This window comes from Lynx rufus, unplaced genomic scaffold (assembly GCF_022079265.1).
Source record: "Lynx rufus isolate CCGP_SWC_20201006 ecotype Redwood Valley unplaced genomic scaffold, mLynRuf1.p SCAF_1, whole genome shotgun sequence".
Taxonomy (NCBI): domain Eukaryota; kingdom Metazoa; phylum Chordata; class Mammalia; order Carnivora; family Felidae; genus Lynx; species Lynx rufus.
Genome location: NW_025814823.1, coordinates 196,524,022 through 196,592,539, shown reverse-complemented (window position 1 = coordinate 196,592,539; position 68,518 = coordinate 196,524,022). Strand labels below are relative to the sequence as shown.

The 68,518-nt window shown below is 53.6% G+C and overlaps 2 protein-coding genes across 5 annotated transcripts; one reads left to right on the top strand and one right to left on the bottom strand.

Moving 5' to 3' along the window:
* Window positions 1–20,020: 20,020 nt before the first annotated feature.
* TCOF1 (treacle ribosome biogenesis factor 1) lies at window positions 20,021–58,065 on the top strand. 3 transcript variants are annotated; one of them, XM_047092457.1, is made up of 28 exons: window positions 20,021–20,161; window positions 22,527–22,582; window positions 25,648–25,787; window positions 27,815–27,888; window positions 28,638–28,824; window positions 29,430–29,503; window positions 31,016–31,246; window positions 32,481–32,693; window positions 32,911–33,144; window positions 33,327–33,491; window positions 33,661–33,843; window positions 34,004–34,255; window positions 34,346–34,543; window positions 39,993–40,130; window positions 40,327–40,512; window positions 40,590–40,793; window positions 40,954–41,094; window positions 43,536–43,646; window positions 47,926–48,112; window positions 49,371–49,489; window positions 50,976–51,089; window positions 51,428–51,674; window positions 52,197–52,279; window positions 52,790–52,970; window positions 54,866–55,414; window positions 56,045–56,142; window positions 56,819–56,862; window positions 57,666–58,065. In XM_047092457.1, exons 1-27 carry the CDS (start codon window positions 20,054–20,056, stop codon window positions 56,843–56,845), a joined length of 4,500 nt encoding a protein of 1,499 aa, XP_046948413.1. In that variant the 5' UTR covers window positions 20,021–20,053; the 3' UTR covers window positions 56,846–56,862; window positions 57,666–58,065. The 3 variants fall into 3 exon arrangements, with proteins under 3 accessions (XP_046948413.1, XP_046948401.1, XP_046948409.1); XM_047092445.1 differs by having other exon boundaries at window positions 52,194–52,279; XM_047092453.1 differs by lacking the exons at window positions 32,911–33,144; window positions 33,327–33,491 and having other exon boundaries at window positions 52,194–52,279.
* A 1,161-nt stretch (window positions 58,066–59,226) lies between these two features.
* On the bottom strand, window positions 59,227–68,216 carry CD74 (CD74 molecule). Of its 2 annotated transcripts, XM_047092426.1 has the most exons (9): window positions 67,983–68,216; window positions 63,940–64,112; window positions 63,691–63,770; window positions 63,089–63,151; window positions 62,271–62,366; window positions 61,862–61,949; window positions 60,625–60,816; window positions 60,097–60,159; window positions 59,227–59,838 (listed from the first exon to the last, which is right to left on the bottom strand). In XM_047092426.1, exons 1-9 carry the CDS (start codon window positions 68,057–68,059, stop codon window positions 59,828–59,830), a joined length of 843 nt encoding a protein of 280 aa, XP_046948382.1. In that variant the 5' UTR covers window positions 68,060–68,216; the 3' UTR covers window positions 59,227–59,827. The 2 variants fall into 2 exon arrangements, with proteins under 2 accessions (XP_046948382.1, XP_046948390.1); XM_047092434.1 differs by lacking the exon at window positions 60,625–60,816 and having other exon boundaries at window positions 67,983–68,202.
* Between the last annotated feature and the right edge of the window lie 302 nt (window positions 68,217–68,518).

Sequence of the window (68,518 nt, the reverse complement as noted above, 5' to 3'; positions counted from 1 at the left end):
ATCAAGACCAGTGATTTTTTTAGAGGTCACACCCCACTGAGGATCCGAGAAAACTACCAACTCTCCCCAGTAAAGATACCCTCATGTGCTAAATTTCATGGCAATTACTTGGTGATCACAGATCTCTGGCTCATCTCACAAACCTCAGGTCAAGAACCCTTGATTTAGATAAAGCCATAAACAGAAGTCCAGCAAGTCTGGAGCAAATGCCTAGCTTGAATTCTTGAACAAAAGCATCGCATGAATTATTAGGAGAGGCTAGGGATATATAGGTCCATAGCCTAGGGACCTAGGGGCAAGGGTGCTGATCAGGGAGAAAAGAGGGGAGGGGGAAGCTTAGGTAAAATAAACTGTGAGCCATCCTGTCTGTTCCTTCTGCTAGACAAAGCAATTCTTTAAGCTGTTTTAAAAGACCAAACTCATAAGCTTCAAAACGTAAACAAGCAGAGCTTCTTAAATCATTGGGGAATTGTTTATGAATGCAATTACTGGACTACATTGTCTGTTCATAATAAACAGAGACTGGCTGAGAATCCACAACCTCTGTGATTGGGTGGAGAAGGGCAGAGAATCAGGAAGGGTCCCTGTTGGGACGAGACCCCATCTAAAATGGTCCTGTTCACAAGCAAGACCACGAGCTAGAAAACTGCCTCCGTTCCCAGAAACATGTTCCTTGGGGTGCTAGAAACCTGATGGACAAGCAAGCTTTAAAAGGTGAAATATGCTTCTGATCCTTAAGTGGTACTAATTTTGAAAGACACAGCCACAGCCACCAGCACTAACAATTACACCCAGCAGTCTCATGGCAAAGGACAAAGGACCTAATGGCCAAGTACAGTTTGATTGAGGCTGCCTGGCAGCCAAGGGCTTAGACCCCTGAGTGAGGTTGGGGGTGGACCAGCTGGGGAGGAGGGAGGAAGTACAGATCACTGAAAACAGACTGCTCACACTTTGATGTATATCTGCATCGCCTAGGCGTCTTGTTACAATGCAAATTCTGATTCAATAGGTCTGGGGTACACGGGGAGATCTGCATTTCCAGCAAGCTCCCAGATCATGCTGATGACACTGGTTCTCGGGCCATACTTTTATAGTTCCCTTCAAGGTAATGGCATGGCTAAGCCCATAGGCTTCAGAGTCAGACAGAACTGGGTTCAAATCCTGACTTCCCCACCTCACTAGCTGAATAACCTGTTACTTAGCCTCTTTGAGACTCAGCTCCTTACCTGTAAAATACGAACTGGAGGTAGGATTATTTGTTCATTCAACAAATATGTATTTAGCATCAACTCTGCGTCAGGCTTGTGGTAGGCCCCGGGGATGCATTGGTGAGCTAAAACAGGCCCAGTTCCTGACAATCTTAGAGATAATGGATGTGAAGTCGTCAGCACAGTGCCTGGTACATGGTAAGAACTCAACAAATACCATCTATTTTTATTAGGAGGGGGAGGAGTATCATCCATTTTAAGCACCCAGGGGAGAGAACTCTTCTGTTAAATGCTGACTACATGGAAGGATTTGGAATTCGTCCTGCAGACCAGGAGACCCAGATGTGAAGTGGACATGGCCCCTCTCCTTGAGGAGCTCCTAGTCTAGTGGGAAGATGGGTGTGCAGCCTAAGTGGCCCCTGTAAACAGCCCCCCCCCCCGGCTCTCTCCAACAGCACACGTCAACGCGGATTCACTGTGTTCACACACTTGGTCCTGGCTGCCAGCCTCTGCTCACTTCTCCAAGCTGGCACCGGTTCTCTGTTCTCTCTTGATTGTCCCACCCCAATTTTACTTTTCTTATTCTGCCTCCCATTTGTCTACCCTTCCCTCACCCCCTTTGACTTGAAAATCACTATTCTCCCCTCAGGAAAGACCCCGCCCCAGCTCCTGCTTCACGGGCCAGACAGCCTGTAGACCTCCCGCTTGGAGCTGGGCACCACCCCGAGGGCCTCCCTACCGTCCTGACCATCGGGGCCACACCAATCAGTCAATCCAGACACTGAGCGGACAACAGTGTCGTGGGTTCTGCGGGATGAAATCACAACATCTTGGACTGCTCTGCAAATCTGCACACTATCCTCAGGTCAAGACCTAGCTGGGCCGGGATAGGCTTACGTCAAGAGGCTGGAGTTCATGGAAGAAGGAATGACAGCCCGCTTCCAGGTGGGGTTGGCCCAGACACCTGGGTCTGGGCCTCCCTCTGCTTCCTTCCTGATACAGGCTTCGCTGTAGTGGGGTTCTGAGTCGAGGCCAGAGACAAGGAGCAGAGGGAACCTTCAAGAAACAGCCAATGACAGGAGACCTGGAGGCAGCCTCACCTTCAAATAAACTGCAAGTGACAGGGGCTTCTTACAAAACTGTAGTGAGCAGTGCTAGGCCGTGGGGACACAGTGGGGATCGGGGCTGAATCCCTGCCCTCACGGAGCTTACGGTCTAGCCAAGAAAGCCGATGTGTTGGCGGGGCATTTCAGCACAGCACAGTGGGCACTGTCCAGAGCACGCGTGAGCCATCAGCAACGCCTCCCAGGGGGCAGGACTTCAGTGAGACCTACCAGAGAACGAAGGCTAGGCAGAGAAGGTGAAGGGAAAGAGCATTAAAAGATGAAAAACAGCTCGTGTGGAGGCTGGATCAAGAGGACTGGTCTGTATGGTCGAAGCGGCAAGTGTAAGAGATAGGTGTGGCAAGGAACGAGGCCAAGGGCAAGCCACGGAAGGTTGACCACTCCACGAAACTTGGGAGCTCTTTTGAGGGCAACGGAAGGTTCCACAGTACAACTCAGCAGTACAATGATTAGTTCCCTTTTACGGGTAGGGAAACTGAGGCACTGAGGAGCGGTAGGTAACTGGCCTGAGGTCATACTACCAAAAAGCGGCAGGGGCAGGATTCCATCCTGGCAGCATGAAGCCAGAGCTTACACTCTCGAGCACTTTACACACACAGACACAAATACACATACATTAAAACTAAAAACAAAAAAAAACAACCCTGCACCCTGGGCGCAGGGCTCAGCCAGAGGCCATGCAGGCAAACTCTATTTAAACCCGTTTAACAAGGAGCCTCTTAATGATCTCATTAGCCCGGACAGGGCCCTTAGGAAACTTGAGGCAAAGCCCTGCTTTAAATGGGGCTTCTTTGAAGTGGCCACCACCTGAAGCAGCCACCTGAGGGGGCGGGAACAAAGCCAGACTGTGAGGCCCACACCCTCTTGGGCAGGCGCCACACGGGGCTGCTAACGCTGTAAGACTTGGCCTCCGTGTGGCCCAGGGCACCCGTCGGGTTTCCATTAGCTCCATCCCAGCTACCCTCTCCACAGGCTTGTTCAGATGGGTGACCTGCCTGGCCACAAATGAGGTCATGCGCCATGATGGCGACAGCCAGGAGCCTGTGGCCTTCCTTAGGCCTCCCCTCTCGGGTTTGGACTTCAGGCTTCCCCGGTCTGGCTCATGACCGTGCATGGGTTCTCCCTGACCCCAGACTCAAACCTCCACTCTCTGTATCCCCCATTACCTGTCATCAGTCCTCCTGTGTCTAGACTGACCAACTCCCATCTCTCCATGACGCCCTTAAGGGCGAGGGCCTGATCTTCCGTGAGAGCTGCTGTGGAGACCCCAACCGGACCATCCCCCACCCACATGAATGTCTGCCTCTCTGGCCAGCTCTGGGTCCTCTGCACTCCCTCTCCCTCCGGCTGGGTCCAGCATGAAGGGGCAGGGGCAGCATCCCAGCAGGGTCATGCCACTTCTGAGCTGCCCCAGCAAGGCTCGGGGTGACCGACCTTCTGAGAAATAAGCACCTGGCCAATTGTCCCCCCACAGGGTGCAAAATCCAGACAGGCAGAAGGAACTGATTCACCTTTCCAGAACTACAAGCCGAGGCCCTCCCAGCAGGCTGTGGCTGAGGCCCCTGCCTATTAATAGTCAAGCAGATGTTTGCCTCCCTGAATGAGACTCTTTATTTGCAAGCTGCGTTGACAAAACAGATTCTGCTCCTTCCTGCCGGGAATATTTGGGGGTGGAGGGGCCGCAGAGAGATATTTCTTCCAGGGAAGTTCAGAAGGTCAGCGTAGGAAGAGACCTTAGCGGTGACCCCCCTCGACACTGGGCAGGCCAAAGCTAAGCTCATTATCACCGTCCTTTCTGCCCCCTCCCTCACTCCTCCCCCCCTGGTTCCCAGTGTCAGCCAACAGCCCCATTCTTCCCCAGGTACTGCCTCCTCGACATTCTCACCCCTCCTTTGACCCAGCCTCATTCTAGAAGCCAACAAAGTCAAGTCCTTGGGTGACTGCCCCCTGCTGACATCCAGGCCTCCTCCCCTGCACCCCCCAGCCCTTCAACCCACTGTGTCTATGACTGCGTGCTCTCCCTTAGCTCCTGGCCTTGGCACATGCCATTCCATCTGCCTGGGGTTCCTTTTTCCTGCCCTCTTCCCATGTTTAATGGTCCCTTACATCTTGGCCTAAAAGAAACCAGTAAGCCTTGCCTCCCCATACCCACCTCAGAGTGTTTTCACGCTCTGCTGAATTTACTCCCTCATCTGAAGTTCTAGGAGGGGCAAGTGAGGCCTTTTTTTTTTTTTCATTGCATTTCTCTACCAGCCACGAGGATACCACAAGACATTGAACTAAATCAGAGAAAGGGCATATGAATTCTTTCTTCCCCTTCTCCACATCAGTCACCAAGTCCTGTTAATTCAAACTGGCTAAGAACAGGAGATCCAGGGGCGCCTGGGTGGCTCAGTCGGTTAAGCGTCAACTGCAGCTCAGGTCACTATCTCGCGGTCCGTGAGTTCGAGCCCCGCGTCGGGCTCTGGGCTGATGGCTCGGAGCCTGGAGCCTGCTTCCGATTCTGTGTCTCCCTCTTTCTCTGCCCCCCCCCCCCCGTTCATGCTCTGTCTCTCTCTGTCTTAAAAATAAATAAACGTTAAAAAAAATAAAAAATAAAAATAAAAAAAGAAAGTAAATCCTAAGAATTCTCATCTCGAGAATTAAAAAAAAAAAAAAAAAGAACAGGAGATCTGGTGGGGCCCCTGGGTGGCTCAGTCGGTTAAGCATCCTACTTTGGCTCAGGTCATGATCTCACGGTTTGTGAGTTTGAGCCCCACATTGGCCTCTGTGCTGACAGCTCAGAGCCTGGAGCCTGCTTCAGATTCCGTGTCTCCCTCTCTCTGCTCCTCCCCTGCTTGTCCTCTCTCTCAATAATAAATAAATAAACATTTTTAAAAAAAGAATATGAAATAAATCATGATAGTAAAACTTTACAAACTCTTAAAAAAAGAGCAGGAGATCCGGAAATGTCGGTTTGAATCACGGTTCTGCCGCTTACCAGCTGAGAGACCATGGTAAGTCACCTAACCTTACAAAACCTCAGTTTCTTCATCTGTAAAATGGAGCCAAGCATCGTGCCTGCCTTGTAATCTTGTTGTAAGAAGTCAATGAGCTAATGCTTATAAAATGCCTAACCGAGTGCTTGACATATTCAGTAAATGTTAGCTGCAAAAATAACTTAACTTTCAACATTTTGATTCAAAGCAGAATCTCCCACCCATCCCTGCCATCCCATCCACTACCACCCATGATAGTTATCGCTCCACCGCACACGCTTTGAGAAATGCCCGTCTAGACTAACCCCCCTGCTATAAACAGGCAAGGCACGGAAGGCCCGAAGGAACAGAGGAAAAACCCAGGAGCCTACGGGTTAGGCACTGTCACATGGCTGCACCTCTACTTATTGGCCAGGGCAGCTGAGCCTGTGGCCACCCGCTGGCCCTAGAACCTACAATGGCTGGCCTCCCACGGAAACACCAGGCACCAAAGGGTTAGCTGTCTTCACATTAGAGCAGCCCAGGCATGCTCTTTGGGTCCCGAAGCCCCTCGAGGGTGCTAAGGCATGTTTGTGCCAGGAGTTAAGGGATTTTGTTCCTTCTCTGCCTGATGGGGGTTGACAGGGGCCTGGAACGGTTTGGGGAGGAAGGAGATATTCGTTCAGGCCTTGGAGCTGGTGCTTTCTGCTTCCAGGAGGTCTGTCGGTTGTTCCTGGTCCCCTGGACTTCAAAGCCTTCTCAAATTGTCTTCAAAGAGTGAGTACTAATCTCTGCCCGGTGTAGGAGTTTTCAGTCCCCAAAGCACATTGACTTCCGTGAGCTCATTTGATCTCCCAGCTGCCCTCCCTGTGAGCAGAGGAAGATTCTCCCTAACCTGGCCTATGGTAAATTTGAGGCTCAGAAGAGGCAAATGCCTTGCCTAAGGCCACAGAGTGAGGATGTCGCCATGCTGAGGCTGGAACCCGGGTCTCCTGGCTTCCCACCCAGCACTATTGGGTTCCCTGGCTGTTGTTCAAGACGGGTAGCTAGCAGAATGTTCTTTGGCTGTTAGAGGCCCGGGCCCTTTAAGCAAATAGTTCTGAGCCCAAACAACATATGAAAAGAGGCTCAACCTCATTCGGGTTCAGAGAAATACAAATTAAGTCCATTATGAGATGCCATTTTACACCCACGAGATATTCAGAAAACCATCTGCTGTTATTTTTATAAAGTTGATCATTCACTTTCTCTACAATGTAGCAATTCCACTCCTAGACCTATATGTTTCCAGGTATATATGCATGAGTGCTTACCATGTGGACCACACTGGTTATTAAAATTTTGAAATAATTTCAGGTCAGTTGGAAAATAGCTGCTGTCCCAAGTCTCTCCACCCAGCTCCTTCACTGTATGGCCCCCCACCCCCCTACCTGTGCCCCCATGAGCTGGCTGCCCCAGCCCCTCTCCTGGGGACCCTCCCAACATTCTCATGATCCGGGAACTATAAGGTTAACACCTGGCCTCTGGGAATACCCCCGGCTCCATAACATTCATTCTGATCACTCCATGCCCTTACCTTTCCGGCTGTTTGTTATTATTATACATACCCCAGAGAAACTCTGGTTCACATTCACCAAGAAAAATGCACAAGTTTATTCATAGCATTTATATTCTGAGTAGAAACAACACCAACTGCAATAACCACAATAACAAATCAACTATAAATAACCCAGTGTGCGTGGACGGAAGATGCCCGTCTGACCTACCTCCTTCTGTTGGGTCAGAGAAGCTGTCCGGGGGCTCAGAGATGAGCCTGTCTCCCAGCAGGGCCCAAGCCCCGTCAGATGTCATGCTGGATAGCAGCAGGTCCTAAGCCCTCCTTTCTGTGCCAGGAGTGACATTCCTTAGGGTTGTCTCTTATTTCCCAGCCAAGGAGGCAGGTACTAATCTTCGTCCCATTTTGCAGGGAAGGAAGCTGAAACGCCAAGAATTAAGGTGGTTTGCCCAAAGTCACACATTGTAGCGCTGATTGCAAAGCCCAGATTCTTCTTCAGCGCTGTGGGCTCACTGCCACAGACTGGGGGTTTCTGGGGTGCAAGACTTTCTCTGCTCAGGATCCCCAGCATCTAGCACAGAGCCTGGCATGTGAAAGATGCCCAGCCAACAGAGACCGATAACTGCAAGTCAATCAGCCTGTTGTGTCTGCCCTCAGCCTCTGCGCTGGCCTTACCCCTGCCTGGTCTCTGAAATCCAGGCCCAAAGGCCATTTCTGCCCTGAGTTCCCTTGCTTCCCGATCTCCTGATTTTGAACCTGGACTTGTTAGATGCATCTCTGACGGGCCCCTCCAAATCTTTAAACACAAAGAATGTGACTCTGCTCACAAGCACCTACTACGTACGAGGGGCAGACTCAGCTTGGGAGAAACAGCTCTGACCACAAATCGTCCTTGCTTTCTGAAGCTCTCAGCCTACACTGGGTGACCCCAACCCTGTAAGCACATCGTCCAGAAGTGTGGGTGCTGAAGTAAAGCCCACGTGCTTGGCTCGGTGGCCCATCTACCAGTCGAAATGGTAAATCACATTGGCACTGCGGTGCTTGGTTGGGTGTTCTGTCCCCACATGCCTCCTGTCTGACCTTTTGCCTGAGAAAGAATTTGTTTTTGCTCCGGGAAGAGAGGTATGGCTGTGGAAAGTTCAATGTGCTCATTTATTTGTTTGGCTTCCTTAATTTAATCTCTTTAACAAATAAAAATAAAGATAGTGTGTTTGCCCAAATAGTGACAGGCCCCATCTGAGATGTTATAATTACTCTTCTAGAATTAAAACCACACCACTGCTGCTGATGGACCTCGGTGCCCGGGGCAGGGGGAAAGTGCCCGGTGGGGTAGGATCCCGAGCCCCCAGCCCAGCTCCGCCAGTAACTGATGTCGGAAAAATCATTTCGCTTCCCCAGGCCCGTTTCCCTCCTTTATGAAATGAAAGAGTTGAACACGCTTATAAAGACAGAATTTTCAGGGCGCCTGGGTGGCTCAGTTGGTTAAGTGTCCGACTTCGGCTCAGGTCGTGATTTCGCGGTTCATGAGTTGGAGCCCCGCAATGGGCTCTGTGCTGACAGCTTGGAGCCTGGATCCTGCTTCGGATTCTGTGTCTGCCTCTCTCTCTCTGTCCCTCCCCCACTCATGTTCTGTTTCTCTCTCTCACTCTCTCTCACAAATAAACATTTTTAAAAAATCTTTAAAAATTGTTTTAAAAAAGACAGCATTTTCACATTCACTACCTCATTTTGCCATCATGATATCCATCAAGGAAGGCTTTTTGATCCCTAATTTATTGGAAAAATTAAAGCAGAAGACTCTAAAGAATCCAGGTGACTCAGCCAGTAAGAAACAGAGACAGAACTTCAGTCCAGGCTCCCAGCCCCTGCCTGGAATGCCCTTGTCTTCACCAAGGGCTTCTCATACTTGAGTAACGGACACATGCCTTAAAAATGTCCCACTGACCATGGGGCACCTGGGTGGCTCAACTGATTAAGTGTCCGGCTCTTGGTTTTGGCTCTGGTCGTGATCTATGGTTTGTGAGTTCGAGCCCCATACTGGGCTCTGCGCTGACAGTGCGGAGCCTGCTTGGGATTTCTCTCTCTCTCTCAAAATAAATAAATTAAAAAAAATTTTTTTTCTCACTGACCTTAAGAATATTTCCAGGGATCTTAGGGGTCTACAGGCACAAAACATAAGAGCCTGCTCAGTTTGACCTTTGTGAAAATCTTGGTTTATTCAGGAGGCCACAGAGTCATTGATTATCCCAGTGCCAATGTGATCATAAATACAAGCACGAACACAGGTATAGTCACACAGCCGTGCCATCATCAGGCGGACATTCAGAGGATCCAAAAATATTGCCTTTAATTGTTTTAGATTGTCATCGAAATGAACATAAAAAAAATTAAAGTCTTAAAGAACTTGTGGGGATGCCCACCCCCCAGTCTGAGATTCTGTCAGGCGGCCTCCACATTGCCTGAAAGCCCCTCCCAGTTCTAACATTCTTTAAGTTTCCCTGGTAACCATCTGCTGGTGGAAATGACAATGAAGCTGTTCAGCTGCCTGGTTCACTTGGTTCCCCCCTCATGATGGCTCTGTGCCAGGGTCAAGAAGGCCTGAATTTACCCACCTTCAGTGACATGCCAAAGGAAGAGGGAAGTTCCCAAGGTCAGGGGTGAGTCTCATAGAAGAGAGTCTAAAAAGCCTCAACCTGGACAAACATTGTTCATTTATTCACCACCCCATCCACTAACCCATCCACTCTTCAAGTATTCACTCCTGCCCGTTATAGTCCAGGTCCTAAATTTGGGAGAGAGAAGATAGGGTGGAAAAAAAATAAGCAAAGTTTACCAAATGTGTATAATGTGCTACTCTCGATGTTATTTAAACCCATATATGTATACACCCTCCAATAACATTGCTTGCTTCCTCCTGGGGAGCTGGGGAGAAGGGTGGGAAGCTGGGAGACTTTTCTCTGCATCCTTTCTGTACCTTTATAGTTTTACATCACGCGTGTGTGTGTCGCCTACTCCAGAAATAAGTTTCCATTGTAAACGCTCCCGACTGCCATCCCAGTGCTCTGGTCCCTTAAGCAGAGTAAGGTGATGGTGGAGGTGGTGGGGGATTTGGGGTAAGTGGAGTGAAAATCAGGCATCCTTTGACCTTATTGTCCATGGGCTCCGTGGTCTTGTCCAAATGGCTGCTCACCCCAGAGGGCTAAGCCCACCTCCCCCCTAGGCTTGATCCTGCCCCAAGAGGGTGCCATGCCTGGGATGAATTGCATGGAGGTGATGGGGGGTACCCCCCTGCTGTGGCCTCACGACACCCGTTTGTGTGGGCTGACATGTGGTCATATATGAGTGAAAGCAACTGGACACGTATGCCCTTCTCGTCCCCCAGGTATTTTGCTTGGAGCCATCAGATGCTCTCCCAAGCCTGCTGCCGTGGGTAAGTGGCTTGCAGCAGCCATGGTGTGCATCCTCCCACCTCTCCTGCAAGATCAGGAATGCGAATCCATAGCTGTCCCCACCTCCGGAGTCACCTAACACGGGCTCAGGACCCAGGGCCTGAATGGGTTTGGAGGGGTGCTAGGTCTGGCTCCCACATGTCCAGTGTTCCTCCAGGGACGTAGCCGCATTCTGATATGTAGTTAGATTTGAAGAGACTGTATCGATCCCTTTGGACCAGGGAATGTTGGGATATCCATGCTGGATGGGTCTCAGGTGACAGCATCTCTGGAGACTCTTCTCAGCAAGTCCTCCCTCCCCTTCTGCGGTTGCCTTCCTCCCTCCAGCCTCATAGCATCCCTGAAGCTTAAGACTGTCTTTATTCCTGTTTTACAAGAGAGGAAGCTGGAACCCAGAGGTAAAGTAACTTACTCCCAAGTTCACCTCACCTGAAGATCTCCCAGCAAGGGTTCAGCCCCAGCTGGCCCCCTTCAGGAGCCCATTCTCTTCCCACTCCAGCACAAGGCCTCCTATGGAGGGCGCCACGCCGGGGAAATGGCCTCTGCTTTCCACAGACTGCAGAAGCCCAGACCGCACAGGGAGAGATTGACACTGTAATTATATTAAAATGTAAAAATCCTTGTTCATCAAAAGACTCCATAAATAAAGTGCGAAGACAGGCCACCGACTGGCAGAAGATAGTAGCAACAGGCCCAGGATTAGAGCTCCCACAAATCAGTAAGAACGACACAGACGGTACAATGGAAACACAGGCCGGAGATACAAAGGCAATTCACAAGAGAGGAAATGCAAGCGACCAGAGAAATGATGAAAACATTTCAGCCCCACTGATCAGAGACATACAAATTAAAAACACCAATGAGAGGCATTTGGCCCCCATCAGAGCGGCATAAATTCCAAAGTCTGACAATTGCTAGCATGAGTGTGGATGTGAAGCGACAGAAGCTGGCCACCCTTTCAGATGCGGTCAGGCGATGGCGAGTGAACTGGAAGGAGATCACGCGCCCGCGACCCCTCCCCAGGCACACGCGGGAGACATGTGCAAGGACGTTCTTGGCAGTGAGGCTTGTCTGATGGAAAACTGGAAATGGCTCAAATGCCCATCAACAGGAGAATAGACTAATACATCGTAGCACATACGTGCAATGAAATGGATTAGAACAGTGGCAATGTATGTACTGAGCTCTGCACATGACGTGGATAAATTTCAAACAAAATGTTGAAAGAAAACAAGCAAGTTGCAGAAGGCTATATGTACAATATTATATCACTTACAGAAACTTAAAAAATCTGCAAAGCAATACATTACATGTTTTATGGCTGTACACATATATAGCATAAACATAAAAATATGTATAAGAATAATTCACGCCAACCTCAGGGAACGGGGTGGTGACTGTCTCTGGGCAGGAGGGTGGGGAACAGGCTGAGACGCTCCTACTTACTTGGGCTGTCTTATTCCACAATCTAGGTCCTGGGAACATGGGAGCTATGTGTACTTTTCCCTATAGTTTTCATACGTTGAATGTTTAATTTTTTTCAGACAACGGCTCCAAGGTCAGTTGTCTCCCGGGTCACTGATCACTGTTAGCCACTGCTCCTAATTCTGTTCCTTGAGGATCCCGTGTGGTTGTGCAGGCTGGCAACTGCAGAGAGGAGGCTGAATCTCCCAGCCACCCCCTCTGTTACCACCCCCTCCGCCCCTCACCACCCCTCCAGTCTTTAAAGCAGATGGCTTTCACACAGCATGTTCTTTTCTGTGGAAAGTCCTTGAGAAGCCCAGACGCAAAGGAGGCTCAAAGAAATCCCACCACATTTGTCAGTGGCGTTCTCTCTGCTAACCACGGACTAGGCTCAACAAGGGATGCTCAGTGGGAAGTACTGAGCTGGGCGTCAGGACATCTGCTGTTGATTTGCTGGGTGACTCTGGGTGACTCTGGGTAAGGGATAAACCTCTCTCAGCCTCGGTGTCTCTACTCAGGTGCGCTGAGTGAAAGGTGTGCTCTAACATGATGGTTCCAAACCTAGAAGCATTAGAATGACATCCCATTGTAGTGGCCCCGTAATCAGAACTGCCTGCGGTGGGGCCCTGGAACTGTGTTTCTGTTGAATTGCCAGGTGATTCCAATGCCCGGGCAAGTTTGGGAATCAGCCGGTCATTCCAGGTTGGGCACTCACATATGTGAGAAAACGCTGTCCACATCGCCTTATTTTCTCTCCCCATCCCCAGTGCCTTCCTGCATCCTTGTTAATCATCACCCTGAATAGTTGATGCCAAGCAGGGTGCTGGGTGAGAATGAGGGAGCAGATGAGCTTCCAGAATGCGGCCCCTCTCAGCCTCCCACTCCTTAGTAACCGCAGGGAAGCTGAGAAAGAAGGCGGGGAGGAGGGGCAGGCACTCGCACCCCTCCGCAGGTGGAGGAGGGTCCGGTGGGGGGGGGGGACAGGACCCATCTGCTGAATTCCTGCCCCTCCACTCCAAGGCCTGGTGCCCCAGCCCCTGGAGGCAGTGCCTTCCTCCCTGCCCCCACCATTGGCAAGGGCAGGAATCACCCCAAATCACAGAATTCTGGAACGTCAGAGGCAGACCAATCTTTTTCAGATCAAAACCATTCACTGCCGTCTTACCACCTGTACTATTATTTAATTGCTACTTTCTTTTACATTGACTCACTGTTTTTTTTTTACCTGAATGCCTACTTTAGCCCCATTCTAAGCAATAATATCTGTGAAATAACAGGTTTGATGTGCTAGTTATTTTTTGTCTAATACACATTAAAATAAATACATAATGATTTCCATTTTAAAACGTCCATCTATTTATCTCCCGAAGTCACTTTGTGCGTCACCGCACTTTCAGAAACCCGGAGCTGGTCCAGCCCTCTCGATTTACAGAGATGCAAACTGAGGCATGAGGAGAGGGGCAGCTTGCCAATGGTCACGCCAGTGGGGTGAACCTCATATTCCCACAGGCGTCTACACTGGAGATGAAGCGTGGACACCAAAGGGCTTGTGGTGGGCCTCAGTTACCCTAGTGACCTTGACCTTTAGGGAGACCTTTCTTTGGTTGTACACTGCCCTCTCCTGGTGGGTCCTTCTGCAATGTGGCTCCTCCTGGACCACACAGCCAAGCGAGGCCCCCTCCTTGCAAGGCAGAGTTGACTGTGCTGAGGTGACATGCTGAGGCAGTCAGGGAAGGCACCGGTAAAGAGGTGGTGTTTGCACTTGGCTTTGAAGAATGACCAGACAGGGATGAGCTTGAACGCCTATCAGGCAGCTGTGATTTATTCTCCTGGTCAGCGGTTCACCCAGAGGAGGTTTGATAAGCAGGGGAGAGATGCGATGCCGAATGCAGTGTGGAGAATGGACAGGGGAGGGGGGAGCGGGGCAGATACAGCTGGAGGCAAGGGACGTGTGGCAGCGGTCCAGGGAAGTGGGGTAGGGCCTGCCTCGGCCTCTACCCCACTGGGACCTCACCAGGTTAATTCCTGCCTCTGGGCCTGTTTCCTTACCCGTGAGAGGAGAAAGCCAAGCTCCATGTTCTCCAAAGACTCTCTTCCAGCTCTGAGAAATAAAACCACGTAAATCAGAAATTATGCCGATGAGGTTGTGAATGGCTCCACCCTTTTGGCAGTTAATCCGGCTTTAGCTATTAAAATAAACCAGAGCATCCCCTCTGGCCTACTTTCATTCCATTCTACAGAAATTAAAGCTCCAGTCTGTAAGGACGTATTTACCAGGGTGTTAGAGCGGTGCTGTCGTATTAGCCAGAAAATGGGAAGTGAATAACCTAGGCCATGCATGCTATCTCCCCACTCTGTCCGTCAGGAGTCCCCCGACCCTGTAGCCGCTGTCCATCCAAGCCCTGCCCTGCACTCACCAGCTTCACGGCCTGGGCCTTAACTCGCTGAGCCTCACTTTCCTCCTGTGTAAACAGGGCAGGGAACCGGTTACCTGCTCCATAGGGTGCCCTGAGGGCTAAGCCAGGAAGTGCTCCCCACAGCACAGAGCCGGCTCATGATTCAGGAGCTGCCACTCTTACTCAAAAGGCTGTGGCAGACCCCAGCGTCTGGAGAAATGGCTCTGATATATCACTAAGGGAAAAGCGCGAGTTGCAGCGAGAAAGAGAAGAGTGATGAAAACGCGCAAACGGGAAGGGAGGATTAAAACCCTATGCAGGGTGTCTGTCTGCGTTGGTCTGAGGGAAGGGAGGAGGTGAAGGGACTTGACCCCAGGCCCCTGAGGTTACCAGCCCATTAGGGGAGGTTCTGGAGGGGCAGGGCAAGTGGGCTGGGAGTGGATGAGATGGAGGGAAGGACTAACTTGGTCTTTATACATCCCTGAATTGTTTGACTTATGATTTCAGTAATCACTTTTAAACCTTTTGTAAACCGTTAAAATCTCCGATGAGGCTGAAGAAAAAAGAAAGCAAGAAATTGTCATCCAGGGAGAGGGAAGGAGGCTATGGGAAACCTCCTGGCCCAAGTGATTTGGCCCAAAGCTAACCCATTGTTACGGTGAATGAAGGCGCCATCTTTGGGCCCAGGGGGCAAAGGCAGTCTTCCCAGATGGGCTCCTCTCTTGAGAGTTCCAATGCCAGAAGGGCCTTTGTCTAACCTCTTCAACCAAAACAATTGTTGAGGATCAGAGAGGGCAAGAGACTGGCCCAAGTTCACACAGCAGAGCCTGGCCAAAAAGGCAGTTTCCTGACTCCTGGCTCAGTAGCACCACCCTACATGATGCTACCTTCCAACTCTGTTCGGGAGCCATCCTGCTGGGAAAAGAAGAATATCATGTTCCACCTGCTTAACTTCTTTCCGCTCCGCTGACAGTCCTTCCTTCACTCATTTCCTGAGTGCCCTCGCTGTGCCCTGCTTGAGAATTCAAGGTGACTAAGGCATGCTGCTTACCCCCCGAGAGGCACTCATCGTCGAGTGGTCTGGAAGCTTCTGGTTTCTACCACTAACAAAGACATCTTTTTCTAACTGGTAAAAAAAAAATGCTCTGAGGCTAATTTTTTTTTTTTAATGTACTGTTTTGTTTGCTGCTGTCTTAATTGTTGCCATGTTATATTTTATCAGTTTAATGTTTTTAATTTTGTGCTTGGGCGCTGAGGCAATTCAGTGAAGGGTATCATTCAGAAAATCAAGAAAATAAAAAAAAAAATTGTCCACAGAAGAGGAAGCCTCCCAAGAGCTGAGGACAAAGCATAAGTGTCTGAAACGAATTTTATTAGGAACAAAACAAAATCAAACAACCTGTTGCCAGACAGAAGGTATTAGACCATCCTGGTTTTGGTTTTGTTTTTAATTTAATATCAGTTCTTCATTTTTCCCGACGTCAGCCCAAGAGTCATCATCCCGTTCCCTTTACATTGCCTTCTAGAAGCTTCCCCATTTCTGCTTCCAGGCCTGTACTCACAGTGTGTGTCCTGCCTGATCTGCCCTCTTTCGTCTTCAGGAGATAGGCTATATGCTCTAACCACCCTTGCGTTTGCCAATATTGTTGACAGGTGTTGGGATAACACAGCCAGCAAGACAACCCCAAATCTGCCTTCAGGGAATTCATATCCTACAAAGGTGTTCATTCTCAACGGGGGTGATGATACCACAAGGGAGTGAAAATTAGTTCTTGGAGCGGTGAAAAGCATCTTTGGTTTTTCCCAAAGATTTGTATGTTCATCAGCCTGTTGACTAGCTCAGTCGGTGGCCCATTCAGCCACCCCGTCAGGCACCCGGGCATTGCCATCAGTTTGAGTCGTCAACCATCTCCCAGCTCAGGCTGCTGGTTATCAGCCTCAGGGTCGCCCAGTCCACAAAGGCTTCCCCTCTCTCCCTGCAAACTGACTCCGTCTGTCTCCACTTCCCTCCCTGCCCAGAGCCCAGAGGTTGGGCACCTCTCTTGCCAACACTTTAGACCTCTGTGCCCCTTTCCCCCACCCATCTGGCATAAACCCGAGGCCTCCGGATAAACCCCACTAAGTGCTTTCCCCCGGCCTGCACCTGGGTGGGAGAGCTACGAAGGGGGATGTCACTCAGTGGGATGGGACAGGACACACATAAATTAACGATCGCCAGCCTCAACTGGGTTGTCAACACTGGGGATTTTGTGGGCAAGTTTGCTTCTCAACTCAGAATGCTCATTCTCCTCCTTCCTCCAGACTCTTCACCACCTCTTCCTCGCTCTCAGCAGAAGACCTTGCCTCCCACTTTGCAGAAAAAATAGAAGCTCAAGATGAAATCTCCCTTAACATCCCACTACAAACCTACATCTACATCTGCACCCGTCCTCTCTTTGTTCCTTCTTTTGGTTTTAGAGAAGTCATCCCTCCCCCTCTCTGAGACCAACCCCTCCACCCACGTGCCTGATCCCTCGCACATGCCCGTGAACATCACTCACTGATTTTCTCCCCTATTCCCTACACCCCTAATTAAACTCTCTCCCCTTGATCTGCCTTTAAACAAACCCAGCTCTCTTGCGCCTTAGAACACACCTCCCCCAACACGCACACACTGACCCTGTCACACTGTCTCTCTCGTCCGCTTCACTCAGAAACTTTTCAAAAGACCCACAACCTCCCTCATCCCTCCTTCAGTCATCAGACCACTGCCACCTGACTTTCCCCATCACACCACAGAAGTGGAACTCCCGAAAGCCATCAACAATCGCCATACCTGTCATTAACCCAACGCTCCTGGCTCTCTCCTCACCCCATCTGACTTCTTAGAGCATTCCCCATGGGCTCGCCCCACTTTCCTGAAGCTCTGTCCTTGCCTTCCTTCCCTACACCCACGGTCCTGGGTTTTCTCCTGTCTGTTCACTCCTTCTCAGTCTTTGCAGACACAACCTCCTTTGTGCAGCCCTAACCTGTGGGTTCGCCTCTGAGCTCCATCCCCGGTCCCCCTTCTCTCCTCTGCCCCTGTTCTGCTCCCTGGGCAATCGGCCCTCATCCACAGCCACGATGAGCATCTCTCTACTGACAGTTCCCCGTCTTCACGGGAGTCCAAACCCAGGCTTCCAAGTGCCTAGTCAACACCTGGACTCGACGTCTCAAACGCATTGCAAGCTCCACGTGGCTAAAGTGGAACTTGTGCTTTTCATGTCCCCCTCACCACCTTCCCCTCCTCGCTCTGCCCCCACCCCAGTCCTCTCCCAGCGGTCTCTCTTTCGCAGGGAAAGTAGCTGCCTGCCAGGCTGCACAGAAACCTCAGAGTCCATCCTGACACTCTCTCTCCATTCCAACACAGCTCGATGACAATTTTACTTCCTGATGACTCTGGAATCTTCCACCACACTCCACCTTCACTGCCACCGGCATCACCCCATTATATTCTCTCTGGATGCCTGCCTGCGCTCCTACCCCTCACTTGGCTTCCAGCATGTACACATACACACCCTACTGCACCCTCCACTGAGAATTCACACAGGTCACATTAAAATGAAAAATCATCCTGTCCTTCTTGGACCTACACTGTCAAGTGGCTTCCTATCATACTTAAGATGAAAAGAAAGATCCTTAATGTGGAACCTGCCTCTGCCCACCTCCCATATTCCCCAATCCCCCTGTTCCTCTACACCCTGCTACCAAGGGCCGTTCTCGCCTCTTCTCTAAGCTGCACCTTCTGCCTCAGGCCCTTTGCACTGGTTCTTCCCTCTTCCTAGGAGTCTTCCCCTCCCATCCTCACCTATACATAGTTCATATTTCCTCACAAATAGCACTTCCTCAGGGAGTCCTTCCCTAACCCCTCCTTCCTGTTAAATGCTCTCACGACAATGGTTAACATACATAGAAGCACAGCACTATTGTTCGGAGCCCTTCTGAGCATTTCTGTTTAGAAGGCAGTTACTCCTCGTGACAACCCTATGATGTAGAAAGTATAATTATCTCTATTTTACAGATGAAGAAGCTGAGGCACAGAGAAGTTATGTAACTTATCCAAGGTTCCCTAGTGAACAAGAAGCAAAGCCAGAATCTGAACCCTAGCCCTGTGACTCCTGCCCTGTGTTTACTGTTCTGTAAGAAAACTCTATCCTTTTCCTATCTGCATGTCCTCGCTGTTTGTAACAATGTGTCTGTATGACTGTTTGTTTAGCGTGTCTCCAGCGTGTCTCCCGCTTTAGACTCTAAGCTCTGTTGGGGCGAAGATTACTTCATCCCCCATAGTAGGTGCTCAATAAATATTTTTTGGTAAATGGCTGAATGCAGACTCGTCTCCTCCCCCTTTCTCACTCACTGCATTCAGGCACCTAGCCCTGGCCCTGGTTCTTCCCAGAGCAGCAGTAACCCTAGGAGGTTCAGTTATGTGTTTATGTGCATCCTAAAACTGGGAGGAAAATGTTACGTCTGTACACATTCAAAATTTTCTACAGCAGGGTGCCTGGGTGGCTCAGTCCGTTGAGCATCAGACTTGATTTCGGCTCAGGTCATGATCCCTGGGTCGTGGATCGAGCCCTGCATCGGGCTCTGTGCTGAGTATGGAGTCTATTTAGGATTCTCTCTCTCTCCTTCTGCCCCTCTGAAAAAAAAAAAAGGGGGGGGGAATATTTTTAATTCTCTACAGCAAAGTCTAGGTGGTTCACGTTGTCTCCAGTTTCTCAATGGGTTCATGAAGTTAAAAAGAACTGATGCAAATATTCCCCAGCCTACTTCATCCTCTCCCTGCCAACCTCTCCTCAACAAGTACAACAACCTTACATCTAGTTTTTGCTCTCCACGCATCCATCTCTGCATTTTGATGATAGCAATCTTTTAAAAACACAAACCCAGGTCACCCTCCTACATAAAACCGGAGATTCTCTATCACCCTTGGAACAAAGTGCAGGCTCTGCTGGGCAGGAGAGGGTGCTGTAGGGCCTATTTCTTCCCCCATCCTCCTGTGTCCTTACTCTTCCCTCTTTCCCACAGCTACAGCCCACCAGCACAGACTGGGTTCTATGTTTGGGCTTCCCAGCCTATACCGGGTGGTTTCTCCTGTCTGTATACAGGCACTGCCCTCTACCTGGAATGCCAGTCCTGTCTTCCGCAGAATCAGAAATTCCTATTGCATCTTTAAGCCTCAAGCTAGATATCTCTTTGGGGTTAGGTGCCCCTCCTCCCTGCGTCCGTCCATAGGCTGTGCCTATCCCTGACAATGCGCTCAAGGCATTGAACCATAGTTGCTTGGTTACCGACTCTCCTCCTTTTGAGCTTTGAGGGCAGCCACCATTTCTTAGTCATCTTTTTATCCCTCCATTCTAGGTGAACACTAGCCTAAGGTATGGTGCTCAAAAACGGTTTATGCAGTGAATGAATAATTATAAGTAGTCATGGGCCCTAAAAAAAAAAATCTGTGAAATGAATAAGAGTGGGTAACTAGAAGTTCGGGACCAGAGAGAGATGCAGATTTAAGATGTTCAGAGATGGGTAAGACCCTATCGCACCCGTCAGAGCTAACATGGAAGACAAATGCCTGCAGTGAACGAGTCTGGACAAGGTAAGGGGGAATCATTCATCTCAAGGCTGGGAGGAGGGTCTAGGTCTCAACACGCCCTCCTCCCGCCAATGGGAGGCCTCGTAACCCTCCATGCCTCCGCCCCTTTCACCCGCTTGGGGCGGGGCCGGCCACTCCAGGAGATAAGACTACACTTCCCGGCGCGCCTCGCGGCCAGGGCGAACGAGGAGCCGGAAGTGGGCCGCGCGAGGTCTAAGGGCACGAGGGAAGTGGCGGGCGGGGACTCAGGGGGGCGTGCAGGTGAGCCGACTGGCAGGGGTTTGCCGGCATGGCTGAGGCCAGGAAGAGGCGAGAGCTTCTTCCCCTGATCTACCAGCATCTGCTACAGGCGGGCTACGTGCGCGCGGCGCGGGAAGTGAAGGAGCAGAGTGGCCAGGTGAGCGTGCGCGGGCCGTGTGCGAGGGCCGCGTGCTAGATCTGGAGAGGTGCTGCCTGCGCCCCCTCCCGTGGCGGCCTGGCGTGCGCCCAGAGCCGGACTCTGCGGTGGCCCGGGAAGCGACCAGGGGTACCGAAGGAGCCGCAGCCTCTGCACACTTCGGCTCCCTGTCGCTCTGGGCCTCAGTTTCCCGAGCTGTGCAGTGGGCGGGCCGGGATGGGAGATCCGACGCGGAGGGCTTTGTAATTCCCGCGCCCCTTACCTCCACCCCTTCCTGGTAGCGGCGGTTTAAAGTTTCCGAAGTCTCTGGCCACGTGGCTCCGCGGGCCGAGAAGGTTGCTGAGAGCCTGAGGCGTGGATTGCGACCAGCCCCCAGGGGAGGGTGAGGAGGCGAAAGAGGGAACCGAGGCGAAGGGACTCGTGGCCCCTTAGTTGAGCTGAAGCTCGGGACGTTATCCCTCCCGTATGGAGTCGGGCAGCTTTGGGATTCGAGCTTGTGGTGGAGTCATTGCACACTTCATTCATTCTTTTCAGCAACTCCTGAACTAGCGCTCAGGGTGCTGATGATAGAGTGTTGAGCACAGTCCCCCGGCCCTACTAGAGTTTACGGTCTAAATCCAGTAGGGGAGGTAGACATAAAGAATCGCAAAAGTAACTGTACACTTAACACATTAAGTGCCAAGAATGAGAGGCGTAGGGCGATAAGACAGGGATGGCAAGTTAGTTGCCTGGGTCAGGGACACCCAGGACAGCTTTCCTGAGGAAATGGATGTTGATTTGAGACCTGAGAGAAGAGAGGTGGATATTCAGGCAGAGGGGCACATGCCCTGTGGTGGGAGGGAACTCGTTGCATTTGTACTGGCCTCTGGAAATTCCATCGTGGCTGAAGGGTGGAGTACAGGGTGATGGGGAGAGTGGGGGGGGCTGGCTGGAGCCCCACGGTAGTCTGGTCATCTGAAGAGCAGTGGTAAGCCACTTGAGAGTTTTAAATCGGTAAGGTGGATATTGACCTGATTAGTCAGCCCTCTGGCTGTGGTGTAGGCTCTGGTCCTGATGCTTGCTCCCAGGATCTGCATAGTCTAAAGGGTGATGGGCCCTGAGACATGATCCAAGCTTTTCCCAACCCTCTCCGGACCTTGACTGCCTTGGGCAAGAAACATTACCCGTCTTCATTGGGGCATTTGCCGAAGCAAAAGTATCCTGTCCTCATGGAGCTTACATCACAGCAGGGGCAGACAGATGACAAATCTTTAAAAACAAAAACAAAAACAAAAAAAAACTAAAGATACCGTGTGTCAGGTGATCATATGAGCCATAAAAATAAGGCAGGCAAGGAGGATAAGGAATGTCAGGGTTCAGTTATAAATAGGGTGATCAGGAAGCCCCACTGAGAAGGTGACATTTGGGCAGAGACCTGAAGGAAGTGAGGGAGTGAGCTGTGTGGTTAGCAGGAGAGAGCATTCTAGACAGAATAGCAAGCCCGGATGGGGCCGGTGGCCTGACACGTTTGAGGGACAGTGAGGAGGCCAGAGTGCCTGGGGCAGAGCAGGGTAAAACTGACTATTGGAGTCTCCCTGTTATCAGCTCATGTGCTGGGCACTGACTAGAATATCTTGTTCAGGCCCGACAGCACCCTGGGTGCTGCTCTTATCCCTGTGTTAGAAAGGAGGAGCCTGAAGTGTGAAGAGGTGAAGAGATGAGCTCAGCCAGTTAACACAGGAGCTCTGCCTGACTCCAGATGTACCCTCTTGGCCACTCTGCCCACGTCCCTGACACTGCTGTCACCTTACGTTGCTTTACTCAACCTCCCTGGGGCGCTTGACACCCTCGGTTCTTGACATTTGCAGAGTGGGCCATCTGGCCTCGGCTCCAAAGGGCTGGATTCCACCCGCTTCCCTCTGCGTCTGTCAAGGGACTGGCGCCGTTTGGTTTAGTCTCTTCCCAGCGGATGAGTGGACTGCGGTCATGCCACCTGGATGCCTTGGATGTCTGGGCTGTGGTTCGTACTGCCCTGGGACGATTGACCCACCTGACCTTTAAAAGACTTTAGAAAGGTCAAGGGTAGAAAAAGCCCCATCTTGTGGCCTCTGAGCATGGTGGGTGTCAGGGAGCTGGATAATGCTAGCCTGGCACATTCCAACTCCAGGTTCTCAAAGGTACCCCTCACTAATGTGTTGTCTTAAAAGGTTTTGGCTGGAAGGACTTGCCCTGCTTGTCTCTGGAAGGTTTGAGCGGCACTGACGGGGCCAAGCAGACATATTTCCCTGAGCAAAAAGTCTCCCATGAGGCTGTGGAGAGTTGGACCCAAAGAGGACCCTTATTGTGCCGGGGGGTTAATTGCTGCTTTCTCTTTACTTCTCTGCAGAAAAGTTTCCTGGCTCAGCCTGTAACCCTTCTGGACATCTATACTCACTGGCAACAGTAAGTCCGACGGGGACCCAAGAGTGGAGTAGGGACAGCCCAAGCTGTCAGCTTGAAATAAGCTAGGATGCTAATCTGGTCTGCGGTCTGCCTCCATAGCCCAGTGTGGACACCAGTGTTGCCCCCAGGAAGCCAGGTCGCACACGGGGGTGCCCGATAGGGAGAAAGGACGTTGGGAGCCGTAATCAGTCCTCTTAAGGACCAGAGCTTCTCGGCCGCTTGTTACTCATCCAGTCAACAAAGACCTATTGAGTACCTACCTCCTAAATGCTGGGTCCTGCCCTAAGTATGGAGACACTGTCATGAGTGAGACAGACATGGTTCCTTCTTTCCTGGAGCTGATATTGGAGTCAGGGAGGTAGGCATGCCTCAACGAATGAAAGAAATAAATGTAAAATTAAAATGATGGTAAAGCTTATGAAGAGGACTTGGTGCCAAAACCAGGTTAGCCTAGCCTCATTTAGGGGTTTAAGGAAGGTTTCCCTGTGGTGACCTTTGATTTGAGAGCTGCGGGGAGTAAACCAGGGAGTAGTAGGTCTCATGAGGCAGGAGTTCACCTGGCATTGAGAACTGTGGGTGCCGAAGCCTATAGCTGCAGCCACAGGACGGATAAGGCCGGGCAGTTGGTGGGGCCCACCTCACTCCGGATCTGAACGTCTGTGGTGAGGAGCTGTGTCTTTGCCCCAAGAGCAGCGGGAGCCCCGAAAGGGTGGAGTAGAGAGCAGCGAGGTCACTGCAGGACAGCTTGGCTAGTCGGGGTGTGGACACCATCATCCAGGCAAGAACTTGTGGCGCTTAGACAGGAATAATGCGGTAGACAGTCAGCCGATTCCAGGAATATTAAGGGGTGAGACTGGGAGCTGGGGATGGTCTAGAGGGGCAGTCTCGTTGACTCCCAGGTGCCTGGCTTGTGCACCTGCATGGAAGGTGGGCCTGAGTGTGGAGCTGGAAGCGAATGCAATTGGAGGGAAAGATTTCAAGGACCTGTTGAGTGCGAAATGTCGGAAACGTGCAGAAAGAAGGAAGGGGTGATAATCCAAGGGCATATCAACAAAGGAATGGTTTGGGAGGGAGGGAGGGGATAATCATTGTCTCCACAAAGTGGCCTGACCCACAGTCAACCAGGGAAGTGAAGGGCCTACAATCATGTCCCATGGGGAATGATTGGAAAATACTGAATTGTCCAGGGTGGAAAAGAGCAAAGGGGCAGGTGATGTGTCTGCACATCTTTGAGGAAAAAGGGAGTGGGGCGTTCTCTGGGGCTCTGAGAGGCTGAAGTAGGACCCATATGTACTGTTTTAGGGAGACAGGTTTCAATTTCTGAATAGAAGCACTTGGTCATCAGAGCTGTCCAGAAATGAGATAGGCTATGGTTCCCTATCATCAGAGGTGTGTAAGGAAAGGCAAGAATGGTGTGGAAGAGATCGCAGCTTCCAATGGAGAGCTAAGGTCTTTGAAAGTCCTGTCAGCTCTCAGTTCTTGGCTTTCCTCTGCTGCTAAGGTAAGGTCAGAGCGTAGGGCCCACCCTGCACTTCCTCTCCATCACCGCCTCCAACTTGCCCAGGTGTCTGGGTATGACAGCACTTCCTTCCTTAGAGAACTGCCTCAGTGAGCCCTTCCTTGTCACTGGCCCCTTCTGTGGGTGAGGGGTACTAACAAGAACGAGGACCTCACACCCACCAGAGGTGGCCTTGCCTGATGGTTCCCAGCAAAGTTCAAACCCAACAACTAGCTGTGTGAGCTTGGGCAGACTTGGCTTCCTTGAGTCTGTATGTTCATCTTTATCTGTAAAATATAATAATAGTAAATCAGGGGGCATCTGGGTGGCTCAGTCAGTCAGGCATCTGACTTTGGATCTCATCTCAGGTCTTGATTCTGAAGTTCAAAGGTCGTGAGTTCAAGCCTGGTGTTGGGTTTTGCGCTGGACTTGAAGCCTATTTAAAAACATAAGAAAATAAAATAAAATAAAATAAAATAAAATAAAATAAAATAAAATAAAATAAAATAAAATAAAATAAAATGGTAGTAAATCAGGTGCTAAACCTGACCATCAGAGGCATTTGTCCCGTAGGTATTTATTGAGCAGCTACTATGCATCAGAACTGTTCTTGATATATCTGGAAACAACCAGAGAGAAATCCCTGCCCTTGTGAAACATTCTGTTGGGAGGAGGGAGAGCGGCAGAATGAATTGATAAGTGTAATAAATTAAACCTGTTTTTCAGGGGGGATTCCCAACAAGTGGCCTTCCTGGGAACAAGGGACCCACATTCCAAACTGTGGTAGAGCATGTCTATCCCAGCTGGAGAACATGGGACATAGTGATTCCCTTGGGATGGGAGGGTGAGGTCACAGGAGCTGGTACTTGAAAGTTCCAGGGACTGAGCCATCTGGGTGCTTGTCCTGCCGATGCCCAAAACTTACTCTTTGACCCTGAGCAAGTCACTGAGTCGTTCATTTTTTGAGATGTGTGCTATGTGCTGAAGATACTTAACGAGCTAGCAGAGGTTCCTGCCAGCCCCTCCCCCCGCCCCGGGTTTGACCTTGTAGTGAGGGAGTCAGGCAGGAAGTAAGTAGAATAACAGGAGAAAGAAAAGTGCTCTGAAGAAAATGAAACAGGATGACAGAGCGGAGAATGTCAGGGGGAGGGGAATCATGATCAGGGAGGGGCTTTGAAGAAGCTGTATTGGAGCTGAGGCCTAAGGGACAAGAAGGAGCAGGGCTTCCAGAAAGAGGGCACTATAGGTGCTCTAAGTTCTGCAGGAGGGAGAACCCAGATGATTCTATGAACAGCCCGCAGGTGCTGGCACATACCAGTCAGTGATGGTTAGCTGCTGTGACTATGCAATGTCACCAGCCCTTACTGATTATTTTGGAGACTAATAGTTGTAAAACCAGTGTATGAAATGGGTGAAAAGGCAGAATACAAGTGTATCTACGCTGTTTTCAAACTCTGTGCGCATTTCCTGGCAGGGGTTGGGGGCGGGGGGGGGTGTCTTTCTTGTCAAATCTCCTGGCCTTGCCCTTGTCACCTGGTTGGTACAGCCAGTCACCCTTGTCCTGCAGGACGTCAGAGGTTGGCCAGAAGCGGAAGGCAGAGGAAGATGCAGCACTGCAGGCTAAGAAGACCCGCGTGTCCGACCCCATTAGCAGCTCAGAGAGCTCAGAAGAGGAGGAGGAGGCAGAAGCCGAGACCGCCAAAGCCAGTACGAGTCCTGCACCCCGGGGGAGCCTCAGTCATTGGTGTTAGTGGGAGCTCAGCCCAGGGCCCTGCAGCTCTGGGGAACAGGCTTTTGGATATTGGGTTGTTCCAGGGGAGAGTCCACCTCCAGGTTCCCCTCCAGTGGGCCCTGGGAAGACCAGGACCTTCTAGAGAGAAGGCTGGAGGGCCCCACATATCTACTGCGGTATTTATTTGAACCCTTTCTCGTGGCAGACGTTGTGTCCGAGGTACTGGGAATCCAGTGGTGAACAAAAACTTAGCTGGGCCCTTACAGCCTAATTTGGGGTACAACAGCTACATTTTTACAAGCCCCCAGGTGATTCTGACGGGTGGAAAGAAGCCTGCGTTTGTAGAAAAACTGCTGGAAAGATTGCAGAGAGGGCAGTTGGCAGGCACCTTTTCTGCGTCACCTGTGGCTGCTGGGGGAGCGGCTGGCTTTCCTGTTGTTTTGGACGTGTGCAGGTTAGCCCTGGAAGGCTGTCCCGGGCACTGTGGTTTCAGAGCATTGGCAGGGTTGACCCCGTGAGGCCTTCACAGCCCCTTCTCCCCAAGTCCTCCCGACAGTTTGTGTTTTAACCAACAGACTTTTGACTCCACAGAGGAATCATCCTTTTTCTCTGCAAGGTTATTAGCTTTTGCTTACATAGAAGGTGATTTCTTGATTCTTAAATGTATTTTCTGATTGTAAAGGAAATACAGGATTCATTATGGATATGCAAATTACTTGTTAAAAAGGCAGGAAAAAAAAATTACCCACGTTCTTGCCACCTACGATTTGGCAAATTATTCTTCCATTTATTTTTCCTGAGCATGTTTTTAAAAATATTCAAGATCATATTAAATACATACCTTATATCTTCATCTTTTAAAATCATAAATGCAAAACAAGTCCACTTTGAACTATATGTAAGCATATGGAAGAAAAATGAGAGGTTTTCTATTCTACCCTGGATGGGTCCCTTTTACCCCCGAATGCATCCTGGTGGGTAGCTTTAAAACTGTCCCCTGCGCATCTAGTCATACAGATAGCCGTGCATACGTGCATGTCCACACCAACCCACTATGTAAAAGCAAAATTGTTCAATTTCATACTGACTGATATTTGCTCTTAATGGATTTTTATTTCATGAATTTTTTCTATGATAAGGGAAATCGTTGCAAGAAACACGCTGAAATGTTTGTGGGCAACATGATACGATGTCTGGCATTTTTTTTTCAGAATAGTACTTGATGGGGAAGGGTACTGGAGAGGCCGGTTGACATCACACAGGCCACAAGCTGGTAATGGTTGGGACTGTGTGGTTCGCTGTACTTCCTCTCTACTTACAGATGTGTCTAAAAAAGAGAGGGAGATGGATTTAAATGCCAGGAAGAGAGTCAGACCATGCCATTCATCTCAGCAGTGTCCCATGTCACAGCATACCCTAGAAATCTTAACCCTGTCTGACATTTGGGGAGACAAGTTTCCTGCTGGAAGATCACCCAGAATCTGTAGGTCTCAACATCTCACCAGTTCCTGGTCTCATAGTTCAGCTCCTTTTCCCAGTACAAACTGTTGAAATCCCAAGCAGCTTTCTCTGTGGACCAGGGGCTGGCTGCCTGACTGCTGCCGCTGTCCTGCTGAGTGACTCTCGGGGCCGCAGCGTGGTAGCCTGTGGGGATGGCCCACCCTGAAGTCATGTGGTGCCTTCGAGGGGGTCTGCAGCGGCGCTGTGAGCCAGCGCTTCCTTTTCTGGGGTCTTCAGTGTCTCGTGCCATCAGGGAGTTGGGGCTCCATGGGGGATGCACACCCGTGGCTTTCGTGGTGCCCCGCTCTCCCGCTCCTGGTGGATGTGGCTCATGCACCCCAGAGCTCTTTCCCACAAGTCTGGGCTCAGTCTCAGATGCTCAGGCCAGCACCAGGCACAGCCATACCAATTGAATCGTTAGGTGAGCTGAAACCTGTTGGCTGTTCTTAAATGAGAAAAAAAAGCTCATCTGGTTCATGCAGCGGGTGTCTGTGTCTTGCAGCCCCGAGACTGGCGCCCACCAACTCCTCGGTTCCGGGGGCAGTTGTGCCATCAGGCACGAAAGAAAAAGCCAGGGTGAGTAGGACCACCTCCAAGCTGTCGCCCTTTGGGAGTTACGTGCCCTGTAGGGGGACAGTCCCCTGTGTCAGAGAAGGATAGGGTTGTGAGCAGTTACCCAACCTGGATTCAGTTCTGGGCCTTTATCACCAGCTGTGTGATCCTGGTGACTCCTTTACCTCTCTGGGCCTCAGTTTCCTTTTCTGTAAAATGGAGGTGATGCCCCACTGCTTTGGGCCACTGGGCACATCATGCACCTGTAACAATTTCTTTCCTCCTTCATCCGTGCATTCACCTGTTCAGCCAATGGCCTGTTACTGATCCAGTTACTTTCCAGGGACCGTGGGAGGCAGTGGGGGCACCACAGTGAGTAAGACGCCTGTGGGTCTGAAAGCTGGAAAACCATTTTCTAGACTGCAGCTCCTGAGAAGGTAGAATACCGTTGCTGGTAGTCCACAAAGCAGCATCACAGACGTGTAAAGCACAGGTCCCTGAGATACCTGGAGCCCCAACTACAGCACGAGGTAGTGAGGACGGCCGCAGCAGGCTGCCAGTTATCACTTAGCCAGTAACTCCTGGGTCCCAAGAGCTGTAATTTGGTTTTCTCCGTGCCTCTGTGAGGGGAGGTACCATTCTCAGCCCCATCTTAAAGGTGAAGAAACAGACCAAGGGAGGTAATCTGTCCGAACTCCTACGCCTGGGAAGCGGTCTGTGCTGGTCATTCACCAGGCCACACCTAGCGTGTCTGTCACCCCCGTCCTTTGTAGGCAAAGACCAAGAAGGCTGGCAAGGTGGTGAACTCCACACCGCATCCTGCCACTGGGAAGGCGGTGGCCCACCTTCTGTCTGGGAGGTCACCTAAGAAGTCAGCAGGGCCTTCAGCGAATACCATCCTGGCCTCAGAAACTGAGGAGGAGGGCAGTGTCCAGGCCCTCAGAACCACGGCCAAGCCTGGTGAGCGTCCCCAACTTGTAGACGTCAAGCCCCCTGAGTTTGGGCTGGGGAGGCAGGCCCGGCACTGCTTTGTCAAGCTCTGGGACGTTCTGGAATTTAGAGGTCTGTCTCCATGGCAGTAAGGTCCCGCGGCACCCCAATAAGGGAGGGTCTGCTGCAGGGACATGTCAGGCTTTGCTAAGAGAGTTTGAGCGGCCCAGGTGATGGTGGAGCATTTTCTGGTTTATTGCTCTCAGCTGGGTACAGGGCCCACTGCGGAGGCTGAGGCTAAACCGAGGCCTGGGTTCGCTCCAGTTTCTCGTGTGAAATAGACGTTTGCCCTGCCTGCCTCAGTGTGATGATGGAAGGAGATGCCCGGACTAGCAGACGGTGGCTTGTGTGTGGTAGGACCTAGCATGAGCCTTCCCGGGGTCACAGAGGTGTGGGCAACACAAGCATACGAGTGGCACGTGCCTCAGCTGTGGGGCTTCAAGGTAGGTGGGGCTGAAGGTCCGCACTCGGGAAGCGAGCACAGGCACCTGCGTCTCATTTCCTGGCCTGGCAGAGAGCCGGGGAGGGGAGTCCGGAAGGGCAGGCCCTCAGTCCTCTCCTGCTTCGTCCCCCAGGAATGGCATCGGCCAGCCAGGCTGACAGCTCCAGCGAGGAGACCTCCACCTCGAGCGATGAGACATATGTGGAGGTAATTGCCACCCGTCCTCAGGAGCTGCCTCTGCAAACCTCTAACCCTCCCAGGGGCCTGGCCGGGGCTTCGCACACCAGCGGGGCCAAATCAACCGAGCAAGTGTTTCAGGGTGACCGGGAGCTGGAAAGGCTGAGGCCTGGGGAGCAGAGCCAGATGCTGTCGTCACATCGCGGGTGTGAGAAAGGTCTAGGGTTGTGGGGGAGAGAAGCCGTGCAGCCTGTGAGACCAGGGAAGGCTTCCTGGGAGAGGTGGCACTGGAGCAGGGCCTTGACGCACAGGGGATTCTCCAGGAAGGGATGTGGGGGCAGGGTTCAAGCAGAAAGAGCTGCATGAGCCCAGGGGCAGGCGGGTGGCCGTCCTGCGGTGTGGTCCGGGTGAGTTGGACGAGGCTGCTGAGTGGTTCTGGGTGGATGCCAGGCCTGGGCGCTTGGTCAGAGACGGTCAGGTCTTGGTCTGTGGCCTCATCTCTGCTCTGAACTGTGACCTGGAAGTCCTTCCTTATTGTGCAGCCGGGCCTTGGCAGCACGAGGTGCATGATTGCTGCTGCTATGGGGACGTGGGAGGTGGGGGTTCCCTCAGAAGTCTGACCGCAGTGCTCATGGTTACTATAAAGGGAGAATGTAGAGAGCCCTGAGGGGCCCTAACAAGAATGTGAATGAGGTGAAAGTGCCTTAATTAAGAGGAGATCAGAGGTAGGCAGGGGCCACATCCCTGGGGTGCCTGGAGTACTTCTCACCTCCTGCCTCACCCAGTAACCTGTGAAGGTGGAGACCTTCCTCCCATCTACCCAAGGCCTATCCTCTTCCCACGTCCATCCCCACTTTCAGGCGCTGGGTACAGCCATAAGAGCACCCAGGCTCCCGTTCCTACTTGGCCCTGGGAAACCAGCAGCCAAACACACAGCCTTGGGGGGCCAGAGGCCAGCACAGGGCCCTGGCAGCAGCGAGGAGTTTGCGATTGAGGAGATGGCTGCCCCAGAAACCCAGGGTCAGGTGAAATCTACCTGATGACAGATGTGGAGGTAGGGCACTGCCTGCCTTAGGAACGTCAGAATTTTAGAAGTCTAAGAAAGAGCCCATGGAGGAAAGGAATGTGCCCAGGGTACCTCGGCAAGACTGGCATTCAGATCCTGGCCTCCCAGCCCCTGGGAAGGCTGCCATGATCGGATACCCCTGTAGTTGAAGGGGCAGATAGGGTGGGCCTTCTGGTTGAGAGAGGCTGTCCCTGTGTGCCAGGCAGCAGGGGAGCATAGTGGATGGGAGTTCTGCCCCCAAGGCGACACAGACATGGGTTCTAGTCGTGACTTTGCCCTTAGTATTGGTCTTGAGTGACTTAACCTCCCTGAGCTTCTTGTCCCTCTCTGGAAAATGGGTGTAAAGATAGCATCTGACTCAGAGTTCTTTGAGAATTGAATGATGTTAGGAAAGGGGTTTGTAAACCATGAAGCCTCTCATAGCCCTCAGAGGCAAAGATTATTATTTCTTCTCTAATTGCATCCTCTTGTTCCAGGTGAAACCTTCAGTAAAACCACCCCAGGTCAAAACCTCACCAGCCCCTGCCAAGGACTCCCTAGGGAGAGGGGCAGCCCCAACCCCTGGGAAGACAGGGGATGTGACACCCCAAGTCAGAGGAGGTGCCCTGACCCTAGCCAGCAAGGCCAAGAAGCCAGAAGAGGACTCGGAGAGCAGTGAGGAGTCGTCTGAGAGTGAGGAGGGGGCCCCTTTGGAGCCGCCCCACCAGGTGAGTCCTGGGGGCAGACCACTCCTCGGCGTCCTCAGGTCCCCCGGAGGCTGCCGAATGGCTATATAAGGAGCACCTGGTCTCCTCTGCCAGATAAGACTGACCTTGGGGTTTGGGGAGCAGGAGGTGGGGGTATGAAAATGAAGGACAAGGGCAGCTGGGCTTGTCAGTCCCCTATGGAAATTGCCTTCTTGTGTGAACCGCAGCCTGGAAGAGCTACTTCCCACAGGGTGGCCTTGCACCCTCCTCTCTGTCAGCAACTCCCCTTTACCTCAGTTTCCCTGTCTCGAGAATGGGATATGGCCAGCCGGTCCTATTGTGAAGGGACTTAAGTTTTAATTGCCTAGTCCTCTGGCTTCTTCAGCCAGATCATGGCTTCTTAGCTAACAGGAATCTTTACCTTCCATCTGCCGGGACCCACTCCTCTGGGCTGGGTGGCCAAGACTCTGGGTGCATCTGAAGGGAAAGCAGAGGGGCTGGGAAGCTATTGGAGTCGGAGAACCAGGAGGAGGAAGCATCAGACAGTGGTGGTAAAAGGTCCCGAAGCTGGCCCGGTGAGGCCCAGGAGTGGAGGTCCCAGCCCAGGGCCGGATGGTAAAGGAGAGATACAATAAGTAAAATAAAGTTCATCTTACTGGGTGGAAATGAGGAAGGTAAGGGGGCGGGGGGCGGGCTGTAGGAATGGTCATTAAAACAGTGGCTTAGGGAAGGCCTTACAGAGATGTTGCGGGCCTGAAGGAGCAGGGCGAGGGTGTGTGCCACGTGGACATTTGGACAACGGTCGTTCTGCTGGGGAGCACGGCAAGTGCCCGGGCCCTGATGTGGCAGTGGGAGAGAGAATTGTGACCTGGAGTACAGTGGTCGACCACGCCAGCCGTGGAGCCTGTGCTCTCAGGGCTCGCCCGCTGACGGGAGCCCAGCCGAGGGAGCCTCTCTCTGATGCCTGTGTGTGGGTGACTCCGGGAGCGGTGCAGGGGTGTCGGGGAGAACTGCCACGAGGAACTGGTTTGTATCTCGGACCTAGAGGAGGAGGCAGCAGTGGCCAAGTGAGCTGGGCAAGGCTGCGAAGGCCCCGGGAGTGAGAGAGAAGCTGTCGGGCCGGGCCTGAGCCCCGGTCCAGGTGGAGAGAGAAGCACAGGGGGCTCTCGTGAGCCCCAGCTAAGGCCTAGGCTTCGTCCTGATGGCACACTGGAGGGTGAGGAGGGCAACAAAACCTCCCTTTCTCTCTTACTAGGCGAAGGCCTCGGAGAAAATTGTCCAGGCCAGGGCCGCCTCGGGCCCTGTTAAGGGGACCCCTGGGAAAGGGGCCACCCCAGCACCCCCTGGGAGGACAGGGCCTGCAGCTGCCCGGGCCAAGTCAGGGAAGCCAGAGGAGGATTCAGAGAGCAGCAGTGAGGAGGAGTCTGACAGCGAGGAGGAGCCGCCAGCTGCCAAGACACCACTTCAGGTGAGGCCTGGGGAGGGAGAGTCCATGAAGCCGTGCCCCTCCGCAGGAGGCCTTCTGAGGACCGGTTCCACTCTCTGTCTGCCAGGGCCCTAGACACGCTTGGAGCCCTACCCCTTCTCCCCTGCGGTGTGCGTGGCGTCCTTTGCCCTGTCCGGCCTCTTGTGTCTCCTCACGTCCACCCTTGTGCTCCCTCCCGATTCTGCTTGTCTCCCTCCAGGTGAAGCCTTCAGGGAAGACCCCCCAGGTCAAAGCTGCCGCAGCCTCTGCCAAGGAGTCCCCTAGGAAAGGGGCCCCTCCAGTGCCCCCTGGCAAGGCAGGGCCTACAGCTGCCCAGGCTCAGGTGGGGAAGGGGAAGGGGAAGGGGGAAGAAGACCCAGAGAGCAGCACTGAGGAGTCCGACAGCGAGGGGGAGGCGCCAGCAGCCGTGCCCCTAGCCACGAGCCCTGTTCAGGTGAGGCTGCAGGACGCCCCGCAACGGCGCGGTCTGCCCCGTTCTGGAGAGCCTGGCTGTCGGCTTGTCCTCCCCTTCCACACCTTGGGTCCCGTGCCCTGCATTTGCTCTCCTCACCTGGTCTTCCCTCACGGCTAGTCTCCTGTGGGCTCCTGCCCTGATCCTGTCTTTTGCTACTCCAGGCAAAGCCCTTGGGGCAAAACTCCCAGGTCAGAGCAGCCTCCGGTCCCGTGAAGGGGCCCCCTCAGAAGGCAGGGCCTGCAGCCACCCAAGCAGGGAAGCAGGAGGAGGACTCAGGGAGCAGCAGCGAGGAGGAATCAGACAGTGAGGGGGAGGCGCCGGCCCAGGTGAGGCTCCTGCCTGTAAGTTTCTTCCTTCCCCCTCAGTGTCAGGAGCCACCCCCCCCCCCACCCCACACCCACACGCTGACTCTGTTTGCCCTCTTGGTTTCTGGTGTCTCTGCACACAGCCATACTTTGTGCTCCCTCCCCTGATCCTGTGTGTCTCTCTCTGCAGGCAAAGTCCTCGGGGAAGATCATCCAGGTCACAGCTGCCTCACGTCCTGCCACGGGGCCCCCTCAGAAGGCAGGGCCTGCAGCCACCCAGGGCAAGGCCGAAAAGTGCAAGGACGAGTCAGAGAGCAGTGAGGAGGAGTCAGACAGTGAAGAGGAGGCGCCTGCAGCCGTGGCTCCAGCCCAGGTGGGCCCGGGAGGGGCTGCCCCACGGCCTGACCTGAGCCACTGGCACCCGTCGGCTCCCCGGGGAGCTCTGGGGAGGCATGGCGGCGGGGCTCCGCCCCAGAACAGATGGGGGCTCTGAGCTCAGGCTCCTTCTTTAGCTTCTGACTTCTTCCTCTCAGGCAAAACCAGCTATGAAAACACCCCAGACCCAGGCCCCTCCAAAGAAGGGCACCCCCGTTACCCCTGCACCTGCCAAGTTTCCCCCGGTGCGAGTGGGCACGCCGGCCCCTTGGAAGGCAGGAGCCGCATCCTCTCCAGCCTGCGCCTCATCCCCAGCTCTGGCCAGGGGCGCCCAGAGGCCCGAGGCCTCTTCAAGCAGCGAGGAGTCGGAGAGTGAGGAGGAGACCACTCCTGCCCCACCAGCAGGACAGGTGAGGCCAAGTTGGTCTGGCAGATTCGGGGCTAGTCCTCTCATCGCCCTTTGACCTCCTGAGATACGTGTCTCTTCCTTGTCATTCCAGGCAAAGTCTGCGGGTAAAAGCGTCCCGGTGAAAGCTGCCTCTGCACCCACCAAGGGGTCCTCGGGCCAAGGGGCTGTCCCAGTACCCGCTGGGAAGGCAGGGCCTGCAATGGCCCCGGCTAAAGCTGAGGTTCAGGAAGATTCAGAGAGCAGTGAGGAGGAATCAGACAGTGAGGAGGTGACTGCAGCCCCAGCCCAGGTGAGGCCTGGGAAGAGCCAGCCCATCCCACCCACACCAGGGCCCGGGGCAGGGCTGAGGAGGGGCTTTTCTGGGCTGGGCTTGCCCCTGGCTGTGCAGAAGCCTCAAAGGCAGCCTCAACTCAGCCTGGTTCCCCACTTTTCACTCGGTCTCCTCCCCTGTCAGAGGTGTAGTCTCCCCTGTGGCCTTCTCAGCTCCCATTGAGACTCCTTATGCCACCCACAAGCTCTGTGGAGCGCTCCTCTGCCTGGTGCTGCCCTGTCTCCCTCAGGGATTTCCCAGTCTAGATGGGGGCGTGTTTGTGCACACAGGCTAGTCCAGCATAATGTGATAAGGTGGAAAATAGATCACGTACCTGGGTTACAGCACTGCAGGTGGTAGCGTCTCGGGGTTTCCCCGGAGGGAAGGCCTCCTGGAGGAAGTGGCATTGGAATTGTAGGCTTGAAAGATCTGGCCAGGGGAAATGGAGTGTTCCAGGCAAAGAATCCTGCCTGTGCCCGGAGGGTGGGAGAGTGCCTGGCCTGAGGGAGCTGCCCCGAGCAGAGCATTTTGGTGGGATCACTGGGGGAAATGATGCAGTGGCAGACAGAGCAGGGGGCTTGGAGCCAGACTGCCTGGGTTCAAGTCCTGGCCCCATTTCCTACCAATTGATTCCTACCTATCAGGGCCTTTATTGACTCTTCTGTAAATTGGAAATTAGCTGTCACAGGGTTGAGAATTTAATAAGATCTCACCGTACCCAGCAAGGGCCCTGTGCACACAGCAAGCTCACTCCTCTGCCTCCCTGAGGGTGGGCCAGGCTGATGGGGAACAGAATCAGGAGTCCCCTCCCAGCCTGGAAGAGTTAAGCTGGGAAAAGTGAAGATGGCTCACACCTCATGCTCACCCATGGTTTATTTGTAATTGTCGCTCTTTTTTTCCCCCCCAATAACCACTCACAAATTAGTCATTTCTATTTTCCCTGTACCAGAGCACGTGTTTTCTATGGGATTTTCTTTTGTCCCCCTCTCACAGTTGCCTTGTGGGACCCAGGGTCCTGTGATTCCCCTGTGATTTGACAGGTGCGTGTGGGCCCTGTTGGAGTCCCAGCCCACCAGCTCTTGTCCCGTTTCCACGCTGCAGACACATTCCAGACCAACGCCTGAAAAGTTTCACTGTGCCCATCGCCTAAGTATTTGTCTCCCCATCTGAACCTCCCACCAATACCATTAGATAGGTGTTCATTTGCTTTCGTTTCTGGAGGAGGAAATTAGAGCTTAGAAGAGTTGTTTGCTGACCAGCTTCAGCTCAGCAAGCCAATGAGGGTCAGCTGGGCCTGCGCCCCAGCGTGCCCGCCTCAAAAGCCTTTGCCTTTTATGCTTCCTCCTGCTACATTTTGGCCCAAACTTTTCCAACCACAGACATGATTATGTTGTGGGGCCTTACTTCCTCCCAAGGTGCAAAACAAAGCGGCTAATCCCTCTCTAGGGGCCCAGCCTTCTAGCCTGGTGCCCTGTCAGGAGATGGTGCCTTGCCTAATTTCAAGAGGCCTGAATTGCCCCCACTGAGACCGGCGGGTCTGATGGGAATCTTGTCTGAAGGATAAGGCTCATTAAGCCCCTGTTACGGGGTTAGGAGGATTAAATGAAATAATACTTGTGTGGCCTCACTCTCAAAATGCTGTCTGTACATACTAAGTGGGTTCCACACTGTTCAGTGTAGCTGGGGTCAGAAGTGAGACACGTAGTCGCTGGTCTGCTCAGAGACCTCACCCAGCTCAAAGGAAACCATCTATGTGAGAGCTGAGGTTCAAAATAACGTAACAAAGACAGGATTGGTTCTGGAAAACCAGATGTGCCAAAGACCAAGGAAGGAGGTGATTCTCGGTTGAAATGCTATAGGAAGAGAGCCTTTGTGTGAGAAGGGTGGGAGAGCTGGTCAGTCAGTGTGAGGAATGGCTGCGTGAGTGGTAGAGTGCCTTTGGAGTCTGACCTTGCCTTGTATGTTGATCTTCCGTCCTGTGATGACGTTACATTTGCTTATCAATTTTCATGGCTTTTATAGATTCCCTAGGGTTTTTTTATATACAGATCTTGTTGTCTGTGAATAAGGACAGCTTCACTTTTTCCTCTTCAATCTAGATGGCTTTTATTTCTTTTTCTTGTCTTACTGCACTGGCTAGAACCTCCAGTACAATGGTGAATAGCAGTGGTGAGAGCAGACACCTTTGCCTTGTTTTTAATTTAGGGCACAGCACTCAGTCTTTCACTGTTTAATAGGATGTCAGCTATAAATTTTTCAAAGATTCCCTTTATCAGGATGAGAAAGTTCTTTTCGTTTTCTTTTTTTTAAAGATTTTATCTTTAAGTAATCTCTACACCCTCATGGGGCTCGAATCCATAACCCCGAGGTCAAGAGTCACATGTTCTACTGACCAAGCCAGCCAGGTGCCCCAAGCTCTTTTCTATTCCTAGTTTGTTGAGAGTTTTTATTAGTTGAATTTTTGTCAAATGCTTTTTTCTGTTGAAGTGATCTTACTGGTTTTTTCCTTTGTTCTATTAATGCAGTGTGTTACGCTTAGTTGGTTTTCAGGTGTTAAATCAACCTTTTGTTTTTGTGATAAATCCCACTTGGTCATGGTGTATACTCCTTTTTCTTGCCGGATTTGGTTTGCTCATCATTTGTTAAGGGTTTTTGTGTTTATATCCATAAGGAATACTAGTCTGTAAATTTCATGTGATGTCTTAGCCTGGCTTTGGTATCGCCCTGATAACTGGCCTCAGAAAGTAAGTTGGGTGGTATTCTCTCCTTTGTTTTCTGAGGGTTTATGTTGGATTGGTATTATTTCTTCCTTAGTAGAATTCACCAATACAGCCATCTGGGCCTGTATTTTTTGTGTGTGGAAGATTTTTTGGTTTTTTAGTGTTTATTTTTGGGAGAGAGCATGCAAGCGGGGAAGAGGGGCAGAGAGAGCTGGGGACAGGGGATCCAAAGCCGGATCTTCGGTAACAGCAGCGAGCCCAGTGTGGGGCTCAAACTCAAGAACTGTGAGATCATGACCTGAGCCGAAGTTGGACGCTTAACCAACTGAGTCACCTAGCTGCCCTGAAGATTTTTAATTACTGAATCAGTTTTGAAAATTGACTATTGGTCTATTCAGGTTTTCATTCTTCTTGAGTCAGTTCTATTTTGTACCTTTTAGTGATTTTGTGCACAGTTAATAATTTCTGCCTTTCTAGAAACTTGTGTGTTTTCATCTCCATTGTCTAATTTGGTGGCATAAATTTGTTCATAATATTCCCTATAATTCTTTTTAATTTCCATAGCGTCTATAGTGATGTCCTGCCTTCTTCCTAATTTTCGGTAATTTGTGTTTTCTATTTCTTGGTCAGCCTAGCTAAAGACTTACCAATTTTGTTGTTCTTTTCAAAGAAACAACTTGTGGTTCCATTGATTTATTTTGTGGTTTTTATTTCGTTAATTTCCACTCATATGTGTGTGTGTATATATATATATATGTATATTTTAAGAGAAAGTGGGGGGCAGGAGGGGCAGAGGGAGGAGAGAACCTTAAAAAGGCTCCATGCCCAGCAAGGAGGAGCCCGATACAGGCTTAATCTCACAACTGTGAGATCATGACTTGAGCTGAAATCAAGAGCTGGAGACTTAACCCCATCTGCTTTGATCTTTATTTTTATTACTCCTTCTTTTGGGTTTGATTTGCTCTTTCTTTCTAGCTTCTTAAGATGTGCATTTATTTTTGAGAGTGCACAAGCGAGAGAAGGACAGAGAGAGGGACAGAGGATCTGAAGCAGGCTCTGTGCTGACAGCAGCGAGCCCGATGTGGGGCTTGAACTCAGAAACCGTGAGTGAGATCATGACCTGAGCCAAAGTCGGAAGCTCAACCTACTGAGCCACCCAGGCACCCCAAGGCGGAATCTTTAATTGTTTATTGTAGCTCTTGTTTTTCTTTTCTCTTTTTCTTACTTTTTAAAAATTTATTTACGTATTTATTTTGAGAGAGCGCACACAAGAGGGTGGGGGGGGCTGGTTAGGGAGAGAAAATCCTAAGCAGGCTAGTGGAACACACACATACCACCCCCCCACTCCCCACTGACATCATGAAGCCCTACACCCTACTCAGGACTCATCTCACAAAATGTGAGATCATGACCTGAGCAGAAAAAAGCAGTTGGAGGCCACCCGGGTCCTTCTTTTTTTCTAATGTAAGTGTTTAATGCAGTGAATTTCCCTGTAAGGACTGCATTAACTTTATCCCATGAATTTTGAAATGTTGGGTTTTTTATTATTCTTTGACCCATGGGTTATTTAGAAGTGGGTTAACTTCCAAATATCTGGGACTATGCAGATTACTTTTTGTGGTTGATTTCCAATTTAATCCCATTGTGGCAGGAGAACATATTTGGTATGATGTCAGCCCTTTTAAGTTTACTGAGACTTGTTAGGTCAACTTTGTCCTGGTGTCTTTTGTTTTCTTAAATGTAGGTAAACACATTACTCCCCTCAGGATGACTTTTTGGTGCTGATGAGCACCTTGACCTTTATCAGACACAGTCTATGCTCTAGAGGGTTTTCTTTCTTGAAGTCCTGATTCTTAATTTCACTTGGTCTTGTGTGGATGAGGGAAGCTGGGCTGTGGGGGATGTCACTGATTAGGTGGCCTCTCTGAATGAGGCAGGGGCCTAGACAGGCTGTCAAATTCCTCATTCTACTTTACATCAGCAGGCTTTGCTTTCATACTCTTATCAACAGTCTCACAGTCAGAGATTTTATTCTTTGTTGCTCTCATCTCTCTAGTCTGTGTTTGCTTGGATACCCCAACAGGCTTTTTGGGGATCACCTGGATAGCCGCTAAGTTAGGTGAAATGGAAGAAACAACAGTGGTTTTCTATCTTGTTCTGCCATGCTGAGTGTCGGCTCCCTCCTCATAGACTAAGATGGCTGCTTGAGCTCCAGCTGTTACCTCAGCATTTCTTCCAGTTGGGAGGAAGAAGGCACATGTTTTTTGCATGTGTAAGGATGTCGAGTCGTGTACTCAACTTCCATTCTGTTAGCCAGAAGTTAAATTCATGGCTGCCTAGCTGAAAAGGGGCCTGGAAAACACCTGTGCTCTGGGTAGGCTTGTACTTAGCTAACATTAAGAAAAGTGCTCGCGACAATAAGTTTACAGGAGTGCTTATTATGTGCCAGGCACCATGTTAATTAAACATTATGAATCTGTCATTTAATCCTCATAATAACCCTGTGGGTGGGCCTTGTTATGACCTCCATTTTACAGAGGGGGAAACTGAGGCCCAGTGAGGTCAGTGATTTGCCCAACTTCACACAGCCATTAAATGGAGGAACAAGAATCCAAGCTCGGGCCTCCGACTCCAGAATCCGTGTTCTTGGCTAACCACCCTGCTGCACCTCACCTTGTCCGTTCTGTCATCCCTGTTTCTCCTTCCAGGTGAAGACCTCAGCGAAAACCCCACAGACCAAAGCCAACCCAGCTTCCACCAGAACAGCTTCAGCCAAAGGGGCAGCGTCTGCTCCCGGAAAAGTGGCTACTGCAGCAGCTCAAGCCAAACAGGAGTCCCCGGCCAAGGCAAGGGGGACCAGAAGCCCCGGGAGGTGCCAGAGGTGGGGTGGAGAGGAGGACCAAGCAGTTGCCTCCTCCTGCACAAGGGCCCTGCGCCGGGCGGAAGGGACTTCCATACGGTCACATCGTGGGTGGGGCTTAATCGAAGTGGAACCCTGTTGTCGACTTCCTTCCCCAATACACTTACCTCTTCACGATTCAGGTAAAGCCAACAGCAAGAACCCCCCAGAGCAATGCTGTCTCAGTGAGGGGCCAGGGGTCTGTGGCAGCTCTGGGGAAAGCAGTGGCCACGGCAGCCCAGGCCCAGCCGGGGCCAGTCGGGGGCCCACAGGAGGGCTCAGAGAGCAGCGAAGAGGAGTCAGACAGTGACGGGGGAGCCCCCGCTCAGGTGAGGCCCGGGGAGGACCAAGAGCAGCCCCGTGCTGTCCCTTTCACTCCCTCCCCTGACTGTTTCTCTCACTCCAGGCGAAGCCCTCGGGGAAGACCCCCCAGGTCAGAACTGCCTCAGCCCCTGGCAAGGGGTTCGCCAGGAAAGGGGCTGCAGCAGTCTCCCCCGGGAAGTCAGGAGCCGTGGCCACCCAGGCCAGGAAGCCAGAGGAGGACTCGGAGAGCAGCAGTGAGGAGGAGTCTGACAGTGAGGAGGAGGAGGCGGCGGCGGCACCAGCCCAGGTGAGGCCTAACGAGGAGGCGGCTGCCACGCGGGGCCTCTGAGCCACCGCCACCCACTCCTCGCTCAGAACTTGGGTTCGGGGCCAGGTGAGGAACGAAGACCAGATCGAGGCTGCGACTCCCGGATGCTTATCCCACCTGCTGTCTTCCATGTCTCTAGGTGAAACCTGCTGTAAACCCCCCCCAGAGCAAGGCCTCCCTGACGAAAGGTGTCGCAGGCACTCCTAAATCTACCAAGGCTCCCCCAGCACGAGTGGACACACCGGCCCCACAGAAGCCTAGGCCAACGACTCCTGCCAAGGTAAACGAGGCCAAGAATCCAGAGATGTCACAGGGAGTCTTGAGGAGGCTTGGACTGGGAGGCAGGTACCATGCGTCCCCTGGGGAGCTGGAGGGAGACCCGTCCCTCACCTGGGCCCTCATGTAGGCGTGTACATCTCTCCACGAAGAGCTCATCTGGTGTGAAGCCTGGGGAGTGGAGAGAGGGAGGGAATGAGGAACCAACTTTTTTTTCCGGACGGTCTTCCTTCTGTTTGCAGAATGCAGCAGGAGCAGCTGTGTCCTGTAGAAGTCCAGGGGGGACAAACTCCAGGACTTCTCGGGCTCAGACATGTGCTGGAAATGATGTACATAGGCCTGGTGGTCAGCATCGAGCCTCGGTGTCAGGAGAGACCGTAGCGGGTGGTGGCAGCCAGGGCAAACTGGAGAGCTCTTGCCCCATCTAGAAACACGGTCCCTGTCAGCTCCAGCAGCCAGTTGTGACCTTGTAGAAATGTACCCTTCGGGTGGCCAGATCTTCGTGTTGTTTTTGGTTTTTTGTTCTTAATGTATGTTTATTTTTGAGAGAGACGGAGACAGAAGGCGAGTGGGTTGGGCAGAGACAGAGGGAGACACAGAATCCAAAGCAGGCTCCAGGCTCTGACCTGTCAGCACAGAGCCTGACGCAGGGCTCGAACTCATGACCATGAGATCATGACCTGAGCCAAAGTCAGATGCTTAACCGACTGCGCCACCCAGCTGCCCCCAGATCTTCATTTCTTAAGGGGAATCGCTGTGCCAGGCTGAGCCCCATCCCCTCTTAGATTCCTGTTTTCTTCACATGTAAAACAAGTACCAAGAAGTCTGTTGAGCACTCCTAGCACTGACTTCTGCCTTCAATGCACGAGACCAACTACGAGTGCCCTCTCTTGCTGGTAGACATAGAGGGATAAAAGATGTTGGCCCTGCCCTCAATGGGACTTGTAGTCAGTAGGGCAAGATGAAGTGGCTGTATTATTGAGGAATATTCTGGTAGTGCTCTGTCCGATGGAACTGGGAGAACAGGTCTCTGAGAGGCCAAAAGATGATTGAGCAGAACTTGAAGGAAGACCAGGGGTTCACCAGACAAAAAAAGTGGAGCTGGGCACTCTGGGGCCCGAGGGGAGGGGTTGCCAAGGGGAAAGAATGTGAAGTCAGGTGTGTTCCACAAAGGCCAGCCATCCTGTAGGCAATACTCACTTCTAGTTGCTCGTTACCAGTACCATTTTTGGGGGGCCTCAGTGCCAGACTAAGACACAAGGGTCCCGGCCGTGTTTAGACATGCAGTATTTTGGTGTGTTTTTGTTTTTTAAGTTTCAAGTGGTTTCCTGTATCAGGACATCTCAATCTTCAGGAGAAAACCTAACTGCAAGAGCTTAAAGGGGATTGGCCATCTCCTGTTTTGGGGTACAACGTTTTGGGGTAACACTGCTCTAAAGGTGGTCCATTCAGCTCGGCATCATTGGTAACCTCGGTTTCTTATGCTCTACCTGCCTCATTGTCGGGGCAGGGCTGCAGCACCTCCAGAAGAGCTAGGAAGTCCCCCAGCTGACCTCCTTACCCCTTATCTCCTTGTCCAGATCTAGGACATGTACTTCCCCTGACCAAAAAAAAAAAAACAACCAACCCCAAACTGCTCATTGGTAAGGGTCTTGTGGTTCTGTGATTGGCTGGGAGAAAGGGCCACCCTCCTCAGAGCCTGGTGGGGGGCAGAGAGACTACCAGAGCAGAGTTGGGGTTCTGTTAGCAAGGAACACATGGGGACATGGGGGCATGGCAGTTGCAGCATGGGTTGTAGCTGACCCATTTAAAGATTAGGAAGTGACACCATTTTCGGGATCTTCTAGTGTCTCTTGAGAAATTGGATTCGGGCAACCTAGGTGGCTCAGCCACTTTGGTGCTGGGCTGAGTAGTGAAGAGGGGCCTCTGCCCTGCCCTGGGCTCCCCTGAGCTGGTTTCCCCCGGTGCCTGCTCCTCTGGCCCCCCGACAGCAGCTTCTGCCCAGCCAGCCTTCCTCGTGTATGCCTGGCCTGGCAGGAGGGGATGGCAGCCTTGGGCCACCTCCAGCTGGCTCCTGCCTTTCCCTGGGGGTGTTGCAGCCAGATGTGAGCTGTGCTGGGGCCGCTGGCTCACCTCTGCAACCTCATCCTGGGCTGCTGTGTCCTCATTCAGACGCCTGGCCAACAGCACTCCAGCCCTCAGCTGTTAGTGGGTCTGACTCGCGCGTCCCTTTCAAGAGTACACTCGGGAAGGGGTGTTCGCAGAATGGAAGCCTGTGTTTCCACTGGCTATGGGGCAGGCCAAGCCGACAGCTGTCCTCCTGTGCGTGTAGTAAGGGGCCGTGCTGCCTTCCGTGGACAGCCAGCGTGTGTGAGGGTCATTGCTCACCGGCTGTGGTCCCCCTCAGCTAACACCTCTCCCCTACCCGTCTGCTTGTCCCCTCAGAAGGAGAGTGACTCCAAAACTGCCAGAAGCAAGACCCTGGCCCCAGCACGTCCAGAGAAGAATGCCAGAGGGTCCTCGGAGAGCAGTGGCGAGGAGCTCCCGGCCAGCCAGGTAGGCCCTGCCTTCTCTTTGAGACGCTGCAGACTCAGAGCAGGGCAGTGGGCCTCGGGTGGGTGGAGTGGGGGCGAGGGCAGCTCTTTGCCATTTAAACGGCACTTCACAATTTCCTGGACTCTTCCCTCTGTTTTGATACATCCATCTTCACAGTAACCCCTGGGAGGGGGGCAACAGAGCATCCTTGAACATTAGGCCTCAGAGCCAGTGTAGGGTCAACACCAGCTCTCCCGGCCACCAGTTCCGGGACCACGGGCACATCTTAACCATTCTGAGGCCCAGACGTTTCCACTGAAGCAGGCAGAGTAACAGTCCCCCTCCTGCGTCTGTGCTCTGCTGTAGGAGGGCACGTGCTTTTGCCCATTTGCTGTGTCAGGAGTCAGAGCCCAGTGAGTTGCAGTCAATTCCCCAAATACCCGTGACCCATAAGAAGCCAAGGCGGAGGTAGACGCCGGCCGGCCCCCTGCCTCCCTGTATCTCTCTGCTTCGTGTGTGGCCCTGGGAGCCTTCCCCACGGGGTTTGTCTGAAGCCAGGGGGCAGACCGTGCTGGCGCACCTGTGGCACACGTTCACGTGCTCTGCTGCACCCCAAGCCCTCCCCAGCTGCACCCCTGAGGTTGGGACCAAGCCCCCCGGGTCTCCCCAGCTTCCTAAGTCTACAAGACTGGTGTTCAGGCCTGTGTGAACCCCAGCCTTTCTAGCAATTTCTAAAATTGCCCTTTGTCCTCTAGCCCCAAGTGCCTAGAAGCTTCTGCCAGGTCCCCTCAGGGACGCAAGTCCTCCAGTTACCAGATGAGTGGGGTCTCCTTAACCGTCTCCCGCACATACCATACCATGTGCTGACCAGTCCATCAGCAAGTTCACATGTGCTTGCACACCCCGAGTGGTGGGGCACGGGGTTCACTGCCTTTCTCTTCTCAGTAGCAAGGATTATAAAAATCCTGATGAATGGCTACATCTGACATTGTTGGTCACTTTGTGTGTGCCAAGCACTGTGCTAAACGCCATACTTCGTTATTCTGTGTAATTCCTACAACAGCCCTGTGAGGGTAGGTCCCTCTTTTATTCCCATTTTAAGGAGGAAGGAATGAGGCTCAGAGAAGTCGAGCGACCTACCCCAGCATCACACGGCCAGTGGCAAGTGGACAGACCTGGCGTTTGAACCCAGGCCGTCCGTGCTCTGCCCGCTGCCCAGCACTGCCTCCCCACTCCTCTCCCGGGAAGGAGGAAGGCGGTTCAGCATTGCCCTCTAGCTCTCTGTGGCACCCTTACGAGGCCGCCTTCTCTGTGCCTTCTCTGCTGCGGATCGGGACAGCTGGGAGGGAGGGGGCCGCCTCGCCCTTCTCTGCGGGGGCGGACTAACACAATTACAATGAACATCACGCTTAAACTGAACCATTTAATTGGTACGTTAGTCCTGAAGATTCTGGAGTCCCTGTTAAAAAAGAAGGACAAAAGTTGACATTTTGCGCGTTTCCCTAGGATTCAGGGAAGACGGCACAGCCTGGGGAAGCCGCAGCCTCCTCCTGACTGGGGGTTTTTAGCGCCTCCGTTCTCAGCGTGCTGTGATTATTATCATTATTATGCATTTGTCAAGCACTTCTCTATTGACAAGTTTCACTCTGTCTTTATTATTAGCCTATCAGTGGGGAAAAGGGATCGATGCCAGGGTAGTGGGCAGAGCCTCAGGCTGGGAGGCGGGGAGGGGATTGTGACTCCATTCCCAGGCTCCCTCACTGTGCCTCAGTCTCCCCACCTGCAGGGATGGGCTCCAGCCTCTTTCTCTGAGAGGAATTCCTGGGGGTGGTCTGTGGCTCAGCCCTGTGGTGCTGGCATTGCTAACCCCAGGCCAGGGTCTGTGCTAGGTCTGGGGCAGGTACTGTATTAAGAAGACCTAAGCCCTGCCTTCAGAGTTTCAGGTGGAGTCAGAGAAAAAGGCCTGTAAGGAGCTAAATTAGGGCATTAAGTGGGAGCCCTGGCATGGTTGATCCTGGAAGGAGCTCCTGTCTGGTGCCTGGAGAACTAACTTCCAGTACGGCTCTGGCACAGTTTGCTGGTCACCCTGAGTGAGGCCACTTGCCCTCTCTTGAGCCTCAGCCTTCTCAGCCCTTGGGGTGACTTCCCTGGGGGCTGGTGAACCACCGAAGCTCCAGGCTCCTCCTTGGAGGGTGGGATTTCCTGGCCCCTTAGGGCAGGGCTGGCCCAGGACCTGTTAACTAGCCCCAGGCAGCTCTCTGAGGCTCTTGGGGTGCTTTCTTGGCTCTCTTCTCCCCTGCCCCCCTGCGGGGTTAACAGCCTGGGCTAGTCGGCCCCCTCCCCCACTCTGCCTCAGACTGGAATGAGGGCACAGTTGGAGAGCTCAGCTCTGACAGAAGATCCCCAGGTTTGCTTCTGCAGTGGGAAGGGAGTCCCTGCATTCCCTCTGGGCCCTTGGTGCCCACAGGGCAGCCCAGCCTAACGTTCAGGCTGCCTCAGCTTCCAGTGAGTCTTTGACTGTCACCTCTGTATGTGTATGCTGTGCTTTGCAGTTTCCAAAGCGAATCAGAGCCCCTCTGGTGAGCAAGCCCAGACTGGGATTACTAATAGCCCTTTCAACAGGTGGGAAACTGAGGCCCACGAAGCTCAGGGGTTGGGCCACATGGTGAAGTCTGGCAGAGGGAGGATCAGAGGCGGGTTTCCCCTCATCTGTGGGTTGCATGACCCACCTTTTCAACTATCCACTGCCACTGGACTACTGTCGTGTCCCTGCCCTCCGAGCCAGGCCCCCTGCGCCGCCCCCGGCCCAGAGGCCATGTGGGCAGGTGGAGCAGGGAGGAGGAGGCGTTTGCTGCCGAGCTGCTTTTAACATCCCAGACGCTATTGTTTGCCTTGGTGCGTTCGGTGCCTCTCTTCATCCCCGACAATCTGTTCTTCTGTCTTCTCACATATATATAGATCCCCCCTCCCTCAACTGTAAGCCTTCTCCCACTTTCCATCCTTCTCTCTTTCATCATGTGGGAAGGCAGGCTCTGGAAGTGGCAGATCAGAGCAGCCGCGGGGGAGGCTGTTTGGCAAGGGTAGGAAGGGCCCCAGCCCAGCAAAGCTTCCAACCTCCGCGGTTACCCCTCTGCTTTACTTTTCACGGTGCCTCTCCCACTGCCCCCCTGCGCCCTGGAGGTAGGCAGGGTGGTGAGGTGGGCAAGACTGGGCCCTAGACGTCGGCCTTGGGCAACTTCCTCCTGCTGCTCCTGCTTCCTGTGTTTCCCCCCAGGCCAGACAGGGAGTGGAGCTCAGACCGAGTCTGACCCGAGGGTGGAAGGTGGGCTCATCTGGCGGCCTGACTCCTGGCTCCATGCGTGCGAGGTGCGCGTGCGAGCGGTGGGCATATCCACTGGAGCTGTGACCCCAGCCTGGTCCGCGGGATCCCGAGGAGCTGCCGCTTTCTCTTGTCTTTTGCTGTCTCGCTGGAAGATGGAAAGCCTGCCCAAAGATAGAACAGCATCAAAGAACCCCCACGTGTCTTCCCCAGCCTCAGCGGGTCTGCATTCGTGACCAGGCTCGCTTCACGCAAACCCTCCGCTCCTTCCCCAGTACCCCGGCTTCCTTTTTTTTAAAGGACAGCCACCATCCAACGTCACCCCTGAGAAGCTGACCCGCAAAGTCAGTGTCTCCATTTCCCGGATTGTCTCATGAGTAATACTCTTTACATCTGGTGTGTTCCATGGAGTCCCTTAGGTCTTAATGTGTTGGGTATTTCCCCCGTGCAGTTTGTTTGTTGAAGACATTGGCTCTGTGTCGCTAGGTGGTGGCACCCTGGGCCGCGTCTCAGGAAGCCGCATCAGAGTCTCTGGGGTGGGGGCAGCTCGATGATGCACAGCTCCTCAGGTGAATGTGTGTTAGGGCCCAGGCAGCCGAGGGGCGTGGTGCTTAGAGCACCCTGCTGGGCGGGCATCTGGCCCTGGATGTGTTTCAGTTAAGCTGTGCGCCCTTGGGCAGTTCTTTTCTCCTCTCTGAGCTTAGTTTTCTCACCTGTACAATGGAGCTTCTGCTGCTGACCTCAGGGGTTCCTGTGAAGGTCCAATGGGCTCCTATTGAGCCGTGAGGTACTGTGCAGGTCTTAGCAGGTGCATGGCCTGAGGGTGAGCCGGGAGTGCCCTGGGCGGCTGCAATGGCCTCTGCCTTCCCAGCGGCCCTGAGCTCTCTGGACCCCTTGCCCTGTAAACCCCCACCCAACTTCCCCTTTGCCTGGCCAAGCCTTTAATCACTCAGGGGGTATGTTTTGTTTTTGTTTTTCAAGGTGATTAAACCCCCTCTGATTTTTGTCGACCCTAATCGTAGTCCAGCTGGCCCAGCTGCTACCGCCACACAAGCCCCAGCTGCAAACACCCCGAGGAAGGCCCGGGCCTCGGAGAGCACAGCCAGGAGCTCCTCCTCTGAGAGCGAGGATGAGGATGTGATCCCTGCTACGCAGTGCTCCATTCCCGGTGAGCACAGGCCTGTAATGCAGGGCTGACTTCCCTGCCGCACCTGCCAGGCTCACCTGGGAGGGACCGCCGGCACGTAACATACGTACGCACGCACACACACATGCACCAGCCAGCACATCCACACGCACAGACCCCATCGAGGCCCGGAGGGGAGAGGATGCTGACAGAGTCAACACAGCATGTTGCTCAGGCGGGGCTTGGTTCATCCCTATAAGGAACTACCTCCGATCTCCATTTCTGGAGGAGTATTTGCCATGACTTCTGTGTGCCGACTCCAAGGGGTGGAACCCACGCTAGTGGCTAGGAGCTGCAGAGCAAGTTTGTACATAATCTAAGGAAGGGCTTTGTAGTGAATGACAGCCTGAACAAGGAGAATGGTAGTGAGCCTCCTGTGCTCGTATGTAAGGAGGGTTAGGTGATCCCCAGCCAACCATTGTGGCAAGGATTGCATCTGTCAGGGGGAGATATCTGGGGTTTCTTTTACTTCTGAGAATCTGTGGTACGACCGACGACATCAGGAAAGTGGTTAATATTGTAATGCTTTTTGTGAAGATAGTAATAATACCTGATCTTGGTAGGCTGATTAAACACAGAGCAGCACAAAAGAAAGAATGTCCCTGTAACCCCACTGTCTGGAATAATTGTTGATGTTTTATAGCTGTTAACTTTACAAAAACTTAAGCTTTGTATGCGTTTTTGTAAAGTGAGATCACACTGTATGTTACCCTCAGGAATTTTTACATATTTTGACGTTACGTATTTACCATGGGATGCCTGCTGGCCACAAGGCAGTCCCTCGGGTGGACTTAGCCTAGTTTACGTAGGCAGGGCCGTACTAGAGGGAGCGAAAGGTTTTGTCTGGGGGCTCTGGGACTAGCACGAGTGGTGCTGCGGTGAACACGTGGACCTGAGCCTTTGCGGATGACCGTGCTATTGTTGTGGAGACTCTTCTAAATGCACAGAGTCCCATTTGGTACCGGTGTTCCCCACTATTACTCAAAGTAGTGGCCTGGCCAGCTGAGGGGGAGCATCGTCGAAGACAGAAGAATGGGGAAGGGCAAAGGGAAATCCTGGGGTCACTGCCACAGCACCCTGAGCTTGTAACGTGAGATGGTGACAGCTCCTCCGTGCAAGACTGAGGGAGGGCATTACACAGGCTTCTGCAGATGACATGAGCCCTGGGCCAGGTCCCCAGACTGATATTGGGGATCGCTCTTGCGTGCACTGACTTACATCCCGCCCCGCTCCGTCTCAGCCACTAGAACAAACGCAACCACGCTCGTGGCCCACCCAAGGCCCGCTGTCAGAGCCAGCAGCAGTGAGGCGTCCGGTCGGGTGTCGGAAGGCAAGAAACAGGAGGCACCAGTTGCTCAGGTACCTGGCAGGCGAGGGAGAGGGAGGGCCGTGCAGGCCAGCAAGGGTGAGGGGCCCTCTGTCCCCTCGGTACCCGCACATGCTGCTGGGTGGGACTGCCATTGCTTTTGTCCAACACCCGCCACCCCCCCCCCACCCCCACCCCCACCCCCCGGTCCTGACCGGGTTCCTGGATTCCTTTGAGCTGGGAGGAAGCGTCGTCCGAAGCACGGTGTCCGGGCCGAGCCGGCGCTGCCCTGCGCACCCCTCGGCAGCCGTTCCGGCTCGGCTGTGCTTTTGGTTTCTTTTTCTCTCTCAGTTTGGAATTGCCGGGAACAAACCTTGCACTTTTGTAGCATGGATAGCGGTGACTTCCTAGCTTTCACCATTTTCAGTGCATTTCTGTTGGGTCTTTGCCTAAATCCAGAAGCCTGAGCAGGGTAGAGTTAATGGCTCACTGTTCAAACAATGGAGCTGAGTGCTGCCCTTCAACAAGACAGTTGAGATTTGTCCAGGATTATTCAGGGCCCGAACCCAGGTCTCCTCACAGCCGGTCCATTGCTCCTGGGGCCATAGCGGTTAGTTTTTCTGTCCCTTTGCGCCTCATCCCTTCTGAGAGGGCAGGAGGGAGCGCGGGTGTTGGGTGGGTGGCTGGGCTTCGGTCACTGCACCCAACAGCCTGCACCCATTCGGCCGTTCAGCCAGCAGATGGTGCCAGGCACTGGGGATGCAGCAGGAAGAAGGCAGGGAGCATCCCTACCCTCACAGGCCATCAAACGAGGACGCCAGAAAATAAAAGTACTCACCAACTGGTGGGTGCTTGAAGGAAAGAATATAAGCTAGAGAACAACGGGATGGGCCGCTTTAGGAAGGATCGGCAGGACTGGCCTCTCCAAGGAGGCTAGAGAAGCAGGCGAGCCAGGGAGTTCTCCAGCCAGGGAAACGCAGGTGCTGGGACCCTCAGGGGAGGCGCTTGGGGGTAAGAGACGGAGGAAGCAGTAAGGCGAGAGGGGCCGGGCCGGACAGGCCATGGTGGGGGCCACGCGGCAGCAGAGGGGGCCTGGAGGTTTTCAGGGGGAGCCCTGCCCAGCTCTCTTCCAGTTCTCTCTCCCCGACTGCTGGCGCATGTGGGAAGCAGGAACGGCAGGCACCAGGGAGACTTTGAGGAGGCTGTTGCAGCCACCCAGCTAGAGACTTGTCCCTTGTGAAGGCTTCGGATTGGGTTGGGGGACTTTGGGTAGGGGCCCAGCTGCTTCCGACCCCTGGGCTAGAAGCCTTTGGATCCTCTGAGAACGATACGATTAGCTTATAACCTGAAGCCTGGCCCCACTTTCTGCCCACATGGTGGCATTGCCCCTTTGACTGTCCCTCAGTCCCCCACTCCAGCCCCATGGCTCCTTGTGCAGTTACAGGTCCCCTCCCGTGCCAGCCAGTATCTGTCCAGGGCACGGCATAGATGGCATCCTAAGAACTTGGGAGTCTCAGGGCTGCCTGTGGCTGTCCACAGGTGACAAAGAGGAACCCTGCTCACCTCCCGCTGACTCAGGCCGCCCTGAAGGTCCTTGCCCAGAAAGCCAGTGAGGCCCAGCCTCCTGCTGCCAGGACCCCGTCTTCAAGTGGGGTGAGCTGGGGGAGCCGGGTGGTGTTGGGGCCAGGCCCCACCCTGGAGGGGACAGTGATGAACGATTACAGAATGCAGAAGGGAGAGCCCAGGAAGGGGCCGGAGTCCCAGGGCCAGCATTTGCCTGCCGTGTGACTGTGACGTGTACACTTGTCTCGTCCCCATACCCCGCACTCTCTGCTCCCTAGTCTGAGCATCTGTGGGAGGGCTGAGGCCTGGGTGCAAAGCAGCTAACAGTCGCCTAGCCGTAGGGTAACTGGGTGTTGGGTGTTCAGGAGGCACCAAGACTTATTTCCCTTCTTTTTTTTTCCTTCCACTCTCTTTTTTCACCAAATTAGGTTGACAGTGCTCTGGGAACACTCCCTGTGATGAGTCCCCAGAGAGCCCCTGTGCAGGCCAAAGTGACCAACAAGTTCAGGAAACCTGAGGTTCCTGTGGTCCAGCAGGCCACGGCCGCCCCTGCAGGACGCCCCAGAGCCAAGGCCTCTGAGACCTCCAACGACAGTGAGGACAGCAGCGGCAGCTCTTCAGGGAGTGAGGAGGATGCTGATGGGCCCCAGATGGTCCCCTCGGCCCACAGACTGGGTGAGGGTCCCAGGAGGGGAAGGCTCGGCGGGCCCAGAGGAGGGGAGTGATGGCCTGGTGGAGCCCTGAGTTCAGGCCTGTGCTCTGGATCTTCACTTGTTCTGCATCCTGGGCCTAGTCATCCCATGCTGGGCCTCAGTTTCCCCACCTGTGCAACCCCATGAGGAGGTTGGTCCAAGTGATATCAGACTCCGCTGTTTGACCACTCCCAGCTTTTTCGTACCAGGCTCATAACTGGTCTCCCAGCATTCCAGGGGCATGCCCCCTTCCCACCCCCAGAAAAGCAGAGAAGCGGAAGTAGGGCCTCAGGAATTAGAACAGAAGGTTTTGGCATTTGGATGTCTTACTTAGAAGGCTGCAAACAGCCGTTGACCCTGGAAGGGAGTCATAGGAGCAGGTAAAGCCTTGGGCGGGAGGGCGGGGGGCATGTGGAAATCTCAGGCCTTCCTGGGGCCTCCCGGAGGGCTCTGCCTCACCCCACGCAGCCGGCCTCCCAACAGGGTGCCTGTGCTCCTCCAGTAGGTCCGGCCCCCTCCACAACGGAGACCTTGGTGGAGGAGACCACAGCAGAGTCCAGTGAGGACGAGGTGGTGGCACCCTCTCAGGTAACTGCCAGGGAGAGGGCTGGCACCTCAGGGGCCTTGGGGCGGGAGCTCGAGGCCACCTGATGCCTGTGAGGCCGAAGCCATCCCCCGCGGCAGGGCCTGGTGTCCCCGAGGCCAGGCTGTCTCCTCCGCTGAGGCTCTATTTCAGCCTAAGGCCATGAATAGTGGACTCGGAGTCTGTAGAAAGGGCTTGCCTTGATTTTAGATGAGTCCCGGAAGGGAAGATATTTTGTAACAGATGGGATTTCTTTAAGGTTATCTTCTGTACACGGCAAGCGCTAGTGATTTTCCATTCGCCTTAGCTGTAAGAAATTGTCTTTTTAAATGTGCCTGACGAAAATATGTACTAATTAAAATAGTGCAGGAGACCCATACAAAGGGCTAATGTGCCCACCACCGACAGGGTGGCCCGACCTTAGGGGCTCCCCATTTAGGGGCACCCCAGCAGGCCCTGTGCTCCAGGGCTAGGTGGGGCAGGGTTCCAACCTCGTTCACAGTGGGTTTCTTCAGTCTCTCCTCTCAGGTTATGTGACCCCTGGGCCAACTCTGGCCAATTCCCAGGCTTCAAAGGCCACTCCCAGGACAGATCTCGACCCCTCGGCTTCCTCTACTCCCGCCACCAAAGATGCCCCAGACGGCAAGCAGGAAGTGGAGCCCCAACAAGTAGCAGGCACCATATCCCCTAAAACAGGTGAGTCAAGGGCCACAGGAAAGACAGTGGGACCCAGTGGGACAAGGCAGTGGGCCCCTTCTTTTTCTCCCTCAGGAATAGTCCCACCGATAGGGTTGTGTGTGTCACCAGGACCTTTCCAAGCAGGGCCTGGTGCCCCAGCGCCCAGGTGTCTGGCCGTTATGATACGAGACAGCCTGGAAGTCGAGTTATCCAGCTTTGTGGGATGCTGGTGCATCTGGTAGGGTGAGCCCTGCCTTAGAGCAGTCTTGGCTCTTTCTAGCTGTGCCTGTTGACAACTGGGCTCGTGGTATGGGGTGTAAGGACTCGGGAGCTCAGACAAAAGGCAGGAGCCACGTTTGGAGAAGTTGCTAGCACGTGGCAGAGACCCCCGGTGATGGACTGATTTGTTGTAAAGCCTCAGACAAGACCCTGGGCCACTCTAGGCTTGTGTGTCTAAACAACACAGGGCAGGGTAGATCCATCTAGTCAGCGTCAAGGCATGGCACATACAGAAAATAGTCACGTGGTATTAGGGCAGACTAGAGTGCTGAGGTCACCCGGCCAGGGGCATCAGCCAGCCCTGACTTGCCAGGGCTAAGGGACAGGGATCTCAGGTGGGCATGCCTGGGCCAGCTCTAGGGATTCAGTCCCCAGCTTTGGTGTTCCAGGGTGTTTGTAGACAGGAAGCAGACAAGTGGGCTTCTGGAGGAGGAGGTTGCCAGCAAAAACTCTGCCCTCCTCAGCTGCCTTCTCCAACCCCGACCTTTGCCAGGAAGCAGCAGAGGAGCGAATTGGGCCTCCCTCTGTCCCGGGACCCCCTCCGCTCAGCCTGCCGTGTCCACCTCCCCTCGCCCACCACAGCCCTGGAGCCAGAGCCGCTTCAGAGTTTGCTCCCTGGGCCCAGTGCATGCTGTGGGGCACAGCCCCCAGCCCCGTGATGCGGAGCTTGGCCGAGTCACCTGCGCACCTTCCAGAGCCCTGCGTGTGGGCATTCTCGTGCCCGTGAAGCCCAGAACACAGTAGAGAGCTGCCGAGTCCCCTGGGAAGTTAGGGGCAGCGTTGGGACACTGCCGACGTCGGCCCCCGCGTACACCCCTTCCGTGGCTGTAGCTGCAGCTTGCCGGCACGGGTCAGCAGAGGAGTCATTGCTCACTTTCTTCCCCAGTGTTCTTTGTGAGAGGCGGGTGCGACAGGGAGACATTTTAGAGGGGGCTGTGGAAGGCTTTTTTCACACGTGTAGTCAGCACACAATTATCAAAGGAGAGCAGAGGCGTGGAAAATTCTAAACAAAGGCTGTACCAGAAGTCACTCTGGCAGGCAGCAAACCTGCTTAGTCAGCCGCCACGTGCTTATACAGCATGCCCGTCACCCCCCAAGCTGCCCTGTCCCCTGACCAGCTTTCACCGTGAGTCTCTGACTTGGAATAGGGCCCTCATTGTTCATCTGAGCTCTTACTTTACAAACAGGGAGACTGAGACCCTGGGAGGAGCGTAGTCCCACAGCCAGCTGGCGGTAGTCAAACCTGGACTCCAAGGCCCTTGCCTCCCAGCTCTGGACTTCTGACTGGACAAGACCATCTCCCTCCTGTCTGACCTTGCGTTCTGTTGACAGATTCAGGCCCCTTCCTCAATTAACATTCTGGAGTCTTTCTCCACCCCCAACCTGACTCGGGTTTTTCGTGTGAGGAGACAAGAGAGTGAAGTTTAAAACAGTAAAGAAAAGAGCTAAGTTAAAAGCTGCTGGAAAGGTGTGAGCCAGGAGACCCCGCTGGGGCAGAGTGACCACTGGGCTGCCCTTTCCCTGTCTGTACCACATCAGGGGAGGTCGGTCGTGTCCCTAGACCCTTGGCTCTTACACAGTGAGTCTGTTTCCTGACTCTCCCTGATCTGTGACCCCATATCCTCTCTCCATAGGCAGAAGACAGGCTGGTCCCACGCCTCAGAAGCCCCGGAAGCCCAAGAAGGAGGCTGGGAGCCCCCAAGCATCCACGCTGGCGCTGCAGGGCGACATCAGCCGGCGCCTCCTGAACGAGCCCTGGCCCCTGAACGAGGCCCAGCTCCAGGCCTCGGTGGTCAAGGTCCTGACGGAGCTGCTGGAGCAGGAAAGGAAGAAGGCCGCGGATGCCGCCAAGGAGAGCAGCAGGAAGGCCCGGGGGGGCCGCAAGCGGAAGCTGTCAGGGGACCAGACGGCTGCCAGGGCCCCCAAGAGCAAGAAGAAGAAGCAGCCGGTGGCTGGGGGAAGCGGGGAGGGTGCAGTCTCGCCAGAAAAGGCCTCCGGGACTCCTAAGGGGAAATCCAAGAGAGCCGGAGCAAGTGGTGACATCAAGGAGAAGAAGGAAAAAGAGTCTCCTGGCTCTCAGGGGGCCAAGGAGAGGCCAGAAGGGGAGCCGGGGACGCTGAAGGTGGAGGGTGGAGACCAGGGCAACCCCAAGAGCAAGAAAGAGAAGAAGAAATCCGACAAGAGTAAGTGGTGGACCGCAGCCAGGAGCGCGCTTCCTGCTGAGAGCGGGTCCCCGCTTGGCCAGCCCGGGCGAGCGCTCAGTTGCACAGAAGGGAAGGGCTGAGGAATGTTTGTTTGCAGCCCCCGGGCAGGTAGTGGCAAAGCCAGAACTGGACCCCAGAGCGGCTCTGACTTCTGGGGCGATGCTCCGGCTTCTCAGGGGCCCAGGCACCTAGGTAGCAGGTTCCCCTCAGAGCTCCCAGAAGCGGCCCCCTCTCGAGCTCTGTACATGCCCGCATGCAGTGGAACCCCCTGTCATCCCCACGCTAGCCCTGTACCTTCGGTGACATTCCCATTTATGGGTAGAATGTAGCTTTTTAAAATAAATGTGTAGAAGTTTTAGAAAGTGAGTTAAAAATAGTCCAAGTGGTCTGTGGATGGGGCAGAAACCCTGAGGCGGGACCCACGGGCTCTCAGGCCAGGGCAGGTGGTCACAGAGCCCTGTGGGTCTGTGTTGGGATGGTTCCCCGATGTGTGGGGAGAGCCGGGACCTGGCTTCGGCAGGAGTGGGTTCTAGGACCCTGGAGACCTGCCCTGTCTCCATACTGACCCCGCCGCTTCTGGTACTAAAGAGGTTTACTTTCTTTCCTTAGAAAAAAAAGACAAGGAAAAAAAGGAAAAGAAGAAGAAAGCAAAAAAGGCCTCAGCCAAAGACCCTGACTCGCCATTCCAGAAGAAAAAGAAGAAAAAGGTAGCGTGAGTTCCTCAGGGGTCTCTGGCCAGAAAAAGGATCCAGACCCCATCCTGTGCATGTCAAGAGTATGGGTGGGGTGAACCAGACCTGGTCCCTGCCCCCTTTCCATTCTCGGGGTCCAGAGGTTGGGGTTTGCGGGTTGTGACACACTGGAGAGGACCAGGGGAAGGCAGGTGCCACCTGAGGAGGGACAAGGTCTGTGCATGTAGAAGCTGTGAGGTCTGTGAGGTAGAAGGATGTTCTTGGGGTGGGTGAAGGAGAGCCCCCAGGAGCTGGAGGCCAGCCAGGTAGGCTGAGGTGAGAGGAAACCTTCCCTGGGATGTGTGTACCCCAGCTCGCAGGGTATCCCCACCACAGAATTATGGGTTCCAAAGACCGATCACATGAGCTGAGGGTGGGAGTGGAGGGTGCTCCACACCTTATATGGGTGCAGTTCTCTCCTCGGCCAGCGGGGCTTCAGCTGTGCTCAGAAAAGCTGAGCATCTGTTACTCAGAGACCCAGGCTCCTTCCTGGGCAGATGGGGCCCCATCCCTGCCCTTGGGGACCCCTATATCTGTTCTCGGGGAGCCACGAATCCTCAGGAGGGAACTATCATATCGCTCCCGGTGGGGGCAGCATGGGGGGAGGGGGGGGGATGCTTCCAGTACATACTTCTACTTGTCTCCCTCACAGAAGAAGACAGCGGAGCAGACTGTGTGAGGGGCACAAGAGGACAGGTATGCTTCCTGGCCCGGGGATCCCTGCTGACCTCCCCTCCCCCGTGAGGGTGGGAGGGCAGCTCTAGCATCTGGCGCGGTCACAGGGGGCCGGGCAGGCGGGCTGGAGAAAGTGGTTCCGTCCCTCAAGGTCAGTGGGACCAGCGAGGTGATGCCAGAAGTCAGAGCTGCAGAATCAGAAGAGTCCAGAACAGCAATGGCAGTGACCAACACGGGGCTCCCTGGGTGCCCACACGGCTCGTGCCTTAGGAGCCGGGCACGGGGCTAGTGCCTCTTTGTATATGAGGATGAGGCTTGAGGTCAGATACGGCTTGGTCTCTCCCCACCACTGTCTAGTTCCTTTTCCTTTTGATTTTGTAACTTTGAGGGCATCGTCCGAGGCAGAGGAAGACGGTTTAGTCAGGCCAGGCCATTCCTGGGGATCTGGGCTCGCTCTCGGGGTGGTGGTAGGAGGGATTGAGTGTTCCACCCGGCCGATCGGCCCCAGCAGCCAGCAGCCTCCTGGAAATGGGGGTAGCCCAGCCTGCCTGGGTGTGGTGAGGGTTAAGTGGATCGCTAGAGCACTCAGCCCAGTTCCTGGGACGCGGGCAGGGCCACCAAGTGCCCTCTGTGGTTAATGCTCCTTCCCTGCATCAGAGATACCAGGTCTTGCTTTTGTTTTCTTCTCTTCGGAGAAAAAGGTCAGAAATCTTCCATCTGGGTGTTTCCTTCACCCAGGGATTTCTTAGCCAGGCGGTGACCAGCCCCGTGCCTCTGCCCACCATGGGTTGGAATTGAATCTTTAAGCTTCCCTCCCTCCCCAGAAGACGACAGCCAGCTGCAGTGTCCGTGCTGGCCGAGCGAGGGAGCCCTGCAGAGAGGCTGGTCCGAGGAGGAAGAGGAGGAAATGCATCCAGATCCAGTGACCTCCACTCACTGATTCCACGTCTGACTTCTGTCCTGACACCGAACGCTTCATATAGATGTGTACAGTATATATATATATTTTTTTAAGTGACCTGCCTCCCCCTTCAAACACAACAGGCCCAGAGGCCTCGGGACTTTGCACCTCTTTGCCCTGCAGACCTAGCGAGGCCCAGCCTACAGCTCCTTCCATCCCTGGTCTCTGGCTGATGCTGAGGCCTTGTCCTCCTCTATCAGTTTTTTCCCTGTTTTGTTTGCGGTTTTTTTTGTAACAACTCAAAATAAAAGGCTTGAAGGAAAGGTGGGAGTTCCTAGTGCATCGGGGACAGACGTTTTGCAGCTGACCTATTCTTGGAAGGGAGAGTCTGGCCGACACCTGCAGGTGAACAAACCATCGCTCAGGATTTGTTCTTTACACATCAAGGCTCTGGGATGCTTTGGTGAGTGGGACAGACAGGTTGCCAGAGGAGACTCTGCAAAGTGCCCCCAGGTATTGAATCGGTGGGGAAGGAAAGCTTCCTGGAAGAAAGGGCGTCTCAGCTAAGGGGACCTCAAGCACGGTCATGGTCGATTTGCTAGGGCAGGCCAGGCAAGTACCCAGAGGCACGAAATGGAAGCGGGGGGGGGGGGGGGGGGGGTACTTTCCCAGCCACCTTTTGAAGTTAGGGTTTGAGCTGGAGGCAGGCCCTCTTGAGGAATCATGGGCAGAGGAGGAGCAGGAAAACCAGTTAGGCCTGAGGTGCCTTCGTGTCCAGGTAACAGAGGTTCTGTGATGGTGACGGTGAGAAACAACCCAAAAGAGCTGTCCGGGTGATCTCTGTATGACTTGGGGAGGGCAGCAGTGCGGTTGCCCAGAGCAGCGTAGAGCACCAGAAGTCATGGCAATTTCTCTCCAAAGCTTCGAGCCTTCTGCTAGTGAGAGTAGGAGGCCGTGCAGATAGAGTGCTGGGCCGGAGGCCTTGGGAGACCCAGGGTGGCATCCGGCTGCACCCTTAACCTGGGACCCTGCCCCCATGCTTGCCTCTGTCCCCACACCAAGTGTGTCGGTCTAGAGCAGGTACGGTTTTGATAGGGGTGAGCCCCCTGGTTCTCCACAGCCCCCACTCGCTAGCAGGCCTGACACCAGGCCTGGGTCATTGCCGTCTGTCCTCACACTCGTACTGTTCTTAGTACAGAAATGAGAACAGGGATCTGGGAAAATGGCAGCTGGACGAGAGGAGCTTGCACTTAAGCGATGGGCAAGAGCCTATTTCTTTTTGGAAGCAGAGTATTTCTGTGTGTTAACATGGAGACCCAAGTATGTCTGTATCTAAAGAGTGCACCCCCACAGCCCGCCTGGCCCCACGGGCCTCTGGGGGGCTCCCTGGGCTGCGCCCTCCCACCCACACCGCTGGATTCAAGGTCTCTGTTACCTCCTTGGGATAAATGAACCAGATCCCAACAACAGTCAGGAACCAGAAGTGGTCTACTTACTATGTTTTATTCTCAGAGCCTCAGCCCTAGGGGCTAATGACAAGCTTGACTGCACACAGGGAACTGGGGGTTGGCAGAAAGGGAGGTGGGGTTGTGGAGAGGCTGGTTCTTCCTGGGTGAGTGTCGCTAGAGGGAAAGAGTGGCTCATCCCCCCCTAGTTAAATAGGCTACAAAGCCAAGGCCGAAAGAGAGCGACAGCAAACATGTTGGGTGTAGGGAAGCATCGTGCCTTCTCCCTGCGCCTTCCCACTTCGTCCATGGGCCTGGATCTTGGGGCTCCATGTTGGAGGCCGAACTGGGGGTCAGCCTAGCTCTTGGTTCACCTTCGTGGGCCGTGCATCCCTGCTGATGTATGGGGTTTGGGCAGCAGGGCCAATCGTTAAATCTGTGCTGCTCTGACAGGACGCGTGTCCAAGGACGATGGAGAGCCAGGTGCCAGGGTGTCATGGAAGGAGGCGCAGAAGGGGAGCTGGTGAGCAGGGGAGCGGTGTGTAAGGGAGGGGAGAGGGGCTAGGGTGGGAGGAGAGAGGGGAGCAGGGAAGCAGTGGCCATGCAGGGCTGGTTGTGTGCTGGCGTCTGTGTCTGCTGTTCACATGACCACTATGGAGAAGAGAAGCAGCCGGTTAGGGTTGAGGTCCCCTGTTGTCCCTGACCCTTCCCAGCACCCTGGGATCTCAGAGTAGTTGAGGACTTGCCACCCCTGCAGCCCCTAGAGGTGGTGCTCGTGTGAAATGGTTGTCCCCGGGGAGGTTGGAGAATGACCCAGGGTCATGCTGCACTGGCCATTCATCCGTGAGGGATTCGGCCCCTCTGGGGATACGTTGCTGGGGACCAAATGTCCCCTGCAGGAGCCCTTACCTTGGCCCAGGTCCGGCTTGGTCATGCCCAGCCCAGATGACAGGTCTTCAGTGTCCACTGACTCTGCAAAGGAGTAGCAAGTCCATTTGTCACTTGGCAGTCCAGCCTCCCACACCCACTGGCGAGGGGCCTGGGTCATTCTTCCCAGCCCAGCCACAGGACTCGTGTCGGATGGCAACAACCAGGCGTGGTCGGGGAAGGCCACGGGAGGGGATGATGACACAGGATGGGTGGGCCTGTAGGACTCCCAGATGCACTGTGGGTGGTGCAGGGCTGCGTGAGCATCACAGGTGAGGGACAGAAGGACAGACGAGTAAGTAGATGAGTGGAAGTGAGGAGAGAAAAGGTGGATGGACAAACACGTGAGGAATGCACGGGTAGGTGGATGGATAAAGGGGTGGCTGAGCGGCTGCCCCCAGGAGCTTGACTGTCCGGGCCACGTGTGCGCCAGGAGGGACTTCTTGCCCCGCAGCCTTCCTGGACCTTCCTGCCTCCTTTGACACTCCCTGGCCGAGTAGGCACTCTTACCACTGCAGTTACGGTGCCCGTGGCTCCTGGTGTGGGGGACCTCGGTGCCGTTGGGGAAGACGCACCAGCAGTAGCCGGTGCTCCCATAGCACTGGAGCGGCTTATAGTTGCCGTTCTCGTCGCACTGGGGCCTGAACGTGCCAGGGTGGACGGCGGGAATGCGGCTGACCTCTTCCTGGCACTTGGTCAGTACTGAAGCGACAGGCATGGCGAAGACAGTGAGTGAGCAGGCCCTGGGCCAGGGTCTCGGCAGAACGAGAGATCCACATACCACTGCTGTGGGCCTGATGCCTTCTGCCCAAGTGGCCGCGCTCATTCTACCCATTGCACAGATGGGGAAACTAAGGCATGGACCAACAAAGTCTGAGATCAGAGGAAGTGAATGGCCATGTGGCTGATTTATCCCAGAACTTGATGATTTCTTCTGACACTCAAGGCCTATTAAAGTTTGGGATCGCACTTGTGAGTCTTATTTGTAGGGAAAAGCAATGGGCGTCTCGGGAAGTCTGAGCTGCTGTTACCGGGGTTATCCAAGTACAAATTGGGGCTTTGATGAGGACGTAGAGGGAATTCAAACATCAGCTGGGAGTTGGTCGAGATGACACTGAACGTGCCTTCTGTGAACCTATGACGGAAAAATCAGAGGCCTAGGGTGGGGCGGGCCACTGTTCTTCTACTTCCAGACCTGACGCCCAGAAGGAAGACCCTGGCCCAGAGTTGCATGGCAAATTAGTGCCAGGATGGAGACCTGGCACTCTGCGATGCTTCAGGGCTGAAAATCCTGCCATACGTTGTCCACAAGATGGGAGAACCCCAAGGCCCTCTTGTCCGGCACCTGCTGGCTGTGAGCGTGAGGAGGTCCCTCTGAAGGTGGGGTCATGAGCCCTCCCAGCCCCCTCAGGAACCTGTGCAGTGTGGAGCGGGGAAGACCTTGTGATGACACCTGGGATGTTTCGGGCGGTTTTCCTCCAGGCCAACTTGTGCAGCACTGACCTCCGCAAGGGAGGTCATCCCCTAAAAGGAGGCCTCTGCCTTGTGGGCCCTCAGGCAGGATGGGGGCTGGGGGTGGGGGGAGCAGCCAAGGCCAGAAGGAACAGGCAGGAAAGACAGGAATGAGAGCCCTGGAGAGTCCCAGTGCTTGGGTCAGGGAGTGATCAGGTCCTACCCTCTGCAGCTCCAGGAGAGTCCCGAGGGAGCCCCCAGAAGCCCTGGCAGCCCGAGGCTCCCACTCTCATACCTTTCAGTGGAATGTCGGCGGGGTGCTTCTCCAGGGAGTTCTTGCTCATTTCAAACAAGAGCCACTGATACATCCAGTTCTCGAAGACCTGATGGGATGAGGCAAGGGGTCAGGCTCATCAGCCCCCTCCAACCTTCCCTGGCTTTGCCCCTGGGGACAGACATGGGGGGTCTGACAGGGACTCGACACCCCAGAGTCCAGCTGCAGCCTGGACCCACGGAGTTTGGTCTAGGTGGTTCCTCAGCTGCAGCCCTCTTCACGGTTGTGGCTTTGTTGGTGTTGGCCAGACTACTGCAGCTCCCTGGGGATGGCTTCCCCGGGCCCTACCCTCCTCCCTGTACAGCACCTTTTCCCAGCCCTGTCCTAATGTCGGGAACCAGAGGGAGCCAGTGTAGGGAAACCTGCTGACCTTCCAATCCAGGGTCCCCATGGTGTTCTTAAGGTGTTTCAGGTTCTCCGGGAAGTTCCCCTTCAGCTGCGGGTACACCTTCAGAGGGTCACCCTCCTGCAGGGTAGCAAGGCAGGAGGGAAGGTTTAAAAAGTGCTCCCCGGCAGGCACGGTGAAATGTGCAGCCCGTGTTCCCCTGGACCCTTGCCGTGACGGAGCCAGTGGGGACGGGAGGCGGCAAGGGCCCGTCCAGCGGCACAGCTGCGTGATCCCCAGGCTGGGAGTAGAGAAACCCAGGTTCCAGGCCCGGATCTACCACTAACCCCCAGTCTTCTTTCTACTCCTTGCAGACTCTTCCTCACCTTTCAGGCCTCCCCTCCTCCACACCCCCTCCCCTGCCGTCACTCAGTCGGGTCCTCTGCTTCTTTCCATGCAAAGCTCCCTGCGTGTCCCTCATCACCTGGTCACTTGTCTGCCTCCCACACTAGTCTGGGACTCCCATGGGATTAGAAGCGAGTCTGAGTGTTTCCCAGTGTGAGCCCAGAGCCTTGCAGTGCCTGGCACAGAGTAGACATGCAGAAGAAATTTGGGGAGGAAAAAGTGGGCATCTTGAGCAAGTCACTCCTGGGCTTTGGGCCTCAGATTCTCTATCACTCAAAAAAGGGGATGGCAGGGCTAGACTATGACATTGAAGGGTCACACTGGCATTCGTTCACTGATCCGGTGAGCCTGTCCTGAATGTCTCCTGTGAGCCCAGAATGGTGCAGGCCTTCGAGCAGGCTTTCCCTTCGGGGGAAACCTGGGTGGGTGGGCAGGGTCACTGGCTGGGTCCCACTCACCAGGAGCATGTGCATCACGTGGTCCTGTGTCATGTTGCCATACTTGGTGACGTTCTGCACGGGCTGTGGAAGGAAAGAAAAGGGGGTTACCAGCACTGGCCCACAGAGGAGGCGCCCTGCAGCAGAGCCAGCAGCTGGAGTCTGGGTAAGAGGCCCAGGTGCTCAACAGGAACAGGCCCATCTCTGCCACCTCCAAGCATGAGAGCTCAAGCCACTCACTTTACCTTCCTGCGTCAGGGTCCTTATTGGTCAAATCTGCATAAGCTTTCCTGTCCAGGACTTTGGGGACAACAGATTGTTTTATGAACAAAACCATTACCCATCTAGGACATCAAGAGCTTTGGGAAAGAGGGGACTGAGATGCTCTGGGAAACGAGAAGCACTTTGTAAGCACCCCAGGGATGGCCCCCAGAGGCTCTTTCCTCCCCCACTCCTGGGAGCCCTCTTCTTCCTAGGGTGGAACCTGTCCCACCCCTCACAGCGGTCCACTCCCCCTAGCCATGCTTTTCCTGGCTCAGCAGTCCTCCCCTGTCCCTTGGCACCTGCCCTCCATCTGGGCTACGTAACACCTCCCCGCTCCACCGTCCTGGGGTCGTCCTTACCGCCTGGAGCAGGCCTTGCATGGGCATCGTCTGCATCAGCATGGGGGTGGCTACCCGCAACTTGTTCAAAGGCTTGGCAGCTGTGGGAACAGGAGGTACATACAGTATGAGCGTGGGTGGCCCCAGTGCCCAGGGAAGAGAGTACTCAGATGAGGGAGAAGAAGGCAGGCCCGGCCGGGTGCCGGAATGGGGTCTCTGAAGCCAAGGGACGTGGGGTGGGGGAGGTCAGGATGGAGGCGGGGCACGCACGCTTGGGAAGCTTCATGCGCAGGTTCTCCAGCTGCAGGTTCTGTGCGGTGACCGTCAGCTTGTCCAGCCGGCCCTGCTGCTGGTACAGGAAGTAGGCAGTGGTGGCCTGGCCGGCCAGGAGCAGAGCCACCAGGACAGAAAAGCCTGTGTACAGGGCTCCTCGGCTGCACTTGCTGTTGGGGGGATGGAGAGATAGGTCAGAGGAGAGTCCACAGAGGTGGCTGCCCCAAGACTGACAGAGTGGGGGGATACCCCATTTCTATCAGTCCCTCCACCCCCTCGGCTACCCCTAACACACACACACACACTTTAAGCACAAACAAGGGCCAACGGGCATGCAGCTTGAAAACATTCCCCAAGCCCCGTATTTCCAACCATTACTGTTCCTACGGTCCGCCTAAGCAGAAATCCTAGATCTATCCCCTGGACTTAGGATGAGTGGGGAAAAGCCAGGGACAAGTGCCTTGTCCTTTCTACCAGGGGATTTCCTGAGGATCAGGACTGCCCTCCAGGGGAAGGCAGTTTTCATCCCCCACCTACCCAACCCCCGCGGTGAAATCAGAGAAAAAGGAAAGAAGTAGGACCTGGACAGCAGAGTATGTGGCCCACCTAAAAACGAGAAGTGAGGCCTTGACATTTCAGGGGCAGGTTGGGGGCACTGGACGATGTCAGACTAGAACAGGGCCAGGCACCACCCCCTCTGGGGGCACATCCTCTGCCCCAGACTCTCAGTGTCTTTGAGCAAATCTCTGCTGTTCTTTGGGCCTGTCATGTGGATGCCTCTCACCTCAGCAATTCTAGGATCTGGTAGTTTTCTTCTTTGAAGTAAGATCTGACTGTGACCACAGAAAATATTTCAAATGATGATACCTACCCAGGGGGAATTTCAGCGGGAGTGTGGCGCTGAGCCTGTGTAACTGGGAGAGTGTCTCACATTCCCTAAACTGGATGGCCCTACTGGGAGGAGTAGCCAGATCTCAGCCCTTGGAGCTGTTGGCCTTGGATATGGTTTGGCAGGGCACAAGGACGTGGTACAGTTTAGGGAAGGTAAGGATCCTGTGCCAGGAACCTGAGAGTTCCTGGCCTGTTTTCTCCCACCTCACCCCAGAGGCGGGACTACTAACTAGAACCCCGGTGGGAACTGTCTGGAAACTGTCGGGACGAGACTGCATTCTGCTTACTCCAGGAACCAACAAGGACACTTTAGGAAACTCCAGGAGACCCTTCTGCATAGTAACTCATGACGTCACAAACAGAGCTCATTCTCATTGGCTCTCTGCTTGCCAGTCCTCTGCATTTTCTGGGCCAAGGTCCAGACCAAAAGATTGTTGTTCTGTTAGGACAAAGCAAACACCCTGCATGGGGAAGAGGAGACCAGACAGGAGGGGAAAATGAAAACAAATCCCACTTCTAGGGCTTCTCAAGGAATAGGGGTAGCCAGCCCCTAAAGTCTGTAAAAAGTCCACCCAAGCCAGGGTCTTGTCTGGGCTCAAGCTCTCCAGCTCATTACCTACAGGCTCACGCGCGCCCCTTCCGCAACCCCACACCCAGTCTAATTCCAGTCTTAGGAGAAACTGAACGTCAGTTTCTCATATGAGCATAAGAATCTACACAGCCATATTGGAGATAAGGCCTGGTATGGAACCCTGGCTCTGCACCCCCTTATCTCAGGGACCAGGGGCAAGTCACCTAACCCCTCTGAGTGAGTAACCTGAGATAGGAACAGCTACTCAAAGGGTTGTTACAGAAAATAAGATCCTGAGGGTAAAGCCCTTGGCTCCATACCTAGGCACACAACACTGAACACTTTCTCAGGAGTTAAGAGTTAAAACTTAGCATCTGGTTTCCTTCCTCTTTTTGCATCTTGAATGCGGTCCCCTGGTTCTGAATAACTGCCAACTCTTGTCCCCTCTATATTCATTTCCTCCTTTCCACTACCTCCTTCTTAAATAAACAATAATAACCGGCTGAAGTCAGGAGCCAACCAGAACTAGCAGGAATCATGATACAAATGTTGCCAGGCAGAAGTGCTCACAAAAGGGTCTGAGATCAGCTCAAGGCTGGAAAGGACTGAGCACACAGGGAAGGTCAGTTTTAGAAGCAGTAACTAAACTAAAAGGAAAACCAGACAAAGATTTGAGGAGGGGGCACCCTCTCCGTACACTGAACCCATGCTTGGTCTGCAACTCACTGGGTGGCCTGAACTCAGAGGGCCTCCATCTCCCCTCCTTGCAAATCATGCTTCCAGATGGGGGCCAGATGGTAGTGAGCTCACACTTTGAAATCAGGCTAGTCCTGGGTTCAAATCCTGACTCCAACACTCACTAGCTGTGATAACTTAGGTAAGTTGCTAACTAACAAAGCCTCAATTTTCTCTTATGTAAAAATGGGGATGGGGTGCCTGGGTGGCTCAGTTGGTTAAGAATCCAACTCGATCTCAGCTCAAGTCTTGATCTCAGGCTTGTAAGTTCAAGCCCTGCACTGGGCTCTGTGCTGGGCGTGAAGCCTACTTAAATAATTAATTAATTAATAATAAATAAGTAAATAAATAAATAGTGTGGGGATGAGAAAAGTACCCGCGTCTAGGGTTACTTTGAGAATTAGGATTGGGTTTAGCACATAACTAATCACAGTAATGACTAACAGTGACTGAGGACTGGTAACAGGTAGACAGTGAAAGGGTCCTATTATCATGGCTAGTATCATCATTGTCTTTATTTTTACTGAGACCCAGAGAGAAGCAGTGATTTGTTGCCTGGTCACCTGTCTCGCAGAATGCAGTTCCTCATGACATCTCTGAGCGTCTCTCCCAAACCCCTTTCTGCCTGGTAACAGCTGACATCACAGCTCTAAACCCCTGTAATTTGCAAATTACCTTTTTTTTTTTTAAGATTCTATTTTTAAGTCACCTCTACACCTAATGTGGGGTTCGAACCCACAACCCTGAGATCAAGAGTCACGTGCTCTAGTGTCTGAGCCAACCAGGACCCCCAATTTGCAAATTACTTTTTGAAGACTGGGGACTATGGGGACACAGGGTAACTGCATTCTTTTCTTTTTTTTTAATGTTTATTTTTGAGAGAGAGATAGAAGGGAAGGGGCGCAGAGAGGGGGAGCGAGAGGGAGAGAGAAAGAGAAGGAGAGAGAGGGAGAGAGAGGGAGAGAGAGGAAGAGAGAGGGAGAGAGAAGGAGAGAGGGAGAGAGAAGGAGAGAGGGAGAGAGAGAGAGAGAGAGAAGGAGAGAGGGGGAGAGAGAGAGAGAGAGAGAGAGAGGGAGAGAGGGAGACCCAGAATCTGAACAGGGTAGCTGCATTCTAATCCTTTTTTTCAGGAAACATCTGGATGAGAGAATCCTGGGGCTGGGAGAGGGGTCCCGGGGTCCTCTGGGTGGCTGCTCCGGCCCCTTGCTACAAAGGAGAGGGACACAGGCAGGGCATGCCCACATCAACCTTCAGTGCCTTCTACAAATTTAGCCAGAGTCCCCCTTTGCCTTTCCCCGACCCCTTCCAGCATCTCTCAATCCCTCCTGTAATGGCGGACGCGTCCATCTACTCAACAAACACCTGTGACTATACTTCCCTGATACAAACTCATACACTGGTCCATGGGAATTAGAGAGAAACCCCACTGTGATGAGCTGCTTCTACCATCCTCTTTGCGAAACTCTGTTTCTCCATCTAGGATCCATAGCATTTTCCAAATCTCGTCCAAAGTTTCTAACCTAGGATTCACAGTCCAGCTTCCCGAGGTCTGTGAAGCCTGTGATATTGTTTGAAACTCTAGGGAGAGAATCCGGGGCGCTCTCCTGATTTTCAGAAGCGTATCGTGCAAAGAAATATAAAACTCCTGCCCTCAAGAAGCCCCCTCATTGTACAGGAGAGAGAACAGAAGACCTGAGCAGGCCAGAGACTTGCTCAACATCACCCAGAGTCAGGGCCTGAATCTAGCCGTCCTGCGGCTCCTCATCTAGTGCTCCTCCCGCAGCACCTGGGTACGTCTGTGCGGTCCGGGATTTGTGTGCTCTCTCCCGAAGCTCACACATACCTCTCCGGGGCTGCAGGGCGCTGGCCCAGAATGGGCAGCTGCTCATGGTTGGAGATAAGGTCGCGCTGGTCTTCCATGGTTCTGGCCTCTAGTCTTCCCCACCACACCTCCTGCTGCTGCTGCTGCTGCTGCCTCCTGGGTGTCTGGGACCCTGAACCCGTGGCCTACCTCTTGAAGTCGGGGCTGAGGAGGAATCTGATTCGTCCACAGGAGGCCACTCCGCCCACTAGTTAAAGTGGAAGTGAAAACCACAGAGCTGGAAATACCCCCACTTGGGCAAAGCTGCCTTTAACAGGGCAGGATGAGGGGGTGGTGATGCTCCCCAGACAGGTGGAAAGGCCAGCATACTTCCATTGGTTGCTCAGGGCCCTCGTCACTTGTTTCCGGGCAGACCTTTGGATTCATAAGGCACTTTGGATATTTCAACAAACAGGCAAATGTTCACTCCCTAGACAGGAAACCACTTTGAAAGAGAAAATGCCTTTGTCTCCCCTGTTCCCCCATACATAGCTGGGTGCAGAAAGGGAGAGGAAACG

Coding starts and splice junctions, on each gene's coding strand:
- CD74 (XM_047092426.1), bottom strand. CDS start 68,059: ATGGAAGACCAGCGCGACCTTATCTCCAACCATGAGCAGCTGCCCATT. Junction 63,771..63,939: donor GCGCATGAAGCTTCCCAAGC/GTGCGTGCCCCG, acceptor CTGTTCCCACAG/CTGCCAAGCCTTTGAACAAG. Junction 63,152..63,690: donor TGCAAGGCCTGCTCCAGGCG/GTAAGGACGACC, acceptor TTCCTTCCACAG/CCCGTGCAGAACGTCACCAA.
- TCOF1 (XM_047092445.1), top strand. CDS start 20,054: ATGGCTGAGGCCAGGAAGAGGCGAGAGCTTCTTCCCCTGATCTACCAG. Junction 33,145..33,326: donor TAGCCACGAGCCCTGTTCAG/GTGAGGCTGCAG, acceptor TTGCTACTCCAG/GCAAAGCCCTTGGGGCAAAA. Junction 33,844..34,003: donor CAGCCGTGGCTCCAGCCCAG/GTGGGCCCGGGA, acceptor TCTTCCTCTCAG/GCAAAACCAGCTATGAAAAC.